The sequence below is a fragment of the Aegilops tauschii genome, chromosome 3 (assembly GCF_002575655.3).
Source record: "Aegilops tauschii subsp. strangulata cultivar AL8/78 chromosome 3, Aet v6.0, whole genome shotgun sequence".
In the NCBI taxonomy this organism is placed as follows: domain Eukaryota; kingdom Viridiplantae; phylum Streptophyta; class Magnoliopsida; order Poales; family Poaceae; genus Aegilops; species Aegilops tauschii.
The window spans coordinates 325,414,885-325,486,973 of NC_053037.3; the positions used below are offsets into that span (position 1 = coordinate 325,414,885).

General features: G+C 43.3%; 2 protein-coding genes across 2 annotated transcripts; one reads left to right on the forward strand and one right to left on the reverse strand.

The window, feature by feature from the left end:
• The first annotated feature begins 22,655 nt into the window (after nucleotides 1–22,655).
• LOC109738039 (beta-adaptin-like protein A) lies at nucleotides 22,656–33,664 on the forward strand. The gene is made up of 11 exons (XM_020297148.4): nucleotides 22,656–22,835; nucleotides 22,920–23,436; nucleotides 28,580–28,704; nucleotides 28,782–28,980; nucleotides 29,325–29,553; nucleotides 29,666–29,832; nucleotides 29,937–30,146; nucleotides 30,741–30,851; nucleotides 30,945–31,121; nucleotides 32,066–32,509; nucleotides 32,923–33,664. The coding sequence occupies exons 1-11, from the start codon at nucleotides 22,780–22,782 to the stop codon at nucleotides 33,211–33,213; spliced, it is 2,526 nt and encodes an 841-aa protein (XP_020152737.1). The 5' UTR covers nucleotides 22,656–22,779; the 3' UTR covers nucleotides 33,214–33,664.
• A 592-nt stretch (nucleotides 33,665–34,256) lies between these two features.
• On the reverse strand, nucleotides 34,257–34,831 carry LOC109738043 (mitochondrial import receptor subunit TOM7-1). Its single transcript, XM_020297149.3, has one exon. The coding sequence runs from the start codon at nucleotides 34,747–34,749 to the stop codon at nucleotides 34,501–34,503; it is 249 nt and encodes an 82-aa protein (XP_020152738.1). The 5' UTR covers nucleotides 34,750–34,831; the 3' UTR covers nucleotides 34,257–34,500.
• Nucleotides 34,832–72,089: the final 37,258 nt, after the last annotated feature.

The following is a 72,089-nucleotide window of genomic DNA, read 5'->3' on the forward strand; positions in this document are numbered from 1 at the left end:
GTTTCAGGTGGCATGAGTTGTGAAACTTTTCCACATTGTTTTAAATGAAGGCCAAACTCATAACTCAAATATTCACCTCCGCGATCAGATCGTAGAAACTTTATTTTCTTGTTACGATGATTCTCCACTTCACTCTGAAATTCTTTGAACTTTTCAAATGTTTCAGACTTGTGCTTCATTAAGTAGATATACCCATATCTGCTTAAATCATCTGTGAAGGTCAGAAAATAATGATACCCGCCGCGTGCCTCAACACTCATCGGACCAAATACATTGGTATGTATTATTTCCAATAAGTCATTGGCTCGCTCCATTGTTCCAGAGAACGGAGTTTTAGTCATCTTGCCCATGAGGCATGGTTCGCAAGTATCAAATGATTCATAATCAAGTGATTCCAAAAGTCCATCTGCATGGAGTTTCTTCCTGCGCTTTACACCAATATGACCTAAACGGCAGTGCCACACGTATGTTGCATTATCATTATCAACTTTGCATCTTTTGGCATTAATATTATGAGTATGTGTATCACTACGATCGAGATTCAATAAACCATTCACATTGGGTGTATGACCATAGAAGGTTTTATCCATGTAAACAGAATAACATTTGTTCTCTAACTTAAATGAATAACCGTATTGCAATAAACATGATCTAATCATATTCATGCTCAACGCAAACACCAAATAACATTTTTTTAGGTTCAACACTAATCCCAAAGGTAGAGGGAGTGTGCGATGGTGATCATATCAACCTTGGAATCATTTCCAACACACATCGTCACCTCACTTTTAACTAGTCTCTGCAACTCCTGTTTCGAGTTACTAATCTTAGTAACTGAACTGGTATCAAATACCTAGGGGTTACTATGAACACTATTAAATTACACATAAATAACATGTATATCAAATATACCTTTGTTCACTTTGCCATCCTTCTTATCCGCCAAGTATTTGGGGCAGTTCCACTTCTAGTGACCATTTCCTTTGCAGTAGAAGTACTTAGTTTCAGGCTTGGGTCCAGCGTTTGGGCTTCTTCACGGGAGTGGCAACTTGCTTTCCATTCTTCTTGAACTTCCCTTTCTTTCCCTCTCCCTTTTTCTTGAAACTAGTGGTCTTGTTAACCATCAACACTTGATGCTTTTTCTTGATTTATACCTTCGCCGATTTCAGCATCGCAAAGAGCTTGGTAATTGTTTTTGTCATCCCTTGCATATTATAGTTCATCACGAAGTTCTAGTAACTTGGTCATAGTGACTAGGGAACTCTGTCAATCACTATCTTATCTGGAAGATTAACTCCCACTTGATTCAAGTGATTGTAGTACCCAGACATTCTGAGTACATGCTCACTGGCTGAGCTATTCTCCTCCATCTTGTAGGCAAAGTACTTGTCAGAGGTCTCATACCTCTCGACACGGGCATGAGTCTGAAATACCAATTTTCAGCTCTTGGAACATCTCATATGCTCCATTGCGTTCAAAATATTTTTGAAGTCCCGGTTCTAAGCCATAAAGCATGGTGCACTAAACTATCAAGTAGTCATCGAGCTTGCAAAACGTTCATAATGTCTGCATCTGTTCCTGCAACAAGTTTGTCACCTAGCGGTGCATCAAGGACATAATTCGTCTGTGCAGCAATGAGGATAATCCACAGATCACGGACCTAGTCCGCATCATTGCTACTATCATCTTTCAACTTAGTTTTCTCTAGGGACATATCAAAATATATATAGGAGCTATATCGCGAGTAATTGATCTACAACATAGATATGCAAAACTATCAAGATTAAGTTCATGATAAATTAAGTTCAATTAATCAAATTACTTAAGAACTCCCACTTAAACAAACATCCCTCAAGTCATCTAAGTGATACGTGGTCCAAATCAACTAACCCATGTCCGATCATCACGTGAGATGGGTAGTCATCAATGGTGAACATCTCTATGTTGATCATATCTACTATATGATTCACGTTCGACCTTTCAGTCTCTAGTGTTCTGAGGCCATGTCTGTACATGATAGGCTCGTCAAGTTTAACCCAAGTATTCTGCATGTGCAAAACTGTCTTACATCCGTTGTATGTGAACATAGATTCTATCACACCCGATCATCACGTGGTGTCTCAACACGACGAACTGTCGCGTGCATACTCAGGGAGAACACTTTTACCTTGAAATTTAGTGAAGGGATCATCTTATAATGTTACCGCCGTACTAAGCAAAATAAGATGCATAAAAGATAAACATCACATGCAATCAGAAAAATGTGACATGATATGGCCATCATCATCTCGTGCTTTTGATCTCCATCTCCAAACCATCGGCATGATCTCCATCGTCACCGGCTTGACACCTTGATCTCCATCGTTGTGTCGTGGTCGTCTCGCCAACTATTGCTTCTACAACTATTGCTAACTCATAGCGATAAAGTAAAGCAATTACATGTCGTTTGCATTTCATACAATAAAGAGACAATCATAAGGCTGCTACCGGTTGTCTGATAACTTACAAAACATGATCATCTCATACAATAACGTATATCTCATCATTTCTTGACCATATCACATCACAACATACCCTGCAAAAACAAGTTAGACGTCCTCTACTTTCTTGTTGCAAGTTTTACGTGGCTGCTACGGGTTTCTAGCAAGAACCGTTCTTACCTACGGAACACAATGGTGTTTCGTCAAGTTTGATGTTTTAACCTTCTTCAAGGACAGGCCGTAGTCAAATTTGATTCAACTAAAGTAGGAGAAACAGACACCCGCCAGCCACCTTTATGCAAAACTAGTTGCATGTCAGTCGGTGGAACCGGTCTCATGTGCGTGGACATGTAAGGTTGGTCCGGGCCGCTTCATCCCACAATACAGCCGAATCAAAATAAGACGTTGGTGGTAAGTAGTATGACTATCACCGACCACAACTCTTTGTGTTCTACTCGTGCATATCATCCACGCATAGACCTGGCTCATGATGCCACTGTTGGGAAATGTTGCATGGAAAACAAGAATTTTCTGCGCACACGCAATGACCTATCCATGGAGATGCATAGCAATGAGGGGAGAGTGTGTCTACGTACCCTCGTAGACCGTAAGCGGAAGCATTTCACAACGCGGTTGATGTAGTCGAACTTTCTTCGCGCTCCAACCGATCTAGTACCGAATGCACAACACCTCCGCGTTATGCCCACGTTCAGCTCGGTGACGTCCTCCGCCTTCTTGATCCAGCAAGACGGCGAGGTAGTAGATGAGTTCCGGCAGCACAAAGGCATGGTGACGGTGATGGTGATGTGATCTCTGCAGGGCTTCGCCTAAGCACTACGAAAATATGACCGAGGGAGTAAATGGTGGACGGGGGCGCCGCACACGGCTAAGACAATGTTGTGTCCTTGTGTGGCACCCCCTCCCCACATATATATAGGTGGAAGGGAGTGAGGAGCAGCCAAAGGAGGAGCCCAAGTAGGAGGAATCCTACTTGGAGTCCCTCCCAAGCCGCGCGCCCCCCTGCCATATATAACCGAGGGGGAAGGAAAGATGGGGGGAGAGGAAAGCAAGTAGGAATCCTAATCCACACTTTCCTTGCCCTCCCCTCTTTCCTTCTCCTCCTCATAGGGCTGGCCTCTATAGGGGCGCACCAGGGCTGGTGCATTCCCTCACTTGGCCCATAAGGCCCATATATTTGCTGGGGGTGCCCGAAACTCCTTTCCGATGACCCGATAAATACCCGGTACCCTCCGGAACACTTCCGGTGTCTGAATACCATCGTCCTATATATCAATCTTTACCTCTTGACCATTTCGAGACTTCTTGTCATGTCTGTGATCTCATTCGGGACTCCGAACAACATTCGGTCACCAAATCACATAACTCATATAATACTATATCGTCAACGAATGTTAAGCGTGCGGACCCTATGGGTTCGAGAACTATGTAGACGACCGAGACACCTCTCCGGTCAATAACCAATAGCGGAACCTGGATGCCCATATTGGCTCCTACATATTCTACGAAGATCTGTATCGTTCGAACCGTTATGACAACATACGTAATTCCCTTTGTCCATCGGTATGTTACTTGCCCGAGATTCGATCGTCGGTATCTTCATACCTAGTTCAATCTCGTTACCGGCAAGTCTCTTTACTCGTTCCGTAATACATCACCTCGTGACTAACTCCTTAGTCGTTTGCTGGCAAGCTTATGATGTGTATTACCGAGAGGGCCCGGAGATACCTCTCCGACACTCGGAGTGACAAATCCTAATCTCGATCTATGCCAACTCAACAAACACCTTCAGAGATACCTGTAGAGCATCTTTATAATCACCTAGTTACGTTGTGATGTTTGATAGCACACAAGGCACTCCTCCGGTATCTGGGAGTTGCATAATCTCATAGTCGAAGGAATATGTATTTGACATGAAGAAAGCAATAGCAATAAAACTGAACGATCATTATGCTAAGCTAACGGATGAGTCTTGTCCATCACATCATTCTCCTAATGATGTGATCCTGTTATCAAATGACAACACATGTCTATGGTTAGGAAATCTTAACCATCTTTGATCAACGAGCTAGTCTAGTAGAGGCTCACTAGGGACACGGTATTTGTTTATGTATTCACACATGTATTTAGGTTTTCGATCAATACAATTCTAGCATGAATAATAAACCTTTATCATGAATAAGGAAATATAAAATAACAAATTTATTATTGCCTCTAGGGCATATTTCCTTCAGGACTACGTAGGTTATTTTTAAGGTTGCATGACATTGTATGGACTGGAGGATTTGCTACGAAGGACATGGTTATGGACGCAGACATTTGTGGAGTGACCGGTCACTCTCCATAGAAACGTTCGGGCTCGTGCACGGACGTATAGGGGGCTAGTTTTTTTGCATGGTAAAAGGTGTCTCATTTATATCATGAAGATCATAGTACAAGCCACATAGACATTGAACTGAGAAAACTGAAAAGACATCTGAACGCTGGCCTTTGCACAAAGGAACACAAGCCATGAAGGAAAATTACAATCAAGACCAAAGAATCCCCTGAGCTTGATACCAACGTCCGTCACCTGCCTTCGGCGCCACCACAGCAGTCACCATGAAAAAATGACGGGTTAACTCCTCACCTGAGCTCGACGTGTCTTCATCGCTGATATGCAGTTTTTTGGGCCTCCAAGGTATCCCGCCAAAAGGTGAAGCCATTGCCGTTGCACGAATCAGGCCAGGGCAACACCCAGACATGTCATTGAACTTTAGATCTGGCACCCCCGCATGACTAAGACGTCGAGAAGGAAACCATACCCGCTGGTCACGAACCACAAAGCTAGCACACGATCCACCATCTTCCGGATGCAGCCGATGGAGACCACAATCTGCATTCACTCTTGTACTTCCTCCCAAGCTCCTCGCTGGCGCTGGAGCAAACGTTGTTGCAATGACACAACCCGAGGACACAAGTCCACCATGAGGATGTCGCCGCCACCGTGACATCCTTGCCTGAACAGGCTGGTTTCCAAATCCATCCCACCCATAGGGCCGATCACCTCGTCGGGGAAGAATCTTAAGCTTATTTATTCAGCACCGTCATCGCCGCCTCCGAAACCCAGACGATGGATGACCGAAAAATCCTAAGCCACTAGGGACTAAAACCTAAAGCTACACGATCCACACACGTGGATCCGCGCGACCCCCCCCCTCCCCCCACCGACCATTGAGGTCTAAGCGGAGGGGAGTCGCTGGAGGACGGCGGAGGAATGAAATCTCCTAACGGCTGGCGGCTTCCTTCGTGGGGTAGAAAGAAAACACTCGAGTAGAACATAGGGGATCAAATTTGTAAAATGGATTTTCAGAACATGGGGGCAACAGAGCACTTTATTTTGAACCCCCAAACAAGTGCTTAAAAGATTTTTTTATTTTTTACATGAATAAGCATGCATGTGGTCTAGGTACGTGTGAAATTTCGTCCTAAAATATGTTGTATTGTACGCCGCACAAAAAAGACAAAAGTTTGGCCAAAAATCGAAAAAAATTGCCCCCAAATTTGCATGTATTTTGTCATTTTTGACTTTTTGTATCTCTCACATGCAAGCACGTATATTGGGGTAAATTTTGGGCTATACTGCACCGCTATTTTTTCGAACCGAGCTAACCCCCTTTCCATTACTTAGAACGGAAATACATTAGTCTGGGCAACAGAGAGAGAGTCTAAGAACAGGGAGAAGGGGAGAGCGAGTTCAACGCACTACCAGGAAACCCACCGCACTCGCCGCCATCGAAACGAGTGCTATGGGGCGAAAACCTAGTAGCACCATACAACTAGCCCTATTACAGAAGGCAGCCAAAAGCCACAAGTCTTGAGACGAGTAAGTTCCAGGGAAGTTTTTCACACAGCTGGCAACTAATGATGAACAAGAAAAAGGAGGTAGCAGGACATGGTGCTTGGGACGATCAGCTCGAATCTCCGATCTTGACAGTCGCATCACAGGTCCTCATCAGCATCAGAGTCCCATTGCGAATCATCTCCGCCCCTGCTCGAAGTTGCTTGACGCCCCGCCCTGAAGACCTGCCCAATAAAGAAGAAAGGAAACCACCGTAAAAACAATCTCGAAAGGGGTTTTGATCATCTTCTTCTCAAAAGTAGCACTGTTTCGTGCCAGCCAGATGGACCAAGTGACCGCACCCAAGGCCACAGTATAGAAAGATTCATATCCAAGCAGGAAGGAGTAGCACCACACAAAAAACTGCCATTGGTTTCTAGGACAAAGGTCAGTCCCGAGTGTCACTCCAATAGATCGCCACATGATACGTCTCCAACGTATCTATAATTTATGAAGTATTCATGCTATTATATTATCCATCTTGGATGTTTTATGGGCTTTACTATGCACTTTTATATTATTTTTGGGACTAGCCTATTGACCCAGAGCCCAGTGCCAGTTCCTGTTTTTTCCCTTGTTTCAGTGTTTCGAAGAAAAGGAATATCAAACGGAGTCGAAACGGAATGAAACCTTCTAGAGAAGTTATTTTTGGAAGGAAAGCAACCCGGGAGACTTGGAGTGCACGTCAGGAAAGCAACGAGGGAGGCACGAGGCAGGGGGGGCGCCCACCCCCTTGGGCGCACCCTCCACCCTCGTGGGCCCCCCGTGGCTCCCCTGACGTATTTCTTCCGCCTATATATATCCATATACCTTAAATGATCGGAGAACATAATAGATCGGGAGTTCCGCCGCCGCAAGCCTCTGTAGCCACCAAAAACCAATCGGGACCCTGTTCCGGCACCCTGCCGGAGGGGGGGATCCATCACCGGTGGCCATCTTCATCATCCCGGCGTTCTCCATGACAAGGAGGGAGTAGTTCACCCTCGGAGCTGAGGGTATGTACCAGTAGCTATGTGTTTGATCTCTCTCTCTCGTGTTCTTGAGGTGATTCGATCTTGATGTATCGCGAGCTTTGCTATTATAGTTGGATCTTATGTTGCTTCTCCCCCTCTACTCTCTTGTGATGGATTGAGTTTTCCCTTTGAAGTAATCTTATCGGATTGAGTCTTTAATGATTTGAGAACACTTGATGTATGTCTTGCCGTGCGTATCTGTGGTGACAATGGGATATCACGTGATTCACTTGATGTATGTTTTGGTGATCAACTTGCGGGTTCCGCCCATGAACCTATGCATAGGGGTTGTCACACGTTTTCGTCTTGATTCTCCGGTAGAAACTTTGGGGCACTCTTTGAGGTTCTATGTGTTGGTTGAATAGATGAATCTGAGATTGTGTGATGCATATCGTATAATCATAGCCACGGATACTTGAGGTGACATTGGAGTATCTAGGTGAAATTAGGGTTTTGGTTGATTTGTGTCTTAAGGTGTTATTCTAGTACGAACTCTAGGGCTGTTTGTGACACTTATAGGAATAGCCCAACGGATTGATTGGAAAGAATAACTTTGAGGTGGTTTCGTACCCTACCATAATCTCTTCGTTTGTTCTCCGCTATTAGTGACTTTGGAGTGACTCTTTGTTGCATGTTGAGGGATAGTTATATGATCCAACTATGTTATTATTGTTGAGAGAACTTGCACTAGTTAAAGTATGAACCCTAGGCCTTGTTTCCTAGCATTGCAATACCGTTTACGCTCACTTTTATTACTTGTTACCTTGCTGTTTTTATATTTTTAGATTACAAAAACCTATATCTACCATCCATATTGCACTTGTATCACCATCTCTTCGCCGAACTAGTGCACCTATACAATTTACCATTGTATTGGGTGTGTTGGGGACACAAGAGACTCTTTGTTATTTGGTTGCGGGATTGTTTGAGAGAGACCATCTTCATCCTACGCCTCCCACGGATTGATAAACCTTAGGTCATCCACTTGAGGGAAATTTGCTACTGTCCTACAAACCTCTGCACTTGGAGGCCCAACAACGTCTACAAGAAGAAGGTTGCGTAGTAGACATCAAGCTCTTTTCTGGCGCCGTTGCCGGGGAGGTGAGTGCTGGAAGGTATATCTTTAGATCTTGCAATCGAATTTTTAGTTTCTTGTTTTATCACTAGTTTAGTCTATAAAAGAAAATTACAAAAAAATGGAATTGAGTTTGTCTCATACGCTTCGTCTTTTTAATATCTTTCGTGAGTATGATGGAAAGGAAAATTGTGCCAAAGTGTTAGAAGAAGAATGTATTAAAATGTTTGGCACTAAATCTTTGAATGATGAGCATGATTGCAATGTTGTTAGTATGAACTCCTTGAATATCCATAGTACTAATGATGATTGCACTAGTTATGATGAAAATGTCTCCTATAAACATGTCAATTTTTGTGGAGTGCATTGGGTTTGCAAGTACACACCAAATAGGGAAGATAGATATTGCAAGAGGCATAAGCATTTCGAAACTAAATTGTTGCAAGAAAGGCTAGATGCGTGTGCTGAAAATTTAAACTTTCTTAGCCATACTTGTGAACTTTGCAATGAACGTGATCATTTCAGTACCCAATGCAAATTGTTTCATGATCGTATCGTGTCCAAAAATTGTGATGACTTGATTTCCCTTGCACATCATAATGAACTTAGTTTGCTCTTGGGGTATGAAGAAATGAAATGTATAACTAAGGATATTCCAGAATTTGCCCTTGATAGAGTTCTTCATTTTGATGTAGAAGAAATTTATATGTATTGTGCGGTGAATTGCATTGAAAATCCTTATATTGCCAATTACATAAAGAAAAGAAAACAAATAGAGGATGAAGAGAATACTAACGAAAGGGAAGAGACTTCCCAATATCCTCCTATTATTTCTTATGATGAATCAGGTAACGAGGAGGAGCCTTCTATTCAACCAATCTCATTAATAAGGAGCTCCAAAAAGAGGATTGAGCCCACACATGATGTGGTGAATAAGAAGAAAAGAAAAAGGAAGAGAGGTAAAAAGATATCTCTCCCAAATAATGTTGCTCCTATTATTGTTGTGCCTCATGAAAATGAATCAAAAATAGTTGTGGAAGATGATGCACTTGATGATGATCTCGTTATGCCTATTGCTTGTTGTGATGATTATGATTGGGAAGATAATGATACTTCTTATGATCTTGAAAATCTTTTTGGCACTTGCTTGGAAGAATATGATAATTGCTATACTATTGGTGCTATCCATACTATTAATGATGAGAGTGATTATGCTTATGATATGAAAAGGCCCAAGCTTGGGGAAGCTATGTTTGATGAGAATGACATATTTGAGAATATATTTGCTGAAATTAATGTTTGTCCCAAGCTTGGGGATGCTACGTTCAATGAAGATGATATTTTTAGTCTCCCAAGTTTTGATATGCAAAGTTGTTATAATGATAGCATGCCTTCTACCTATGATGATTATATTGATGAAAGTGGGTTTGGAAGAGTGTCAACTTTAGGAAGTAATGATCCCACTATTTTGGAGGATGTTGAATCTTATAATATTTATGAAAGTGGATTTGGAGAGGTCATGACTTTATTTAGTGATGTATCCACTATTTCTGAAGAGGTTTCAATCGATTATGATGAGAACAAAGTTGCTACATATGATGATTATTGTGATGAAACTTATGCTATAAAAAGTAGTGATGATTACATTTATAAAACTTGTCATGATTATGATTACCCTTTTTCTGAACATTACTCTTTTAATATGGAAACAATTTATAGTATTCAAGTCTCTTATGAAACTCCCACTATTCCGAATGAAAAGAATTTTGCTTATGTGGAGAGTAATAAAATTTCTATGCAGGTAGATCATGAAAAGAATGCTTTAGGTGCTGGTTATATTGTTGAATTTATTCATGATGCTACTGAAAATTATTATGAGGGAGGAATATATGCTTGTAGGAATGGCAATAATATCAAGTTTCCTCTCTCTATGTGCTTAAAGTTTTGAAGTTATGCTTGTTTTGCCTTCCTATGCTAGTTGATTATTGTTCCCATAAGTTGTTTGCTCACAAAATCCCTATGCATAGGAAGTGGGTTAGACTTAAATGTGCTAGTCATATTCTTCATGATGCTCTCTTTATGTTTCAATTCTTATCTTTTATGCGAGCATCATTGAAATCATCATGGCTAGCTAGGGGCGTTAAACGATAGCGCTTGTTGGGAGGCAACCCAATTTTATTTTAGTTTCTTGCCTTTTTGGTTCTGTTTAGAAATAAATAATCCATCTAGATTCTGTTTAGATGTGGTTTTATGTTTTAATTAGTGTTTGTGCCAAGTAGAACCTTTGGGAAGACTTGGGTGAAGTCTTTATGATCATGTTGTAAAAAACAGAAACTTTAGCGCTCACGAGATTAGCCAAAACTTTTTACTGGAGAGTGATATTTAGTTGATTCTTTTTGTAGATTATTACTAGACAAATTCATCAGGTCCAGAAATTTATTTTAGAATTTTTGGAGTTCCAGAAGTTTGCGTTAGTTACAGATTACTACAGACTGTTCTGTTTTTGACAGATTCTGTTTTTCGTGTGTTGTTTGCTTATTTTGATGAATCTATGGCTAGTAAAATAGTTTATAAACCATAGAAAAGTTGGCATACAGTAGGTTTAACACCAATATAAATAAAGAATGAGTTCATTACAGTACCTTGAAGTGGTGTTTTGTTTTCTTTCGCTAACGGAGCTTACGAGTTTTCTGTTAAGTTTTGTGTTGTGAAGTTTTCAAGTTTTGGGTAAAGATTCGATGGACTATGGAATAAGGAGTGGCAAGAGCCTAAGATTGGGGATGCCCAAGGCACCCCAAGGTAATATTCAAGGACAACCAAGAGCCTAAGCTTGGGGATGCCCCGGATGGCATCCCCTCTTTCGTCTTCATTCATCGGTAACTTTACTTGGAGCTATATTTTTATTCACCACATGATATGTGTTTTGCTTGGAGCATCATTTTATTTTCTTTAGCTTTGTTTGCTGTTTGAATAAAATACCAAGATCTGAAATTCTTAAATGTTAGAGAGTCTTCATATAGTTGCATAATTATTCAACTACTCATTGATCTTCACTTATATCTTTTTGGAGTAGTTTGTCATTTACTCGTGTGCCTCACTTATATCCTATGAGTAAATGGTTGAATGATTTGAATGTCATAAATCTGAAATTATATATGTTTCATATGCTTATCCCATGGGGAGTAATGCCTTCACATATAAGAAGTAGAGGCGGTAAATTTATTGAAGGTTAGCAAACATTGTATTGGTCACTTGAACAATTCATGAAAGAATATTGAAGGAAGAGAGATTTCACATATAAATATACTATCTTGGACATCTTCTATGATTGAGCCCCATTAATTATTTTCAAACCTGAGCAAATTAGTTGAAGTTGGACAAGGAAGACAACATAATGAATTATGCTTGGGTATATTTGTATAGAAGTTTTATTGTTATGGATCCTCTAACATGTGGTGCTTGCTATTTAGAATCCTTTGCTAGCTAAAATATCTGTACTAAGCGGGAATACTGCTTGTGCATCCAAACTCCTTGAACCAAGTTTCTTCCATGAGTGTCCACCATATCTACCTATATGCGGTATTTACCTGTCGTTCCAAGTAAATTTGCATGTGCCAAACTATAAACCTTCAAATAATAATCTGTTTTGTATGCCCGAATCGCTCATGTAGCGACTAGGGGCTAGCAGTATCTTCCATGCTAGGTGGGTTATTCTCACGATGAGTTGACTCCGCTCATCATTCACGAGAAAATGGCTGGTAACTGGGATGCCCAGTCCCATGATCAAAAGATCGAAATCAAATCAAAAATAATTGCAAACAAAACTACCCCAGGATTGATGTTAGTTGGAGGCACCTGTTGTTTCGGGCAAGCCATGGATTGATGATTGTTGGTGGAGGGGGAGTAAAAATCTTTACCTTCTGTTTGGGAACCGCCTATAATGTATGTAGTATGGAAGATATTGGGAAATCTTGGTCGTTATGTTGACAATGAAAGCATACCTCTCAAAATTATTTTCATCTCTGTTTTTGCTTCGAGCTCTAGCACCTCTGCAAATCCCTGCTTCCCTCTGCGAAGGGCCTATCTTTTACATTTATGCAAGAGTCAGTAGTATTCCTTCTCATTCCAACCTACTCTTTAGTTGGCAAGCATCATATGATGGAAAGATCTAAACATATATGGCCATTCAAATATATTTGATCATGAATTATTACTGTTGACATTACCCTTGAGGTAAAAGGTTGGGAGGCGAAACATTAAGCCCCTATCTTTCTCTGTGTTCGATGAATACTATTTGTTCTAAAAATATGCTTTGAGTGGTAGCAATCATGGAAGACTATATGATAGTTGAGTATGTGGGATTTGCTAAATCAAAGCTCTCACATAGACTCTTCCTGAAAATAAGATGAATTGCAATTGTTTGATGACTGACAACTGTTTGTTAGTTTTCAAGAAAGTTTATGATCTATACTTTAACATGTGAATAGCTTGTTACTTGATCATGAAAAGTTCTATGGGTTGAGCTACTGTTATGACCTATAATGATGCCAGAAAAGGTGATTGAAATTATCATTGATCAAACTTATGCACTTGCTAGCATTCACACTTCATAAATTCTTTCTTTTATCATTTACCTACTCGAGGACGAGCAGGAATTAAGCTTGGGGATGCTGATACGTCTCCAACGTATCTATAATTTATGAAGTATTCATGCTATTATATTATCCATCTTGGATGTTTTATGGGCTTTACTATGCACTTTTATATTATTTTTGGGACTAACCTATTGACCCAGAGCCCAGTGTCAGTTCCTGTTTTTTCCTTGTTTCAGTGTTTCAAAGAAAAGGAATATCAAACGGAGTCGAAACGGAATGAAACCTTCTGGAGAAGTTATTTTTGGAAGGAAAGCAACCCGGGAGACTTGGAGTGCACGTCAGGAAAGCAACAAGGGAGGCATGAGGCAGGGGGTGCGCCCACCCCCTGGGCGCGCCCTCCACCCTCGTGGCTCCCCTGACGTATTTCTTCCGCTTATATATATCCATATACCCTAAAACGATCGGAGAACAGAATAGATCGGGAGTTCCGCCGCCGCAAGCCTCTGTAGCCACCAAAAACCAATTGGGACCCTGTTCCGGCACCCTGCCGGAGGGGGGGATCCATCACCGGTGGCCATCTTCATCATCCCGGCGTTCTCCATGACGAGGAGGGAGTAGTTCACCCTCGGGGCTGAGGGTATGTACCAGTAGCTATGTGTTTGATCTCTCTCTCTCTCGTGTTCTTGAGGTGATTCGATCTTGATGTATCGCGAGCTTTGCTATTATAGTTGGATCTTATGTTGCTTCTCCCCCTCTACTCTCTTGTAATGGATTGAGTTTTCCCTTTGAAGTAACCTTATCGGATTGAGTCTTTAATGATTTGAGAACACTTGATGTATGTCTTGCCGTGCGTATCTGTGGTGACAATGGGATATCACGTGATTCACTTGATGTATGTTTTGGTGATCAACTTGCGGGTTCCACCCATGAACCTATGCATAGGGGTTGTCACACGTTTTTGTCTTGATTCTCCGGTAGAAACTTTGGGGCACTCTTTGAGGTTCTATGTGTTGGTTGAATAGATGAATCTGAGATTGTGTGATGCATATCGTATAATCATACCCACGGATACTTGAGGTGACATTGGAGTATCTAGGTGAAATTAGGGTTTTGGTTGATTTGTGTCTTAAGGTGTTATTCTAGTACGAACTCTAGGGCTGTTTGTGACACTTATAGGAATAGCCCAACGGATTGATTGGAAAGAATAACTTTGAGGTGGTTTCGTACCCTACCATAATCTCTTCGTTTGTTCTCCGCTATTAGTGACTTTGGAGTGACTCTTTGTTGCATGTTGAGGGATAGTTATATGATCCAACTATGTTATTATTGTTGAGAGAACTTGCACTAGTTAAAGTATGAACCCTAGGCCTTGTTTCCTAGCATTGCAATACCGTTTACGCTCACTTTTATTACTTGTTACCTTGCTGTTTTATATTTTCAGATTACAAAAACCTATATCTACCTTCCATATTGCACTTGTATCACCATCTCTTCGCCGAAATAGTGCACCTATACAATTTACCATTGTATTGGGTGTGTTGGGGACACAAGAGACTCTTTGTTATTTGGTTGCGGGGTTGTTTGAGAGAGACCATCTTCATCCTACGCCTCCCACGGATTGATAAACCTTAGGTCATCCACTTGAGGGAAATTTGCTACTGTCCTACAAACCTTTGCACTTGGAGGCCCAACAACATCTACAAGAAGAAGGTTGCGTAGTAGACATCACCACACAACCCTGGCAACAGGACAATCAAAGAACAAATGCTGAGAGGTTTCAACTTGCTGGCAGAATGAACACATTGGATTCCCTGGCCACTTGCGCCGTCGCATCACTTGCCTCGTTAAAACAGCATCTTGCGAGAGTTGCCAAAGGAAGATCTGGATTTTAAGCGGAATCTTAGCCTTCCAAATCCATCTAAAGTTGCACCCACTAAGGGGTTTTTCGAGCCACTTATACATATATTTTGTAGTGTAGTTGCTTGATTTGTTCAGGCCCCAGTACACAGAGTCAGGGGCGTCCGACAGGCGCATGCCGCGGACCTGATCGCGGATATTAGCCCATTGATCCATAAGATCTGGGTCTAGTCTTCTATGAAAGAAGCTGGAACAAACTACAGCCCCCATTTTATCCAGAGTGCAGTTCTGATCGACACATATGTCAAATAGGCGGGGGAATTGTTCCTGAAAGGGAGCCAGCCCATTGATAGAATCTTTCCAAAGCCTGGTCAGATTGTCGGCCCCCACATGGATTTTCCTGCCTATCATATATAAGTTCTTAATTTTCAGCAGGTTTTTTCCAGCAGGGTGAGTCAGAGAAACGAGGCCCCACGGTGACAATAGTTTGATCACGCAAGTATCTAGCCCTGACAATATCTTGCCAGATCCCATTCTGGGTGTCTAACTTCCACCACCACTTAAGCATAAGGCTAATATTCTGCTTGCGTAAATCTTTAACTCCAAGCCCACCCTTATCTTTATATCTGCAGATTCTATTCCATCTGACCAGGTGGTATCTCCATTTCTTGTTGCACCCCTGCCAGAAGAATCTCCTCCTATGCTTATCCAACCTTTCCACGAAGGTTTTGTTCATCAGCCACATAGACATGTGGTACAGAGATAGCTGAGTAACTACCGAGTCTAACAGGGTATGTCTCCCACCCATACAGGCAGGGTTACCAACCCACGCATCAAATCTAAGGAGGTATTTGTCGACAATGAATTCCCAGTTAGAATTTCTAAGAGCTGTGAAGCTAACCGGCATACCCAAATACTTAAGAGGAAATTGACCTATGTCACAATTGAAGAGATCGGCATAAGCTCTGGTAATCTGGGCATCCCCCCCAGTTAAAATCTCACTTTTATGAAAATTAACTTTGAGGCCAGACATCATCTCGTAAATATATAACAGGAGTTTAAGATTGGTAGCTTTTTCTATATCATGCTCCAGACAGATGATCGTGTCATCTGCATATTGTAGCACCGCAACCCCATGAGGAATTAAGTCCGAGGCCAGCCCCACAATGAGATTGCTTTTCTGGGCATTCTTGATCATCTTAGTAAGGCACTCCACGGCCAAGTTGAACAGGAAAGGTGAGTAGGGGTCCCCTTGTCGCACCCCTTTGGCGCTTTGAAAATAAGGTCCGACACAATTGTTAAGTTTGATACTAACCGTGCCGTTATGTAGGATTTGCTTGACCCAACCACACCATTTTGGATCAAAACCTCGGAGTTTATGACACTCCAACAGGAAATCCCAATTGACCTTGTCGTATGCTTTTTCAAAGTCGAGTTTAAGAATCACCCCAACCCTCTTCTTGACATGAGTATAATTCAGGAGTTCATGGAGGGCCAGCACCCCATCCATAATGCTCCTGCCTTTAACAAAGGCATTCTGGGTGGGACTGATGAGAATATCAACATACCTAGCCACTCTTCTATCCATTACTTTGGTGATCAACTTGTAGGGACAACGGAGAAGACAAATCAGCTGGAATTGCTGGATGCGGTCGGCCCCCGAGATTTTAGGAAGTAAGGTAATGATGCCATAGTTAAGACGCTGAACATCAAGGGTGCCCTTATGAAAGCTGTCAAAAAGCCGCATGATATCATTTTTTACTATATCCCAGCAACACTGATAAAATTCGGCAGGAATGTTATCAGGCCCCGGGGCTCTGTTGACATCCATGTCAAACAAAGCATCTTTGACCTCTTGTTCAGAAAATTCTCTAATCAAGTATGCATTATTTTCAGCCGAAAGTTTCTCATTGTCTTCCCAGATACCAGGGTCCATGTGGAAAAGATTTCCAGGAGCCGGACCAAAGAGTTCTTTATAGAAGTTAGCGGCATGGGCCAATAAGTTATCAGTGCCCTCGATCTCCACCTCTCCATATTTGAGAGCATGGATTGTATTTTTTCGTTTACGGCATTAGCTATCTTGTGAAAATAGTCCGTGTTACGGTCTCCCCTAAGCAGCCAGCGTTCATGCGATTGCTGTAGCCAATAAATTTCTTCAGCAGCTAGCAGCTCATGAAGCTCAAAGCACACATCGAGTTTTCTACAGTATAACTCAGGCAAGAGTGGACCCTCCTCCTCTGCCTCTTCCAGTAACTCAAGCTCGAGACGTAGGTCCTCTTTTCGCTTTTTGGCGTGACCAAATTTATCCGAGCCCCACCCCTTGAAATAAGATTTAAATCTTTTGAGCTTGATATTTAGAATATCAATGGGGTCCGAGGCAACGACCCTTCTGTTCCAGATGTTAGCCACTAGGTCAAAAAACCTGTCATCTTTTAGCCACGAGAGATCAAAGCGAAACTCCCGGGTTTTAGTAGGTGCTCTCTTTTCCCCTTCAGTGTATATCAAGAGAGGATTGTGGTCAGATAGTTCTCTGACCAGTTTTCTCATGGAGACCATGGGGAACAGTTCCTCCCAAGAGTCAGACATTAGTACCCTATCAAGTCTCTCGAGTGTGGGGTGGGATTGGTTGTTAGACCAGGTGTACTTCCCCCCACTCATATAAATTTCCCTAAGGCCTAGAGTATTGATGATGGAGTTGAAAAGATCAGTTGATTTGGACCTATGCAACTTTTTATTTTTCTCACCAGTGTGTCTCAGAATGTTAAAATCGCCCCCAACAATATAAGGGATATCAGTGTTATGGCAGAAACAAGCCAGTTCCATCAGGAAATCCTCCCTATGCTCCTCATGAGCAGATCCATAAACCACCAGGAGACTCCAATTTTTTTGGTTCTAAGATCTTTAACATTCAACTATAAGATATATTTCCCCTTAATGCATTTCAACAACTCCAGGTTGCTGTTGCGAATCCCACAGAGGATGCCCCCAGATTTACCAATAGCAGGAATCCATTCCCAATGAAAAGAGCTAAAAGGGTCAAGTCTTCTAAGAAGTTTGGGAGAAAAGTCCTTTTTCAAGGTTTCATGTAACCCTAGGAAATCGATGGAATGGTCACTAATAATATCAGAGAGGCAGGTGGCCATCCCCTTCTTGCCCACCCCTCTGCAGTTCCAAATGAGACCACTCATTTGGAATGGGTAGTTTGTTTTCTGGCTCTGGTGACCCTACCAGGAAGCAGGGTAGAGTCACCTGAAACACCAGCAGAGTCATTTTTCTTCTTTTGACTCCTAGTCACAGGCCTAGGTAATCGAACCTCCACTTTTTTCTTGCTCTTCTTAGCAGATTTGGATTTCACTAATTTGCCATTAACAAACTCATCCTCATCCAGCCAGGCCAGATTTAGGGGGGAATTTTTACCCAGCCCATTAGTGATAAACACCTCCTCATTAACTAAATTCTCCTGAGTGTTAGAATTCTTATCAACCAAATTAGCTCTCACTATTTCCAATTCTCTCAGGATGTCAACACAAGCAAAATCATTATCAGAAATCAAGACACCCATCTTAGAAGCTCGACTAATAATTTCAGAATCAGCTAGAGCAGCGAAGGCATTTTTGTCATTGAGATTGGATTTACCTTTCATATCTCTGGCATTGATCAGATTCGCAGCTCTGGTTTCCATGTTCACGTGCTGGAGATGGGCGTTGTGCTGACTGAATCGAAGATGCAACTCTGGTGCAAGGGGAGGAGTAGGAATGATCTCCTCGCAGTCAGGATGAGGGAGTTGTACCGTGTAGTCCATGGAAACCTTCAGGTCTGGTTCAGCGTCTCCCATCACCTCAGAAATCTGAGTTAAGTTAGAGGTTGTAGAAGCAGAAATAGGAGGATCAACATCAGTTAGATTATTCACCTGCAGAGTCTGACCACTAGAAGCCACTTGATCAACAGGATCATGCTTATGGTTGTCACTTGAAGGAAGCAAATAATCAACCAGCTGGTGATCAACAGTCATTTCCAGGGCCATTTTCTTGATCAGTAGTGGGCTGTTGACACCACTATTTTCACTTTCAGAAGAGGCACTGTCAGCAGGAAGATAATCCTCGTCCTTAGGTGATGGCAAGCGACAGGCTTTACCACCACGATACGAGGAGGATTTGTTCTTATCATTCCTATCAGAAGATTTGTTGTCCTCTTTAGGAGGTGATTCATTCCGTTTACGCTTGGGAGTGGTATTTTTCTGACCAGCGTAGTGCGGCACCTGCACAGGTTCTTCCTCTCCGATCGTGTTTCTCACCAAAACCTCTTCCACCTAATATTGAAAACGATAGAAACGACCCCCTAAACAGCCTTCAGCCGAGGTAGGCAGCTTATCAATCTCACGACACCCCAGCTTGACCCGCACAGAGGAAGGGCGGTTGAGTGTCGACATGTCAATGTCTAGGGTCACCCCAACCAGCCCTGCAACATAAGCCACATTCTTATCACACCGTTTGTTAGGGGGAATTGTACTGATTTTCACCCAAGCTACTTCGAGCAAACCTTCAGATTCTACATCCTCAGACCAGGGAGTAATGCGAACTACCACCCCCAAAGCTTTGAGAGGGATATATTCCACGAACAGAGCTTTATCCACCTCCCTTTGATTAGGGAATCGCATCACATACTGCTTGGGAGCGATCAAGTGGGCTGAGCATCTCCACCCCTGCCCAATGTACTTTTCAAATTCATCTACCAGCTGCTTAGTGGTAATCTCCCCTTCTACAATCATGATAATGACCTTAACAATCCTCTCATAGTCTGACTGCTAACAGAATAGTCATGAATATAATGGAAACCTTGCCCTTTGGCTTGGAAAGCGCACATCGCAGGTATGCATTCCCAGGGGAGGAAATCAGTGCAAATCACGGAAAGATGACCCTTCTTTTTACATCTAACGCATAGGGCTTGAGGACATTTAGCAGTAGGGTGCCCAGAATGATTGCAGATTTGACAAATCTCAAAGGAAGCAACTAGCTGACCAGGGATAGAAGGAGGCTCACGCATCTTTTCAGGAGGAGCACTCTTGTCGGCGTTGCGAGGGTTCTTGCCGTCCCCATCCGCTCCCTAGCGATCTTGGTGGGCTAGGTGGTCATGCTGCGAGCCTGTAGCCTTCTCCCATCGATCGAAGCCCGTCTTGCCAGATCCCGATGGGGCAGTGGAGGAGGAGGCCCCCAACGCCGTCTTGTGAGTCCAGACGTGGCTGTCGCGGCCACGCCCCCCCGCCACCTCCAGCACGGCCGCGGCCACCATCATCGCCACGGCCCCGACCTTCTCCACGGTTGAAACGGCCCGCGCCGCGGCCATGCCGCCCCGCGCCGAACCCCTCTTCTCTCATCTTAGGTGGCTTGCAAGGTGAAACAACAGCGGATCTAGGTGGGAAGGATGAGACAACCTGAGCAAAAGACCTAGAATCGCCACGGATTTTCCTCTCCCACCAGGAGAAGGAGGGAAGAACCCTAGATTTCTCTCTCTCTGGCCTCTCCCAGAAGTGAAGGAGGCAGTCTTCCAATCCAAAATGGGGGGACGAGAGGCAGCGGCGTCGCGATTTATACCAGGAATCGGATCCGGAACCCTAGCCGCGGCCTGGTCATGGCGGTCGGATACGCCCAAGCCCACGTGTCGCAGATCCGGGTAGGGGGAGCGGTTTTCCGCCGGTCGACGTCCCAGGATCCCCGAACCGGCCAGGAGAGGGATACCGAGTCGGCCTCCATGAACCGCCCCCAAATTATGAGATCTACCGTGGGAGTACGACGACTCGCCGCGCACGGTGGCGCCGGTCCCCCGACTCTCCGGCGGACGGCCCGTAGGTGAGGGGGAGGGAAGACGATCCCAAACCCTAGCAAAGTGACAGGGGAAGGGAATGATGTACCTGATGTCAATCACCTCGTCGACGCGCAGGGATCGGGCGTTCACCGTGACGCCCCGATCATCGAGGAGCACCAAGCGCAGAGCATCCTGCCGGAGAAGAAGTTCGCCGGTGGCGAAGGTGATGGAGCGCGCCGCCATGAGATCCGGGGCGAACATGACCCGCCATCGCACGTCCATCGTTAATCTTCTTCACATGGAGATGGAGATATATATTGTGAGAACCCCGAAAGAAACTAACCTACCACGCGTAGGAGTATTATAGTAGATGAGGGCTTCCTAGTTAGCCCTCCATCGATTCGCCGGGTTCTTTGCATGATGCATATGAAGACCACTACCGTCCTATACTGCACCGCTATACATGCATGTACATTTAAAAAAAAATCAAGCTGTACAGGTTTGTTTTTTGAACTTCAAAATAATGAGCACAAAGTGCCCGTGCTCAACTGTCAATTTTCGGCCAAATTTGCCCAATCGGTTGTAAGATGCTTTGACAGGAGAGTTACAGCGTGTTTGGTTCGGGGGAATTCGAGATGGGGAATGGGAGTTGAGGGGTGAGGAGATTAAAAGTCCACTGTTTGGTTAGAGGGAATGGGAGTTTAAGTAGGAAGGGGAATGGGAGTTGAGGAAGCCAATTCTCACCTATTTCTTCCCGGGGGTACCCTGTTAATTCGTGAGCAGAGTTTTATCCCACGCTAATTCCCATCATATACCAAAAAAGGGAATGGGAGTAAAAATCTACTTCCCATGACTAATCCCTTCATAAACACCCTTGTGCAAACTCCCATTCCCCTGCCTAACAGCGTGTTTGGTTCGGGGGAATTCGAGATGGGGAATGGGAGTTGAGGGGTGAGGAGATTAAAAGTCCACTGTTTGATTAGAGGGAATGGGAGTTTAAGTAGGAAGGGGAATGAGAGTTGAGGAAGCCAATTCCCACCTATTTCTTCCCAGGGGTACCCTGTTAATTCGTGAGCAGAGTTTTATCCCACGCTAATTCCCATCATATACCAAACAAGGGAATGGGAGTAAAAATCTACTTCCCATGACTAATCCCTTCATAAACACCCTTGTGCAAACTCCCATTCCCCTGCCTAAGTGTTTACCAAACAGGCTGTAAGTGTTTACCAAACAGGCTGTTAAGCCTTTGACAACGTGTTTGGTTCGGGGGAATTCGAGATGGGGAATGGGAGTTGAGGGGTGAGGAGATTAAAAGTCCACTGTTTGATTAGAGGGAATGGGAGTTTAAGTGGGAAGGGGAATGGGAGTTGAGAAAGCCAATTCCCACCTATTTCTTCCCAGGGGGTACCCTGTTAATTCGTGAGTAGAGTTTTATCTCACGCTAATTCCCATCGTATACCAAACAAGGGAATGGGAGTAAAATTCTACTTCCCATGACTACTCCCTCCATAAACAGTCTGCCTGTTTGGTAAACACTTAGGCAGGGGAATGGGAGTTTGCACAAGGGTGTTTATGAAGGGATTAGTCATGGGAAGTAGATTTTTACTCCCATTCCCTTGTTTGGTATATGATGGAAATTAGCGTGGGATAAAACTCTGCTCACGAATTAACTGGGTACCCCTGGGAAGAAATAGGTGGGAATTGGCTTCCTCAACTCCCATTCCCCTTCCTACTTAAACTCCCATTCCCTCTAATCAAACAGTGGACTTTTAATCTCCTCATCCCTCAACTCCCATTCCCCATCTCGAATTCCCCCGAACCAAACACGCTGTCCTGTGCAAACTCTCATTCCCCTGCCCAAGTGTTTACCAAACAGGCTGTGAGGAAAACAATCCAACTGTTTCCTTTAATCCGTAAGCAGCGGTGGCAAGACGTATTTTACATTGTGGCCCACTTATCAGTGTCTCGTACTCCCCCTGGCCAGATCCAAGTGCCCACCGGACAAAACCACCAGTTGCAGTCGTCTTCCCCACGCGCGCCCAGATCCAAGCCCTCCGCCATGGCTCCCACGGCGCCTTCGCCGGCGAAGTCCGCCTCCCCGTCCCAACCATCCGGGTACACCACTTCCTTCTCTGGCTCCCAAAATTGCTGGCCTCCCTAATCTTAACTAATCAATTGGGGCAATTTGAGAGCGTGCAGCAAGAGCGAGGTGTCGGATCTGAAGCAGCAGCTGCGGCAGCTGGCGGGGAGCCGTGCGCCAGACGCTGATGATCAGCGCCGGGATGTCTTCAAGCGGGTGATCTCTTGCATGACCGCAGGTATCGACGTGTCGGCGGCGTTCGGGGAGATGGTGCTCTGCTCCGCCACCTCCGACGTCGTGCTCAAGAAGATGTGCTACCTCTACGTCGGTGTCCATGCGCGCGCCCACCCGGACCTCGCCCTCCTCACCATCAACTTCCTCCAGCGCGACTGCCGCGACCAGGACCCAACCATCCGCGGCCTTGCGCTCCGCAGCCTCTGCTCCCTCCGCGTTCCAAACCTTGTCGAGTACCTTGTTACGCCGCTCACCACAGGGCTGAAGGACCCTAGTGCCTACGTTCGGATGGTCGCTGCTGTTGGTGCTGCAAAGCTGTATCACATATCTGCTACCACCTGCCTCGACGCTGACCTGCCTGCTGCGCTCAAGGCACTTATGCTCTCGGACCCTGATGCCCAGGTGAGCTTTCATGCTACGAACTGTTTTGATGAAATCGTTATTTTGTTTTCTGGCGACCATGTTATTCTACATGCTTGCAATGATAGAATAGCTATGCTGCCTAAAAAATCGCAGCATGCATTGTGTTCATTAACCTGGAACTGGAAGTTAATCTCAACAGGAATTGAATTTTGTTACATGGAACTGAGTTAAGCTGCAAGTTATGATTATGTTCTCACTGAAAAACGATTTGGTTTATATCTTGCTTGTTTGAGGTTGTGGCTAATTATGCCTTGTCGGTTTAAATATGTACTATCATGTGATGCATCAAGTAAATGTAAGTACTTTGCATCAGATGTCCATCACAAAGGAAATTCCAACCAGCTGATATAACCATGCTATCAACTTCAATATAAATATTTAGACGTAATTGGTTATTATACCAACTTGTCAATCTCTCCAAAGGACTTTGTGACAGAAAGTATACATACAGAACCAGCTGTGGTAGCTTCTTGCAAATTCACAATCCCATTGGTTACGAAATTATAGGATTATAGTCTTATTAGGTAGCTTGACATATACTCCCTCCGTTCCGAATTACTTGTCGCAGGTATGGATGTATCTAGATGTATTTTAGTTCTAGATATATCCATTTCTGCGACGAGTAATTTGGAACGGAGGGAGTACACCCTAGTGTTTTTAGTTCCAACATATTATATTATATCCAGCTGATCTGACACTGAATCTGCGTCGATCTGGTTCTGGATTAGATATTGTGATCTGGAGTTTGATTGAGATATATTTATTAGATACAAGTACAATTTGGAGGAACAGATGCTCTCGGTTTCTAACTAAAATCAATCTGTATATCTGCGAAAATATGATTGAAGATTTTGATTTGAGGATAAGAAAGAGGAGATAGATTCCTTATCCACCGTTGTTGTGAGTTACCCTGCTTACTGCTTCTCCAATAGAGGTTGTGACGAAGCGTGATATGTCAGTGTTGGCGAATAGAAGAAAATTGACGGATCCACCAGAAACTTGCGAGGACTCAACCACTCAAGTATGCCTTATAACCATAGTACTCCTTCCATTCCAATGAATAAGGCATGCACGCATTTCAAAATCCAACTTTGCCCATAAATTAGACCAATAATATATTTTTATGACTTAAAAATCATACCATTGAAAACTTCTTCGGATACGAATACAACGGTATAGTTTTTGTTACATATAACCCACATTTGGTTGGTCTAATTTATGGGCAAAGTTTAATTTTGGAATGTGTGCGCGCCTTATTCATTGAAATGGAGGGAGTATTCTCGATATTGTACTTTTCTTTTTGGAGCATCTAAACTCCACCCCCGACTTCTTCTAAAAACCGAGAAAAGGCTCACTTTCTCTCACCCCCTGTTCAAATACTCCCTCCGTCCCAAAATATAAGAACGTTTTTTATACTAGTGTAGTATCAAAAATGTTCTTATATTTTGGGACGGAGGGAGTATTTCTTGCTTGGCACCAGGTCTCTCGTCTGTAAGGCATGCTTGAGCATGCATGCCTACATCATCGTCTTTTACATATCATCTGTATCCATTGACCGGCCTCTATTTTTATCGATTGTTCTACAATACCACATCTGTTTCCAACGACCGGCCTCTATTTTTATCGATAGTACCGCAGTTAGATTCCATTATTTGCGCCAGTCCCTTTGGCTAGTCTATGTGCGTATTGGCAACGATGAAGGATTGATACCATGGCCCTTGTATGTATATATAAACATACTGAGTCAAATGGAAATGACTTCGAGTGCAAATCTTTGAGCATCTCTAGTAGACCCCCTATCCTATAATTGCAAAATGTATCCCCTAACCCAGAAAAATCTATTTTGTAGGGGATTAAACCTTTCTTCATTTAACAGAGCCCCTAAAACTTGATCCCTCAAAAAATTTCTTTTACCAATTCATCCAACCGTTTTCATACTTATCACCACATATTAATTCAAAACTTGAGAATTCAAGTACACACAAGTCAAATACATATCAAATTTAATGTTCTCAAACTTAACTATTCAAATTCAAACACACCATATTGTCCAAATTAACCAAGAATCCAAATAAACATGATAAAAGCACAAGAATCGAGTGCTATGAAGTCGCCAATGATGCTCAATAAGATCTTCTTGAAGTTGGTTGTGAGCTTCTTAGTTCTTGATCCTTTGGTGTGCTTGGAGGAATGCTCCGATCCTGTTTTGGGTTATGTTCCGGCTCCACCTCGACACCATTGTAGAGATACTGAAAGTCCTCCAGGTCCTCTGTCTCATCCTCGATGATCATGTTGTGCAAGAGAATAGATGCTCTCATGATTTGGTACAGGAGGGTCCGAGGCTTCCAATACTCAGCAGGGCCACGGACAATCGCAAAGCGTCTTTGAAGCACACCAAAAACTCTCTCAAGATCCTTTCTAGCAAATTCTTGGCACGTTGCAAAGTGAGATATCTTGTTGCCTTTAGGATGGTGGACTGTCTTCACAAATGTGGCCCATGGAGGATAGATACCACCGACAAGGTAGTATAGGTAGTATCCCACGTTGTACTCATGGCCATTGACAACATAGTTGCAAGATGGATCGTCACCGGCAACAAGCCTTGCAAAATGAAGAGATTGCTATAGGACATTCAGATTGCTGTGAGAGCCAGCCAGCCAGGCATCCCGAAGTATGTGTGCCAAATCCAGAGATCATGTGATGCAACTGCCTCAAGAATGATTGTTGGATCATGTCAATGCTCTCTGCAGTGACCTTACCATGCCACATGACAATTTTTACATGTCCAATGCATACAGTCAATGAATCCAAGATCCCTGGCCAACATCTCTCTTCATTTTCTGCCATGAGCCTCTCGGTATCTTCATCAGTGGGAGCCCTCAAGTACTCTGGTCAATAGATCTTGATCACAGCTTTGTAGAATCGTTTCATGCAGAACATGTTCATTGATAGAATCAGCCGGGCATCCATAAGCAAGGACTCACACTGCTGTTGTAATCTTTGACAATGGACTTGCACTTGATGTTCTCGCTGCATTCCTTCTCAGTTTCTCCACAACTTTTGCAATGTACTTGAAGAGATCCCGGTGCATCTGGAATTGGTGCTGAAAATAGTAAGGGGGATATACTGCATTCGACGCGAAGTAATCCCTCACTAGACCATCATGACCAATGATCCTATCTCGAAGAAACATCCTTCAACCAATTTGAGAACCACGCCTGGTCTCCTAAAATCCTTCTCCATAGCGACCAACGACAACCGCCAACTTGAATTCATCATCTTCTTCCGACGATGAATCATCGAAGATCATCTCCCACAATCTCTTCATCTACACATTGGAGAGTTACATGATCCATTTGAGACCTTTCTTCAATGAAAAACAGAAAGAGGAGTTAGCCTTGATGGGCAGGTGGTACCTTAGAAGGATACCTTTCAATATTTGAGGTCAATGTTGCAGGAGGATGGTGATGTCGATGAAGATGTGAGCCATGGAATCAAAGCCGGATGGATGAAGTGGCGCAAGCTTCTGGCATTCTCTGTGACAAGAGGGTGCCGCAAAAGCTAAAAGGCAGGTTTTATAGGATGACTTTGACCCGTAATGTTGTATGGCGCTGAGTGTTGGCTGACTAAAAGGCGACATGTTCAACAGTTAGGTGTAGCAGAGATGCACATGTTGAAATGGATGTGCGGCCACACAAGGAAGGATCAGGTCTGGAATGATGATATACGGGATCGAGTTGGGGTAGCACCGATTGAAGAGAAGCTTGTTCAACATCGTCTGAGATGGTTTGGGCATATTCAGCGCAGGCCTCTAAAAGCTCCAATGCCTAGCGGACGACTAAAGCATGCTGAGAATGTCAAGAGAGGTTGGGGTAGACCAAACTTGCAATGGGAGGTGTCCGTAAAGAGAGATCTGAAAGGCTGGGATATCACCAAAGAACTAGCCATGGACAAGGGTGTGTGGAAGTTAGCTATCCATGTGTCAGAACCATGAGTTGGTTTTGAGATATTATGGGTTTCAGCTCTAGCCTATACCCCAACTTGTTTGGGACTAAAGGATTTGTTATTGTTGTTGTTGTTGAAAGGCAATTGGACAAACACCTTGTGGGTAGACGGGGTCGGAGAGTGGTGGCCGACGACGGAACTTTGGCTAGGGACGAACGGCGGCGGAGGACACCGGCAACGGTGCCTAGCAGGCCGCAGAGGTTATTCCCGAGCGTGGAGGCGATGAACGCGGCCGGGATGTAGATGCAGCGCCGGCAGTGGGCTACTTTGCTGGTTCCTGGGCCGTCGGCTGGCTAGGGCTTGTGCTTGAGCTTGCTACGCCATCTCCAAGGTCATCCGGTTTGATTTCCGGCAAAAACGGACCTCGGCGTCGACCGGGTGGAGCTACAAGGTGGTAGCCCCGTCGGCAGCGAAAATGCCGATTCTGGCGCCGGCGAGTGAGGAGAAGGCTCCGGAGAAGGTGACAGGGCTGCGGGCTGGTGGCATGGAACGGTTCTATCGACGGGGGCTCGACGGCGGTGGCGAGAGGTGGGGCGAGGTGGGTCGGCGCCGAGAGGAAGGTCGGGCGGCCGCCTAAATTTACTGAGAAGCTGTGTCTCCAGAGGAAGAACAGGATGGACGGCTGCGTTTTAAGAGATGCAAAGTTATATTTTTGGGGGATTATTGGTGGGATCTACTAGATAGGCCTTATTACCTCAAACCAGAAAATTTCCCCCCAAATATAACTATCTGGGGATCTGCTAGAGATGCTCTTACATCGACTAGTTATATGGCTTCAAGCCTGCTGCTAACTACTGGAACACGTCTTGGGTCTTAGGACTACTGTTGGAAGTTAGTATTCATAAACTGTGGTGTTGAATGCACACAAATTGGAAACTGTGGGTTTGAAAGTATTTTGCATCCAAATAGGAGCCATTGTAATATTCTAGTCTGTGGTATGCAGTTGTAGTCTTATAGAAAGGGTTGGAAGGTCATGTCTTAGGAAGGAAATTCTTACTTAACCTGACATGTTTCATTGGACAATTTGGGCCTTGGTTCAACTGACTAGTTTTTTAGTTGTTTATCTCTTGTAAATGCCATTTTTTGGGTAACCTGATTACATTGCCGAAATCTCCAGGTGGTTGCCAATTGCTTGCATTCACTGCTTGAGATATGGACCCTAGAAGCTGCCAATTCAGAGGCAGCAGGGAGGGAGATTGAGACACTATATAGCAAGCCAGTGGTGTTTTACTTGCTAAACAAGTGAGTTTCCACCTTTGAAGATTTTGTTAGCAATACTTCCTATGTGCATTTACTCAAACTTTTATTTTGAATTGCAGAATCAAAGAATTCAGCGAGTGGGCACAGTGCCATGTTCTTGAGTTGGCGTCAAAGTTCATACCATCTGATAATAATGAAATATTTGACATAATGAACCTGCTTGAGGATAGACTTCAGCATGCAAATGGAGCTGTTGTTTTGGCAACAATCAAAGTGTTTCTGCACTTGACGATGTCAATGACCGATGTTCACCAGCAGGTGTACAGTGTTCCATACCTTATGTTCCTGGATATGCACTCTTACTCTTGCAGCACAATTATTGGAAGTCTTAGTTTTTATCCTATTTATATGCAATCAAATACACTGAATACCACTTCACATGACCAGTAAACATACATATATCTATTCTCTGGGAGTTCATGTGGTCTTCAAATTTCTTCATTCAGAGAGCACTTCAGCTATTTATTTTCTCATGCTTATAGTTAGATATGCGTACACCAATATACTGGATTTTCCTTTTTATGCCACTATTATAGACTTCTTAAGTGAAATGAGATCTTGATTGAGTATCTTCTAAATCATGTTTGCACCCTCCATTTTAGGTTTATGAACGCATAAAGGCACCTTTGCTTACTCTGGTAGGTGCTGGGAGTCCAGAACAATCATATTCAGTGCTATGTCATCTGCATCTTTTGGTGATGCGTGCTCCCATGTTATTTTCTTCCGACTACAAAAGTTTCTACTGCCAGTTTAGTGATCCTTCGTATGTGAAGAAGCTGAAACTTGAGATGTTGACTGCTATAGCAAATGAGAGCAACACCTATGAAATTGGTATACCGGATACCTGATGGTGTCATATATCTTGCAAAATATTTGATATATTTGTTAGTCCAGTTGCTTTTTCCCCCCTAAAATGCTCATGCCCTATTTTTCTTCCTGCTAGTAACCGAGCTGTGTGAATACGCTGGAAATGTTGATGTACCAATTGCAAGAGAATCTATCAGAGCAGTTGGAAAAATAGCTCTGCAGCAATATGACGTGAATGCTATCGTTGACAGGCTTCTACAATTTCTTGAAATGGACAAGGATTATGTGACTGCTGAGACTCTTGTAAGTTCTATAATGCTAGCTATTGATCCTTACCGAGGGTAAAATCTTGTAGGATTACCTTCAACTGTGCATCCTTTTGTGCCTGAATAAAAATTAAAATGCAGGTCTTGGTGAAAGATCTTTTGAGGAAATATCCTCAATGGAGCCATGATTGTATAGCTGTTGTTGGAAATATTAGTAGCCAAAATATTCAAGAGCCAAAAGGGAAAGCAGCTCTCATATGGATGTTGGGTGAATATTCTCAAGATATGCATGATGCTCCATATGTTCTTGAAAATCTTGTTGATAACTGGGATGAGGAGCAGTCTCCCGAGGTACTAATAACACTTTTCTTGTTTCGTGTTGTTCGTATTTCCTGCCAAATTAAGATGCATCAGTGGGTTTCAGTATGCATTTTTCTTTCTTAAAGTTCCGTATGAAATTTACATGGCTAGCTAAAGTAATCTTCGATGGCAGAATACGAGTTGTATTGACCTTGTCCTATATTTATGTTAAAAGTATATTCGCTTTGATCATATGCGCTCATGATGTTGTGTCCTTTAGTATCTAATGGTTTGCTGGTACCATACATGTTTAAGATAAAGGCTAAAGCATTAGATCAGTTAGAACTGGAAATGGTAATGATTGCAATCTTGGTTTATAAAGGCTGTAAAGTTGAATGTCCCATCAAGTTTTACTGTAATGAATAGTGTGGTTCATGAGTGAAACTCACATCTTAGCGTGTTAACACGAAGACATTTCTCTTGCCATCTTTTAGTTATCTTGAACCAAGTAATTTATTTGGAATCACCATATAACTCTGTTCCGTTTTCAGACTGTTATATGCCATGGTCCACTGTCACGGCCCTAGCCAGTAGGTACTTAATGTTGAACTTCACATCATTCTTCCAGTGATATCTTATTTTCAGGTTCGTTTGCATCTTCTGACTGCGGTGATGAAATGTTTCTTTAAGAGACCACCCGAGACACAGAAGGCATTAGGGGCTACATTAGCTGCTGGTCTAGCTGATACACACCAGGTTTGGTTTTTTTTATGATAGTTGTTGGATTATTCATATCATAACAAATGGTAAAAATGTTGTTTCTCTAGCTTAACTGCCACCTCGTTGCAGGATGTTCATGACCGAGCACTTTTCTACTACAGGCTTTTACAATATGATCCGGCTGTAGCTGAACGTGTAGTAAACCCTCCCAAGCAAGCTGTCTCTGTATTTGCAGACACACAGAGCAGTGAAATCAAAGATCGGATATTTGATGAATTTAACAGCCTATCAGTTGTATATCAGAAGGTACATAACTTAATTTGACATCTGACGTGTAATTGTCATTAAAATTTCAAACACTGATAACTCCATTCACCGATACCTCTATCAAAATTTTGTTGTTACCATTCCAGGCACGTGCCAAATTTTGTGCATGTTGTATGTTGCAACATCTAGTGCATCTTGGGGGTTATGTATGTTCAGAACATCTGACAACATTGTTTGCGGACTGCCTTTGTTGTCAATGATGACTGATGAAGGTGCTGAAGATTATGTTTTGGCATTGCAAAGCTTGAGTGGCAAATAATGCAGCCGGGGCAACAGAAATTCATTTCCTTCTACCAATATTCATTAGCTCTCAGTGGAGGCATTTGAAAGCAGTAATTTGGTAATTAGTAATAAACTAACAGTTAGCTCATGGGTTTTGGTTGGTCATCGGCTATAATCACTTGCAGTGCCAAGCAAAACCAGTGTGGTCCCACATGCTTCAACCTTTTAAAGCAAGTAGTTCAGTTCATAGAAAGAACCACGCGAAACTCGGTCAATATTGCAAATTCATGCATCTCAGCATAGATTAGATTAAGCACTGTCCTATAAGCAAAGGCTTTGCTGGGTAGCAGTCTTCAACTGTAAAGCTAGTTAGGAACCTTAGTAACCAGTTTCTGAACTCCTGCTTCAGGCAAGTTGAGTTAATACATCTCAAAAGAGTCCATGCCATGTCACGTGTCAATCTTGTCTTTGTTGAGTTACAAGAGATGTGCTTGTTCACATGTTTCTGTGATTAGAAATCCACTGGTTTTATGGCTAAGATGGGAACTTAATACCAGCATGATGTGCAATTGTTGTCATTGACAACTGCTGGATAAGATTGGAGCATAATTTGTAGCAAATCAGCTACTCAAATATAATCATCCGCATTTTTATTTTGGAAAATTTACATGAGAAGTATTGACATCTTTGATGGATTGCAGCCCTCTTACATGTTTACCGACAAGGAACATCGTGGAACTTTCGAGTACTCAGAAGATCTTGCGAACTTAACTGTTGGGGCAGAGGCTCCAGAAACCGTCATTTCTGCCCAAAGATACCAAGAAAGCGATAATGATCTTCTGCTAAGTACTTCAGATAAAGAGGACAGCGGTATAAGAAGCAGCAATGGTTCTTACACCTCTACATACAATGCTCCTTCTGATTTGCTAAGTTCGCAAACACCAGCTGAAACTGCACTAATAAATCCTAGTAGTTCGACATATTCAACACAAACAAACTTCAGTCTCGATGATCTTCTTGGACTTGGTGTTCCTGATGCCCCAGCACCTCCACCGCCTCCTGCACTGGCCCTCAACTCAAAGCCTGTGCTAGATCCTGCGACTTTCCAGAAGAAATGGGGCCAACTGGCATTATCCTTTTCTCAGGTGTGTTGCTTTTAAGTTTTTGTCCCTGCTACATTTCATGATTATGGGCAGCGCAGCATAGTCTTGTGTCTTTTTCTCATTGCCTGGTCAAGTTTCTTATGATTTTAGCAACGTAATTGCGTGAAATCCTATGTGCTGCCGCTATCTAATTTGTCCATGAAGCTCATCTCAGCTGTGTTTGAAATTAGCAGTTCTGATGTAGTGATGTTCTATGTTCCTCTCAATGGTTTCACTTGGTTTGAGATTATTATGATTTTACTTTGGTAGTATTGCACAAGAGGATCCTGTGTGATAATCTGCTTCTGTTTGTCGTTTTCCTGTATGGGTCCGCCCTTGAAATTCATCATCACATTGGTAAGTTTGAAATTGTAATTAACAAATATTCTTCTCTAATATGGTTTGTTCTGTTGTAGGAATGCTCTTTAAGTCCACAAGGAGCAGCTTCTTTGATGAATCCCCAATCGCTCATTCGTCATATGCAAAGCAACTACATTCAATGCATTGCTTCAGGCGGTCAGCCTCCAAACTACAAGTTCTACTTTTATGGTCAGAAAGCTGGGGCTGCTGCTTTCTACCTTGTAGAATGCATTGTTAACACAGCATCAGCGAAGGCCCAGCTCAAAATCAAGGCCGAGGATGGGACTACTGCTGAGGCATTTTCTACCTTGTTTCAATCAGTATTGTCCCAATTTGGGCATTCTTGATCGTGGGCATTTTCCTTCTCGGTGATGCACCTGCCTCCAGCTTTTCTGGCTCTGCACAATATCTCTGCAATCCACTACTTTAAACTCCAAGCAAAGCCTTCCGGTACATCTTTTTATCAGAAGCTTGGAGCAGGTGAAATTCGCCGTTCGCCTCCCAGTGTCATGCAAGTACCATCAGACCATTAGATTCTGCAGGGAAAAGACACCAGAGTTGTATTTTTTTGGGATTTCTTTTGGTGGGTGAAGTCACTAGCACTGTACATTACTATACATTTCATTCAGTCATCTTGTGAAGCGGCTAATTTCTTCAGGGTTATGGTGGTTTAGATGGTGTGTAACCTTGTTACTGGACTGGACATGATATCACCTCCGTTGATGTGGTCAGAATAGATGGATACCTGTAATTTGTTTGCAGGGTGCAATAAAGCAAGAGTATATTCGACTTGTATAAGTTGGCAATCGAAGTACATGTACACAAACAGAAGTGTGATGATCACAGCAAGTTAAAGTTAAACGTCAACTTCTTAAGATCATAACAATAGTTCAAACAATTAATCTTTACAGACAGTGATGTAAACAAATAGTACCATAATCTGTATGAAATTAGACACCATACAACGTTAAAACGTTGTCTATGTAGTCCTCGTCACAAAATTTCAATGTGGCAATCGTTAATCACGTCTTACTATTTGCAAGTGCCTTAATATTGGGATGACAGCTTCTTCAGAACATTGCAGTTTCTTCAGAACAACCTTATATCAGGTATAAACTGTGTGTCCCAACAACACAACGAACTAATGCCATGGCCTCAATCAACTGGCATGCATTCTGGTGTTCCATAAATCCATCTAGGCTGCTGAAGCAGCAAAGCTCCTGCTAGCATTGTAGACTGAATGAATGACCATTCAGGCACCAAGAATACCCAAATTCCCAACACAGCAATAATGAGCAGTACTGCTTACTTTTAATCAATCAAAGCAATTAGTTCAATTAAAACATACACACGCATCAGGCAGAGAAATACAACTCAAGACACCTAACACTGAAAGTTCAACATAGTACAATATATTAATAGCAGATCCGTAGCATCTCAGGTATCTAACAAGATCCGATCCAATCCAGGATCGATCCGACCACATAACATTATTAGACACAGATCAGATAAAAGATCACCACCCAGGGATCAAGAACTCAACCACCAGGATTCAATAAACAGCAAAAACATCTACTAGTATAGTAACTAAAAGGAGATGGATCGATCCAGTCTAGGGCTCGCCGGGGATTGGATCAGACGGGGGACAGAAGCTGGAGCAAGCTAGGTTTGGGCTCGTCTCCCTTAGTCATGCCGACGACGATGATGAGCGGGATAAAGCCCCAGTGCGCCACCACCTTTGCCGTCTTCATCGTCCACGTGCTCCACTCCTTGGCGAGCTGCACCGCCACCGCCGCGGTGGACTGCTCGTCCTCGGCCGCGGACGAGCCCCTCTTCCCACCCTTGCCCTTCGGCTTCGACTTCAGCGACGGCCGCGACGCCATGGCGACTCCTCTTGATTCTTCGATTCGCTGGACGAAAACCCTAGCCTTTGGGGATGTGTTGATCTGTCGTTTGATCTGGTGCGTTGTTTCCGGTTAATATTGGCTGCTTCCTGGGCCAGTCCTTCTCGTGTTTGGCTAGACCTCTCCTCAAATGCTATTGGGCTAGGTTTATCTTTGAATTGGGCCAAACTTTCCAACTAACCAGGCGCTGGGCATTGTGGACATCGAATATTCTATTTTACGCTAACTGCGACAAACTTTCGTTGAAACGAACAGGGAACAGGTGCGAGCGAACGACATGGGCCGGCCCACTGCTGGTCGATTTACCATGCCACAGGATCCCGATTTGGTTCCCAAGGCGGTTTTTACTGCTTTTTTGGCTTTTCACATTTTCCCTTTTTTTCTGTTTCTGTTTCTTTTCTTCTTTCTTCCTTTTCAAGTTTTATATTTTTTCTGTTTATTTTTCTATTCTTTTTCAATTTTTTATTTTATAAAAGTTTGAATTCCAAAATTTAAAAATGTTCCTTTTTTCAACTTTGTTCACAAATTTAGAAAAAAAATTACGTTTAAAAAAGGTTCAAGGTTAAAAAAACAAGTTCTCTTTTTCTGAAATTTGTTCACAAATTCAAAATATGTTTGGAGCTTTCCAAAAATGTTCGTGGTTTCAAAATTTCTTGAATTCCAAAAAAAGTTCATGTTTTTCAAAATTTCTTCACATGTTAAAAAAGTTCTAGAAGCAGTTCCTTGAGAAGTGGCGGGATCTATGTGTGTGAAGCAGAGTACATAGCTGCTTCGAAAGCAACACCTGAAGGAGTATGGATGAAGGAGTTCATATCCGATCTAGGTGTAATACCTAGTGCATCGGGTCCAATGAAAATCTTTTGTGACAACACTGGAGCAATTGCCTTGGCGAAGGAATCCAGGTTTCACAAGAGAACCAAACACATCAAGAGACGCTTCAACTCCATTCGTGAAAAGGTCAAGGATGGAGACATAGAAGTTTGCAAAATACATACGGATCTGAATGTAGCAGACCCGTTGACTAAGCCTCTTCCGCAAGCAAAACATGATCAACACCAAGACTCCATGTGTGTTAGATTCATTACAATGTAATCTAGATTATTGACTCTAGTGCAAGTGGGAGACTGAAGGAAATATGCCCTAGAGGCAATAATAAAGTTGTTATTTTATATTTCCTTATTCATGATAAAGGTTTATTATTCATGCTAGAATTGTATTGATCGGAAACCTAAATACATGTGTGAATACATAAACAAATCCCTAGTAAGCCTCTACTAGACTAGCTCGTTGATCAAAGATGGTTAAGGTTTCCTAACCATGGACATGTGATGTCTTTTGATAACGGGATCCCATCATTAGGAGAATGACATGATGGACAAGACCCATCCGTTAGCTTAGCATAATGACCGTTCAGTTTTATTGCTATTGCTTTCTTCATGTCAAATACATATTCCTTTGACAATGAGATTATGCAACTTCCGAATACCGTAGGAATACCTTATGTGCTATCAAACGTCACAACGTAACTGGGTGTTCATAAAGATGCTCTACAGGTATCTCCAAAGGTGTTTGTTGAGTTGGCGTAGATCGAGATTAGGATTTGTCACTCTGAGTATCGGAGAGGTATCTCTGGGCCCTCTCGGTAATACACATCATAAGTTTGCAAGCAAATGACTAAGGAGTTGGTCACGAGGTGATGTATTATGGAACGAGTAAAGAGACTTGCCGGTAACGATATTGAAGTAGGTATGAAGATACCGACGATCGAATCTCGGGCAAGTAACATACCGATGGACAAAAGGGAATTACGTGTCATAACGGTTCGACCGATAAAGATCTTCATAGAGTATGTGGGAACCAATATGGGCATCCAGGTTCTGCTATTGGTTATTGACCAAAGAGGTGTCTCAGTCATGTCTACATAGTTCTCGAACCCGTAGGGTCCGCACGCTTAACGTTCGTTGACGATATAATGTTATATGAGTTATATCATTTGGTGACCGAATGTTATTAGGAGTCCTAGATGAGATCACGGACATGACGAGGAGTCTCGAAATGGTTGAGAGGTAAAGATTGATATATAGGACGATGGTATTCGGACACCGGAAGTGTTTCAGAGGGTACCAGGTACTTATCGGGTCACGGAAGGAGTTTCGGGCATCCCGGCAAAGATATGGGCCTTATGGGCCAAGTGAGGGAACACACCAGCCCACAAGGGGCTGGTGCGCCCTCTATAGGGCCGGCCTAAGGGGAGGGCAAGTAAAGGGGAGGAAGAAAGGAAAGTGTGGAGTTGGGCTCCCACTTCCTTCCCTCCCCCCTCTTTCCTCCCCCCTTGTCCATACAAGGAGGGGGGGGGGGGCACGAGGGCAGGAGCCCTAGGGCCGGCGGCCAGCCCCTTGGGGCGCGCCCTGGCTGCCCTGGCAGTCCCCCTCTCCCCTCCCACCTATATATACATGGAGAGGGGGTGCCACACAAGCACAAAACACTGTCTCAGCCGTGTGCGGTGCCCCCGTCCACCGTTTACTCCCTCGGTCATATTTTCGTAGTGCTTAGGCAAAGCCCTACGGAGATCACATCACCATCACCGTGACCAAGCCGTTGTGCTGCTGAAACTCATCTACTACCTCGCCGTCTTGCTGTATCAAGAAGGCGGAGGACGTCACCGAGCTGAACATGTGTAGAACACAGAGGTGTTGCGCGTTCAGTACTAGATCAGTTGGAGCGCGAAGAAAGTTCGACTACATCAACCGCGTTGCGAAACGCTTCCGCTTATGGTCTACGAAGGTACGTAGACACACTCTGCCCCTCTCGTTGCTATGCATCTCCATGGATAGATCTTGCGCGTGCGTAGAATTTTTTTGTTTTCCATGCAACTTTTCCCAAAAGTGGCATCCGAGCCACGTCTATGCATAGATGATATGCACGAGTGGAACACAAAGAGTTGTGGGCGGTGATAGTCATACTGCTTACCACAAACGTCTTATTTTGATTCGGCGGTATTGTGGGATGAAGTGGCCCAGACCAACCTTACATGTCCACGCACATGAGATCGGTTCCACCGACAGATATGCAACTAGTTTTGCATAAAGGTGGCTGGCGGGTGTCTTGAAAGGATCGATATGGTTGACTAGAGGGGGGGGGGTGAATAGACAGCTACCAATTTTTAGCTTTTCTTAACAAATTAGGTTTAGCAACAAATAGGTTGTCTAGATGTGCAACTAGGTGAGCAACCTATATGATGCAAACAACAACAACAAGTGCAAGTAAAGGATACAACACAATAAGCTTGCACAAAGTAAGGGGAAGAGATAACCACAAGTGGAGCCGGTGGAGACGAGGATGTGTTACCGAAGTTCCTTCCCTTTGGGGGAAGTACGTCTCCATTGGAGCGGTGTGGAGGCACAATGCTCCCCAAGAAGCCACTAGGGCCACCGTATTCTCCTCACGCCCTCACACAATGCGAGATGCCGTGATTCCACTAGTGGTGCCCTTCAAGGCGGCAACCGAACCTTTACAAGCAAGGTTGGGGCTATATCCACAACTTGATTGGAGGCTCCCAACGATACCACGGAGCTTCACCACAATGGAATGTGGCTCCGAGGTGACCTCAACCGTCTAGGGTGCTCAAACACCCAAGAGTAACAAGATCCGCAAGAGATTAGTGGGGGGAATCTAATTTCTCTTGGTGGGAGTGTAGATCCGGGCCTTCTTGACCAATCCCTAGAAAATCAACAAGTTTGACTGGCTAGGGAGAGAGATCGGGCGAAAATGAGCTTTGGAGCAACAATGGAGTTTGGGGGAGGAAGAGGTGAGTCTTCTTGGCGAAGAAGACCCCCTTTTATAGTGGGGGGAACAAATCCAACCGTTATGCATCTCACAGCCCACAGACGAGCGGTACTACTGCTCCAGGAGCGGTACTACCGCTCTCACGAGCGGTACCGCCGCACATTTACAGGATGCACGGGAGAGAGAAGAACATGGGAAAAGCAGAGGGCCGAGCGGTGGTAGCCGCGATAGTAGGGGCGGTACTACCGCCTATAGGCGGTACTACTGCCGAAACTACCGCTGCTACATCCGCCCATTTTCTGGGGACAAACGAGAAGCACGGTAGTAACCCGGAGGAACCACCATAGATCCCGACATGAAAAATCGAGGGCCCAGCCACAAGCGGTAGTGTGAGCGGTGGTCACAGCGGTACTACCGCTGCAGCCAGTGGTACTACTGCTTGTGGCTCTTCTCCCCTCCTTCGATGCAAAGGGAGGACAACTCCAAAGAAACGGAGTGGTTGATGGGTGCTATATGAGTGTGTACGTGTTGATTCCACCCAAACCTTTCCGACGCGGACCCCCTCTTGATGGTATGGTTTTCCCTACGACTCAAGTCCACCAGAAAAGAACCGTGAGAAAGAAAACCGTCTCCTCTTGAAACTCTGAGGGGCACGAATCGTCTTGTGCCATCTGCTTGATAGTCTAAAAGAGCTCAATGCACATGATTAGTCCGCAAACATGTTGTCATCAATCACGAAAACCACTTAAGGAGAAATATGCCCTAACAATCTCCCCCTTTTTGGTGGATTGATGACAACGTGGGATTTGCACAAAGGATAAGGCAAAAAGAGGTGTGCAACCCCACAATCTACAAAATATAGACAGGCTCCCCCTAGATGTGCGCACTATTTTCGATATGCTTTTGGAATGCAAAGTGCACACATGTAGGATCCACACTCCCCCTATATTTTATAGACCAAACCATACTTGCATGGAAAGTAAGAATAAAGTAAGCAAGTGATACTATGTGAGCATATGAAAAAGAACATAAGCAAGAGATATCTCACAAACGACTACTAACATAGAGTACTAGACATAAAAGGATAAGGACCACTTTGATCCACTTGGGAGCCGTTATTTTCATCAAACTCCACGTTACACGTCTCCTCAATGAGTCCGGTGGACTTGTTCAGGACACGGTAAGCATGAGAGTTTGTAGCATAACCAACAAATATGCCCTCTTGAGCTCTAGGTTCGAATTTAGACAAACGAACACCTTTCTTGAGAATGAAACACTTACAACGAACACCCGGAAGTACTTGAGGTTGGGCTTGTTGCCGGTAAGTATCTCATATGGAGTCTTGTTCAAGCCTTTGCGGAGGTAGAGCCTATTGGATGCATGACATGAGATGTTGATGGCTTCGGCCCAAAAGTTGTACGGAGATTTGAATTCCGCCATCATGGTCCTTGCCACGTCCATCAACGTCCGGTTCTTCCTCTCCGCCACACCATTTTGTTGAGGGGTATAGGGTGCGACATATTGGTGCTTGATCCCCTCGTGACTAAGAAACTCATAAAAGGTGTAGTTCTTGAACTCAGTGATGTTGTCACTTCTAATCATCAAGATCTTTGCTTCATGTTGACGTTGAGCTTCATTTGCAAAGTTGATGACGGTTTGTTGAGTCTCACTCTTCCTCCTGAAGAAATATACCCATGTATATCTTGAGTAGTCATCCACTATCACCAAGCAATACTTTCTTCCACCAAGACTATCAAAGGATGGAGGTCCAAAGAGATCCATGTGAAGGAGCTCCAAGGTCCTCTTCGAGTAGATGAAGTCGAGGGTCGGTGAGCCGTTTCATGAAGCTTTCCTTCGATACAAGCACTGCAAGCACAGTCTTTGGCAAAACTCACATTTGTTAGTCCACGGACGTGGTCCCCTTTGAGGAGACTTTGCAAATATCTCATATTGGCATGGGCTAGTCGGCGATGCCAAAGCCAACCCACATCACTTTAGCCATTAGGCAAGTCGCGGTCTTAGTGGGTCGCTCCGAAAAATTCACCACATAGAGACCGTTCTCGACATGCCCAACAAAGGCTACTTTAAGAGTCTTGCTCCACAAAAGGGCCACGGTATCAATATCAAAGAATGTTGCAAAGCCCATAAGTGCAAGTTAACGAACGGAAAGTAATTTGTATGCAAGGGACTCAACAAGCATGACCTTCTCAATAGATAAATCTTGAGAGATGACCACCTTGCCAAGTCGCAATACCTTAGAAGTTGAGGCATCACCAAATTGGACATGGGTGGGCATAGATGGAATTGGATGCACATCCACCACCAAGTCCTTACTCCCGGTCATATGATTTGTTGCTCCACTATCGAGCAACCATGACACCCCACCGGAAGCAAACTCCTACAAAAGATCAATGCTTGGATTTAGGTACCCATTTTTGAATGGGTACTTTGATGTTAGCAACAAGGGTCTTAGGAACCCAAATAGACCATTCAATGTACTCATAAGAAGAACCAACAAATTTGGCATAAACATGCCCATCACTAGCACGGCACAAAACATAAGAGGGGTTAAAGTCGCCGGCTTTGTTGTTTGGGGCGGATTTGCCCCTCTTGTCATTACCACCCACTTCCTTGGTCTTCTTCTTCTCATGAGCACCCTCACTCGCCTTGACAAAGGTGTCCTTGAGCGGGAGAGGTTGGTTAGTCTTCTTCTTCTTCTTCTTCTTCTTCTTCTTCTTCTTCTTCACTTCCCTTTGATTACCCGAACAGGCATTGAGGTTCTTCCCGCCTTGTATGCAAGTCACAAGGCCCTTCTCAAGTTGCTCTTTCAACTTAGCATTTTCCTCCACAAGATGCACATGCTCGCAACAAGGGTTAGCAGCATGGGCATTATCAATTAGAACAAAAGGAGGGCAAGTGGAAATCTCCTTGGTTAGTTTCACTTTGAGTTGATCATGAGACTCTTTGAGAGAAGCATGAGCACTCTTCAAGACCTTGTGAGCATTGTCAAGTGTATCAAATTCTTCCTTGAGTCTATCATGGCCAACCCCAAGTGTAACTTTCTCGGATTTAAGCACACGAGTAAGAACAATAGCATGATCAAGATCTTTTTGTAATTTAGAATGATCAACATTGTGTGACTCCTCAAGAGTCAAACGAAGATCTCTCTCTTCTTCTAGAGCAATGGAAAGATCCGCAATCTCATCGGCATAGTCACGACTATGCCCCTCCAACTTGGAGATAGTATCCTCCTGCAACTCAATGATATCATTGGCCTCACCAAGTTGTTCCAAGAGAGCAACAAAGTGCTTCTTGGACTCACCCTTGAGTTTGCTCACAAACTTAGTGAACTCATTTTCATCTACTTTCTCTACCTCACTATCATCAACACAATCTAACAATAAAGGAGTAGTAATGGTGGTGGTTTTGATGTTAGGAGTTACCTTGTTGATACCTTTGGCCATGAGAAACTTGGCAATGGTGTTTTCGTTGGGGGCGCCGAAGAGAGACACCTTAGAGGGAGAAGATGTAGCAATGACAATGGTTGCCGTTGCCATTCCTTCTCCACTTGTATCTTCCTCATCATCATCGGAGGGGTACTCTTCATGTGCCACCAAACCCTTTGGAGGAGGTTTCTTGGTGAAGTTGTTCTTGCTAGGGAAAGACTTGGCTTTGTCTTTGCGAATGAGTTTGCCACCATTATCTTCCCCCTCCTCGTAAGGGCAATCCACCACAAAGTGACTCACATTGCCACAATTGTAGCAAGTTCTTACTCGTTGCTTGTTCTTTGACCCACTTGAGTTGTTCTTGGTGAAGTTGGGCCTTGAGTTCCTCTTGTTGCTCCAAAATTGCCTTGACTCAAGAGCCATGTGCTCATGGTAAGCATATTTGGTGTCCTCGAGGCTACACTCCTCTTCTTCTCCTGGAATGGCCTTGACCTTCAAGGCAAGGGTGGGAGTGCTTTTCTTTGATCGGGCACGAGCAAGAGCATTGTCGGCGGTCTTGTTCATGATGTTCATGGCAATAAACTCATCCAACACTTCACTTGAGGTTATGGTGTGAAAGTCCGGCCTTTGACAAATCATGGAAGACATGGCCTTGTTGAATGGAATGATGGCCTTGAGGAACTTGCGCTTGATCCAAGTGTCATCCGTATCCTTGTTGGGGAACGTAGTATTTCAAAAAAATTCCTACGATCACGCAAGATCTATCTAGGAGAAGCATAGCAACGAGCGAGGAGAGTGTGTCCACGTACCCTCGTAGACCGAAAGCGGAAGCATTTACTAACGCGGTTGATGTAGTCGAACGTCTTCACGATCCAACTGATCCAAGTACCGAACGTACGGCACCTCCGTGTTCAGCACATGTTCAACACGATGACGTCCCTCGAGCTCTTGATCCAGTTGAGGGCGAGGGAGAGTTCCGTCAGCACGACGGCATGGTGACGGTGATGATGAAGTTACAGGCGCAGGGCTTCGCCTAAGCACTACGACGTTATGACCGAGGTGTTAACTGTGGAGGGGGGCACCGCACACGGCTAGGAACAATTGATGTGTGTTCTAGGGGTGCCCTACCCACGTATATAAAGGAGGGCGAGGGAGGGAGGCAGCCTAGGGCGCGCCCAAGTAGGAGGAATCCTACTTGGGCCCCTAGTCCAATTCGCGCCCCCTTACCATACTTGGACAAGGGGGAAAGGAAGGAGGGGGGAGGGGAAGGAAGTAGGAGTCCTACTTCATACTTTCCTTTTCCTCCTCTCCTTTCCCTTTCTCCCCACGTGGCTGGCCCTATAGGGGGCGCACCAGCCCCTTGTGGGCTGGTGTGTTCCCTTACTTGGCCCATTAAGCCCATATCTTTGCCGGGGGTTGCCCGGAACCCCTTCCGGTGACTCGGTATCACCCGGAACACTTCCGGTGTCCAAATACCATCGTCCTATATATGAATTTTCACCTATCGACCATTTAGAGACTCTTGGTCATGTCCGTGATCTCATCCGGGACTCCGAACAAACTTCGGTCATCAAATCACATAACTCATAATACAAATCGTCATCGAACGTTAAGCGTGCGGGCCCTACGGGTTCGAGAACTATATAGACATGACCGAGACACATCTCTGGTCAATAACCAATAGCGGAACCTGGATGCTCATATTGGCTCCTACATATTCTACGAAGATCTTTATCGGTCAAACCGCATAACAACATACGTTGTTCCCTTTGTCATCGGTATGTTACTTGCCCGAGATTCGATCGTCGGTATCATCATACCTAGTTCAATCTCCTTACCGGCAAGTCTCTTTACTCGTTCCATAATGCATCATCCCATGACTAACTCATTACTCACATTGCTTTCAAGGCTTATAGTGATGTGCATCACCGGGAGGGCCCAGAGATACCTCTCCGATACACGGAGTGACAAATCCTAATCTCGATCTAGGCCAACCCAACAAACACCTTCGAAGGCATCTGTAGAGCATCTTTATAATCACCCAGTTACGTTGTGAAGTTTGATAGCACACAAGGTGTTCCTCCGGTATTCGGGAGTTGCATAATCTCATAGTCAGAGGAACATGTATAAGTCATGATGAAAGCAATAGCAATAAAACTAAACGATCTTTATGCTAAGCTAACGGATGGGTCTTGTCCATCACATCATTCTCTAATGATGTGATCCCGTTCATCAAATGACAAACATGTCTATGGTCAGGAAACATAACCATCTTTGATTAACGAGCTAGTCAAGTAGAGGCATACTAGGGACACTCTGTTTTGTCTATGTATTCACACATGTACTAAGTTTCCGGTTAATACAATTCTAGCATGAATAATAAACATTTATCATGATATAAGGAAATATAAATAAGAACTTTAAGTACTTAGTGACTTCCTTCAAGTGTCGTCCAAAAGGCGTGTCTTCATCTGGTTGCATGAACTTGCTCCTTGCATCCAGCATTCCTAAAAGAGTAGAAAGTGGAGAGGGGTCAGACATGAGAAGAGAGAAGTGTTCTAGGGCTTAAGCTTAGTGGTCGTGTCCTACAGTCAGCGTGTGCTCTGATACCATCTTTGTAGCGACCAGACCTCAAATGGTCTGTGCTGCTGTGCACCAGTGTCATCCCTGGATCAGTAATGCTGACACGCACAGTTCAAACGGAGGATTTATAACAGAGTAGCAATCACACACTTATTACATCGAATATCTCCAAAGAGAATAAGTATGATAAATATGGCTTAAGGCCATCTAAAAACGATAACAGCGGAAGACTTGGAAGATAAGTGAGTCCATCAACTCCAACGGCATCACTGAGTATAAGACCACGACCTAAGGCACCTTACTCGTCGTCTGAAAAGTCTGCAACATGAAACGTTGCAGCCCGAAAACGGGTCAGCACATGGAATATGCTGGCAAAATAACACATAGAGAATAATGAACATAATATTGCTATACTACATGCATATTTGGCTGGTGGAAAGCTCTATGGTTAAAGTTTTTGCGGAAAGCCAATTTTTCCCTACTGCAAAGGAATAAATTTTATTTAACTATCATGGTGGTTGTTAAACATTGAGATGGTTGACAACATCTCAATCCCAATTAAAAGTCATCATTAACCCAACAAAATTAATTAAAAGTATCATGGTGATGAGATTCAAATGATAATCCAAGTACTAGATACTCAAATTGTCCATAACCGGGGACACGGCTAACCATGATTAGTTTGTACACTCTGAAGAGGTTTGTGCACTTTTCCCCACAAGACTCGATCGCCTCCGCTTGATTCTCGCACTACATGATGTTTGAGAAACGGATGACCGAGACACAGTCTTTCAGAAACAATCACTCTTTACTCCGGATGGACAGTTACACCTACTTTCCCCTACATCTGCTAGCCCACCTCTTCAAGAGATCATGTAACCTACTCAACTATGCTAGAGCCCATAATAGCTTGTGGCTGCACACGGAAGTTTCTAGCATGAATAATCTTATGATCCCTTTGAGCCTGGGTGGCGGTCCTTATACAAACAGACAACACTGGGTTCCCCAGGTGCCTCAATCCACCCAGATGTGAGTTTTAGTTGCCACCTTAAGTAAACCATTATTAACAATCTCACATCTGTCGTGAATGTCTCTCAAACCCAATCCACGTCTACGAGCATAGCATGGCAATATAATGGCAAACGTAGAAGTAACTCCCAAGGGTTTGATAATTAAAACAGGTAATAGGTACTACCTCAACTACTTCCCAATACCCACAATTCAATTAGATCCTAACCATGCAATGTTTGAGGATTGATCTAATGCAATAAAAACTGGGTATGGAAATGTATGATCAAAGTGTTACTTGCCTTGCTGATGATCCGCGAAACCTAGCGATTCGAAGTAACAAGCGGCACACTCCGGGTACTCTATCGCAAACAAACAAGCAAACAATAAGTACTTATCTAATGCACAAGTAAAACTCGAATGAAAGATCCAACCAGAAAGTTCAACTTAAGAACTCCGGTTTGCAAAAGAATCAACTCGAACGAAGCAACGAAAGTCAAACGGCGAAAGAAACAAGCTTCGTTTACTAATCTGGATCTATGTCAAATTTTACAGTAGCAAAAACTTGTTTGAGTAGGTTAAACGGAAAGAGAATTTCGAGACGAAACTCTAGGCGCTTGAATCGCCTGATTCCGATAAACGAGCGAAAAGTTAAACAGAAATGAAGATCCGATCAGAAATCGAGATCTGAGATAATCGCGGAAAATCCGACGAAAAAGAAAAACTGACGAACGGTTAAAGAACGGACGTTCGTTAACAGAGAAAATCCGACGAACGCGTTCGTTAAAACGAACGGGTCGGTGAACGTTCACTAAATAACAAAACCGAAGAAATAAACCGATCTAGTTTTTTAAAAAAAATCAACGAACGGTTTTTTTAACAAAAACTGGCAAACGACGGCGAGGTGCTACCTCGTCGGGACGGGGCTCCGGCGGGGCTCGGCTGGGCTCCGGCGAGGGCGGCGGGGTGCGGCGGGGCTCGGGGGGCTCGGGGGCGGCGAGGGGCGGCTCCGGCGGCGGGGTTTGGCGAGCGGGGTTGCGGCGGCGGGGTGCGGGTCGAGGCGGGGCTCGGGGTGGCGAGGGAGGCGGCGACGGGGTATAAAAGGGGGGAGGGGTGCTTGGAGGAGGGGGCAAGGCGCAGCGGCGGTGTACTCGCGGAGGAGACGCGCGGCTGGGCCTCGGCCCGGTCGGGCGCGGCGCGCGTTTTTTTTAAACATTCCGCCGAAAAATGCATAGAAAAATAAATAAAAATCCAAAAACAGTAAAACAAATTTTCCCCGTCTAGTTAGAATATTTAGAACAGGGTGAACATTTTTTTGACACAAAAATGCAGTTTTGAAAATGGGCAATATTTTTAATGCAATTAAAATTGCAAATAAAATCCGAATAAAATCCAATAAATGATTTTAACATTTTTCCTCCAATATTTCAATTGTTTTGGAGAAGTCATATTTTCTCCTCTCATTAATTTTTTTAATGAAATACTTTTCCGGAGAGAAAATAATTAAAACCAAAAATCCTCGTTTTATTATTTGATGAAAATCAAATATGAAAATTCGAGAAAATCCCCAACTCTCTCCGAGGGTCCTTGAGTTGCTTAGGATTTATCGAGGATTTGTCAAAATGCAATAAAATTATGATATGCAAAGATGATCTATGTATAACATACCAAATTGAAAACAGGTGGGAGTGGTCCTTCCGTAGATCTTCCGACTTCGAGATTCGGGTGAATCTCGCCTCTCGAGATTCGGGTTGGCTAGAAAACAGGTGGGAGTGGTCCTTCCGTAGATCTTCCTCTCGCTCCTAGGTGGCTTCATCTTCCGAGTGGTGACTCCACTGGACTTTGCAAAACTTGATAACCTTACTGCGGGTAACTCGGCTGGCATACTCAAGAATCTTAACTGGTTTCTCCTCATAGGTCAAATCACTTTCCAGCTGAATCGCTTCCAGCGGCACAGTATCTCTCAGTGGTATCTCAGCCATCTCTGCGTGGCACTTCTTTAACTGTGAAACGTGAAATACATCATGAACTCTAGACAATCCTTCGGGCAATTCCAGCTTGTAGGCAACTTCTCCCATACGTTCCAAAACTCTGTATGGTCCGATAAAACAGGGCGCTAACTTTCCCTTAACTCCAAAGCGCTTCACTCCTCGAAGTGGTGATACTCGAAGATAAACTCTGTCTCCGACTTTGTGAACTGTCTCCTTTCGTTTAGAATCAGCATAACTCTTCTGCCTGGACTGGGCTACCTTGAGCCTATCGCGAATCAACCTCACTTTCTGTTCAGACTCCTTAATCAAATCTGGTCCAAACAACTGACGGTCTCCAACTTCGTCCCATAACAACGGTGTTCTACACCTCCTTCCGTACAAAGCTTCGAAAGGGGCCATCTTCAAACTGGTTTGATAACTGTTGTTATAAGAAAACTCTGCATATGGCAAATTGTCGTCCCAACAAGATCCATAATCTAGTGCACAAGCTCTCAACATGTCCTCCAAAATTTGATTGACTCTCTCAGTCTGTCCATCTGTCTGTGGGTGAAAGGCTGTACTAAATTCTAGCCTGGTTCCCAACGTTTCATGTAACTGCTTCCAAAACTTCGAGGTAAACTGGGTTCCTCTGTCTGATACAATGGTCCTCGGAACTCCATGCAAACATATGATCCTGGTCATGTATATCTTTGCCAACTTAGCACTGGTGTAAGTGGTCTTCACTGGAATAAAATGAGCCACTTTCGTCAAACGGTCGGCTACAACCCATATCGAGTCATAGCCTGAACGAGTCCTGGGTAATCCTGTGATAAAATCCATGCCTATTTTATCCCACTTCCATTCGGGTATTGGCAATGGTTGTAGCAATCCTGCTGGCTTCTGATGCTCTGCCTTCACTCTCTGACACACATCACAAACTGCTACATATTCTGCAATATCCTTCTTCATTCCGGTCCACCAGAAAGTATTCTTCAGATCCAAATACATCTTGGTGTTCCCTGGGTGAATCGAGTACGGTGAATCATGGGCTTCTTGCAAAATCAACTTCCTGATCTCCGGATCATTTGGCACATAAACGCGGTCCTCAAACCATAAGGTATTGTGCTCGTCCTCACGAAATCCTTTGGCTTTTCCTTTGCTCATCTTCTCCTTTATCTCTTCAATCTCCTTGTCTGTCTTCTGAGCTTCTCTGATCCTTTCCATCAAGGTAGACTGAATCTCCAGTATCGCTAAATAGCCTCTTGGGACTATCTCCAAACATAGCTCACGAAGGTCCTCGGCTAACTCCTGAGGTAACTCTCTTGTCATGAGGGTGTTGACATGACTCTTGCGGCTCAACGCGTCTGCTACTACGTTAGACTTTCCTGGGTGATAATGCAATCTCATATCATAATCCTTAATGAGCTCCAACCATCTCCTCTGTCTGAGGTTTAACTCCTTCTGCGTGAAAATATACTTCAAACTCTTATGATCCGTGTACACCTCACAATGGTTTCCGATGAGAAAATGTCTCCATGTCTTCAACGCATGCACCACGGCTGCTAACTCCAAATCATGCGTAGCATAATTCTTCTCATGGGGTTTAAGTTGTCGTGAAGCATATGACACAACTCTTCCTTCCTGCATAAGCACTGCTCCAAGTCCTCGACGAGAAGCGTCGCAATAAACTTCATAATCCTTGCGTTGATCTGGTAGAATCAACACTGGTGATGTAACCAATCGTTTCTTCAACTCCTGGAAACTAGCTTCACAATCCTCAGTCCAATTGAATTTGGTGTCCTTCTTCAATAGCTCAGTCATGGGCTTAGCAATCTTCGAGAAATTCTCGATGAACCTCCGGTAGTATCCTGCAAGTCCAAGAAAACTCCGGATTTCTCCAACTGTCGTGGGTGATTCCCAACTTGTCACTGTGTCAACCTTGGCAGGGTCTACTGCTATTCCTTCTCCAGAAATAACATGTCCAAGGAATCCAACTTCCTTCAGCCAAAATCACATTTGCTGAACTTGGCGTATAACTGATGTTCTCTGAGCTTCTCAAGTACCAATCGCAAATGCTCCTCATGCTCTTCCTCATTCTTGGAAAAGACTAAAATATCGTCAATGAACACCACGACGAACTTATCCAAAAACTCCATAAACACTTTGTTCATTAGGTTCATGAAATAGGCAGGTGCGTTAGTCAGTCCGAATGACATAACGGTATACTCATACAGTCCATACCTGGTGGTAAAAGCCGTCTTAGGTATATCCTGCTCTCGAATCTTTAACTGATGGTATCCTGATCGTAGATCGATCTTGGAAAATACCTTAGCTCCTTGTAGGCGGTCAAACAAATCATTGATCATCGGCAGTGGGTACTTGTTCTTGATGGTCACTTCATTCAATCCACGGTAATCAACAACCATCCTCAGCGATCCATCTTTCTTCTCCACTAGAAGTACTGGTGATCCCCAAGGTGACGAACTTGGGCGAATATAGCCTTTATCCAGTAACTCCTTAATCTGCTTCTTAATCTCCTCCAAATCTTTTGCGGGCATCCTGTACGGTCTCTTAGATATTGGCCCTGTGCCTGGCAAAAGTTCAATCAAGAACTCAATGTCTCTATCTGGTGGCATGCCTGGCAACTCTTCTGGAAATACATCTGGGTAATCCTTCACCACTGGTACTTCCTCCTGTACAACTCCTGATAAGGAATTCACTTGAGTCCTCTTCGGCATATGCCGGGATACATACTTGATCCTTTTTCCTTCTGGGGTGGTAAGCAAAATCGACTTGCTGGCACAATCGATGTTTCCTCCATACAACGATAGCCAATCCATTCCCAAAATCACATCCAAACCTTGCGACTCCAAAACTATTAGGTCTGAGGGGAAAACATGCCTACCAATGGCCAATGGCATCTGAAAACATCCTTGGCTTGCCATATACTCTGCTCCTGGCGAGGTTACTAACATAGGGGTTCTGAGAACTTTGGTGGGCAGCTTAAACTTATTCACAAATCCCCTTGATATGTATGAATGTGATGCACCAGTATCGAAAAGAACGGTTGCAGTAAATGACTTAACCAAAAACTTACCTATTACTGCATTAGGCTGAGCTTCAACCTCCTCCACGCTCATGTGGTTCACGTGTCCTTTGTTGAACGGGTTCGGCTTCTTCCCAGAGCTTCCATTACCATTTCCATTTTGGGCTTCAGGACAATCAGTTGCATAATGTCCAGTCTTCTGGCACTTGAAACAGGTAACGTGACTTAGATCCCTCTTGGCTGGGGTAGATGGGTTGGTGCGGTTCTGTCCGTTGGTTCCTCCATTCCCATTACCATTCTTGGAGCCATTATGATTGTGCGAACTACCTCCTCCATGGGTATGTTGAAACTGTCCTCCCGGCTTCGGGGCAAATCGTGGTTTCTGTTGAGCTCCAGAGTTATACTTTCCTTGTCCATACTTCCTCTTACGGTTTTCAATCTGCTGTTGCTTCCCTTCAATCATGAGAGCTCTATCTACCAGCTCCTGGTAGTTGGTGAAGGTTGCTACCATCAACTGCATACTCAGTTCATCATTCAGTCCTTACAAAAATTTCTCCTGCTTGGCTGCATCTGTAGCAACGTCATCTGGTGCATAACGTGCTAACTTACTGAAATCCTCCATGTACTGGCCTACGGTGCATCCTCCTTGGCGTAGGTTACGAAACTCGCGCTTCTTCATAGCCATAGCTCCTGCTGAAACATGAGCTGTACGGAAAGCTTGCTGAAACTGGTCCCATGTGACAGTGTCAATAGGGTGCGTGGCTGTGTAATTCTCCCACCATGATGCTGCGGGTCCATCAAGCTGATGTGCGGCAAAACGCACTCTTTCCGCATCTGTGCATCCTGCAGTGGTCAACTCCGTTCCAACTTTGCGGAGCCAAACATCTGCAACAATCGGCTCGGTGCTACTGGAAAACACCGGCGGGTTTAGCCTTAAGAAACGGGCTAAGTGATCAACAGGTGGTGGTGGTGGTGGGTTGTTGTTGTTGTTGCCTTGGTTCTGCACTAACACTTGCATCAGGGCATTCTGTTGCTGAATCAAATGGGTGATCTCCGGTGGGAAAACAAATCCGGTGTCGCGTCTCGGAGGCATCTGATAGGTTAGAAAAGATGAGAGTTAAGAATAGAATGAGGTCTAGAGGGAAAACACTACCCATATTCTCATGAGACAAATACAATCAATATCACTCAATCAATTCAAACAAGGCATAACAATCGATCTAACTAGCGTTACAAAGTGCTTGAACTATACTATTAAATGGGGGAAATCTACTACTGATATGGTGGTCTACTTAGAAATTCTGATCAGTTGAAGACTCCATGATGTCTGCTCCAGCTTCATCAACAAAGTCATCTTCACTTGGTTCCGAGTCGGTGTCGTCGATGATGATGTAGTTATCCGGACAAGTGCATTCGTCATCTTTTGCTTTTGGCACTGGGTTTCCCATGAATACTCCAATCTTCTTCTCCAGGTCGTCATTCTTCCCTACTAATGCGACGATTTCCTCCATATAATCCTCGCGTGTAGCCTTGAGTTCTTCCTCCAGCTCCTTGATCTTCGTCAATGCCTTCTTCAGTTCTTCCTTGTCCGAGCACATCTGGTTCTCCTGGCGTCGAATGTGTTGGTTTTGCTCCTGGATGAAAGCTGCAATTGATCCATCCTTCTTGGTTCTGATTATCTCCCATTGCGCGTCTCGGCGTCCACAAATCTGATAAATTGTATCCTTAAGCTCCTGGTGGTAGACTTCTCCAATGCATCCCATAGCGATGTGGGCGGCCATGCTCTTCCCTAAACTCCAGGTTGATGCTTCGAAAACCAATCTTATGGGTTCAGTAACTGGCACAAACGTCCTTCCTGGAATGTGAACTTGAATCTTCCAGCTCTCCTCTTCGGGTAATGTGGCGTTGTAGGTTCCAGTGATGCTTGGTATTCCTATGTTCAAGTACTTAGTGACTTCCTTCAAGTGTCGTCCAAAAGGCATGTCTTCATCTGGTTACATGAACTTGCTCCTTGCATCCGCCATTCCTAAAAGAGTAGAAAGTGGAGAGGGGTCAGACATGAGAAGAGAGAAGTGTTCTAGGGCTTAAGCTTAGTGGTCGTGTCCTACAGTCAGCGTGTGCTTTGATACCACCTTTGTAGCGACCAGACCTCAAATGGTCTGTGCTGCTGTGCACCAGTGTCATCCCTGGATCAGTAATGCTGACACGCACAGTACAAACGGAGGATTTATAACAGAGTAGCAATCACACACTTATTACATCGAATATCTCCAAAGAGAATAAGTATGATAAATATGGCTTAAGGCCATCTAAAAACGATAACAGCGGAAGACTTGGAAGATAAGTGAGTCCATCAACTCCAACGGCATCACTGAGTATAAGACCACGACCTAAGGCACCTTACTCGTCGTCTGAAAAGTCTGCAACATGAAACGTTGCAGCCCGAAAACGGGTCAGCACATGGAATATGCTGGCAAAATAACACATAGAGAATAATGAACATAATATTGCTATACTACATGCATATTTGGCTGGTGGAAAGCTCTATGGTTAAAGTTTTTGCGGAAAGCCAATTTTTCCCTACTGCAAAAGGAATAAATTTTATTTAACTATCATGGTGGTTGTTAAACATTGAGATGGTTGACAGCATCTCAATCCCAATTAAAAGTCATCATTAACCCAACAAAATTAATTAAAAGTATCATGGTGATGAGATTCAAATGATAATCCAAGTACTAGATACTCAAATTGTCCATAATCGGGGACACGGCTAACCATGATTAGTTTGTACACTCTGAAGAGGTTTGTGCACTTTTCCCCACAAGACTCGATCGCCTCCGCTTGATTCTCGCACTACATGATGTTTGAGAAACGGATGACCGAGACACAGTCTTTCAGAAACAATCACTCTTTACTCCGGATGGACAGTTACACCTACTTTCCCCTACATCTGCTAGCCCACCTCTTCAAGAGATCATGTAACCTACTCAACTATGCTAGAGCCCATAATAGCTTGTGGCTGCACACGGAAGTTTCTAGCATGAATAATCTTATGATCCCTTTGAGCCTGGGTGGCGGTCCTTATACAAACAGACAACACTGGGTTCCCCAGGTGCCTCAATCCACCCAGATGTGAGTTTTAGTTGCCACCTTAAGTAAACCATTATTAACAATCTCACATCTGTCGTGAATGTCTCTCAAACCCAATCCACGTCTACGAGCATAGCATGGCAATATAATGGCAAACGTAGAAGTAACTCCCAAGGGTTTGATAATTAAAACAGGTAATAGGTACTACCTCAACTACTTCCCAATACCCACAATTCAATTAGATCCTAACCATGCAATGTTTGAGGATTGATCTAATGCAATAAAAACTGGGTATGGAAAGGTATGATCAAAGTGTTACTTGCCTTGCTGATGATCCGCGAAACCTAGCGATTCGAAGTAACAAGCGGCACACTCCAGGTACTCTATCGCAAACAAACAAGCAAACAATAAGTACTTATCTAATGCACAAGTAAAACTCGAATGAAAGATCCAACCAGAAAGTTCAACTTAAGAACTCCGGTTTGCAAAAGAATCAACTCGAACGAAGCAACGAAAGTCAAACGGCGAAAGAAACAAGCTTCGTTTACTAATCTGGATCTAGGTCAAATTTTACAGTAGCAAAAACTTGTTTGAGTAGGTTAAACGGAAAGAGAATTTCGAGACGAAACTCTAGGCGCTTGAATCGCCTGATTCCGATAAACGAGCGAAAAGTTAAACAGAAACGAAGATCCGATCAGAAATCGAGATCTGAGATAATCGCGGAAAATCCGACGAAAAAGAAAAACTGACGAACGGTTAAAGAACGGACGTTCGTTAACAGAGAAAATCCGATGAACGCGTTCGTTAAAACGAACGGGTCGGTGAACGTTGACTAAATAACAAAACCGAAGAAATAAACCGATCTAGGTTTTTTTAAAAAAATCAACGAACGGTTTTTTTAACAAAAACCGGCAAACGACGGCGAGGTGCTACCTCGTCGGGACGGGGCTCCGGCGGGGCTCGGCTGGGCTCCGGCGAGGGCGGCGGGGTGCGGCGGGGCTCGGGGGGCTCGGGGGCGGCGAGGGGCGGCTCCGGCGGCAGGGTTTGGCGAGCGGGGCGGCGGCGGCGGGGTGCGGGTCGAGGCGGGGCTCGGGGTGGCGAGGGAGGCGGCGACGGGGTATAAAAGGAGGGGGAGGGGTGCTTGGAGGAGGGGGCAAGGCGCAGCGGCGGTGTCCGAGGCGGACATGGCGGCGGCGGGCGGCGTACTCGCGGAAGAGACGCGCGGCTGGGCGTTTTTTTTTAAAACATTCCGCCGAAAAATTCATAGAAAAATAAATAAAAATCCAAAAAAAGTAAAACAAAATTTCCCCGTCTAGTTAGAATATTTAGAACAGGGTGAACATTTGTTTTTGACACAAAAATGCAGTTTTGAAAACGGGCAATATTTTTAATGCAATTAAAATTGCAAATAAAATCCGAATAAAATCCAATAAATGATTTTAACATTTTTCCTCCAATATTTCAATTGTTTTGGAGAAGTCATATTTTCTCCTCTCATTAATTTTTTTTAATGAAATACTTTTTCGGAGAGAAAATAATTAAAACCAAAAATCCTCGTTTTATTATTTGATGAAAATCAAATATGAAAATTCGAGAAAACCCCAACTCTCTCCGAGGGTCCTTGAGTTGCTTAGGATTTATCGAGGATTTGTCAAAATGCAATAAAATTATGATATGCAAAGATGATCTATGTATAACATACCAAATTGAAAATTTGGGATGTTACACATGTGACTAATACCCAAAGGGTTTTACTAGAGTCAATAATCTAGTTCACATCGCTATGTGATTAACACCCAAAGAGTACTAAGGTGTGATCATGTTTTGCTTGTGAGAGAAGCTTAGTCAATGGGTCTGTCACATTCAGAGCCGTATGTATTTTGCAAATTTTCTATGTCTACAATGCTCTGAATGGACCTACTCTAGCTAATTGCTCCCACTTTCAATATGTATCCAGATTGAGACTCAGAGTCATCCGGATCGGTGTAAAAGCTTGCATCGGCGTAACTCTTTACGACGAACTCTTTATCACCTCCATAACCGAGAAATATCTCCTTAGTCTTCTAAGGATAATTTTGACCGCTGCCAAGTGATCCACTCCTGGATCAATATTTTACCCCCTTGCCAAACTCATGGCAAGGTACACAATAGGTTTGGTACACAACATAGCATACTTTATAGAACCTATGGTTGAGGCATAGGGAATGACTTCCATTCTCTTTCTATTTTCTGCCGTGGTCGTGTTTTGAGTCTTACTCAACTTTACACCTTGCAATACAGGAAAGAACTCCTTCTTTGACTGTTCCATTTTGAACTACTTCAAAAATCTTGTCAAGGTATGTACTCATTGAAAAATCTTATCAAGCGTCGTGATCTATCTCTATAGATCTTGATGCCCAATATGTAAGCAGCTTCACTGAGGTCTTTCTTTGAAAAACTCCTTTCAAATACTCCTTTATGCTTTCCAGAAAATTCTACATCATTTCCGATCAACGATATGTCATTCACATATACTTATCAGAAAGGCTGTAGTGCTCCCACTCACTTTCTTGTAAATACAGGCTTCACCGCAAGTCTATATAAAACTATATGCTTTGATCAACTTATCAAAGCGTATATTCCAACTCCGAGATGCTTGCAGTAGTCCATAGATGGATCGCTGGAGCTTGCACATTTTGTTAGCACCTTTAGGATTGACAAAAACTTCTGGTTGTATCATATACAACTCTTAATAAATCCATTAAGGAATGCAGTTTTGATATCCATTTGTCAGATTTCATAAAATGTGGCAATTGCTAACATGATTCGAATAGACTTTAAGCATCGATACGAGTGAGAAAATCTCATCGTAGTCAACATCTTGAACTTGTCAAAAACCCTTTTCGACAAGTCGAGCTTTGTAGATAGTAACACTACTATCAGCATCTGTCTTCCTCTTGAAGATCCATTTATTCTCAATGGCTTGCCGATCATCGGGAAAGTCCACCAAAGTCCACACTTTGTTCTCATACATGGATTCTATCTCAGATTTCATGGCCTCAAGCCATCTGTCGGAATTTGGGCTCATCATCGCTTCCTCATAGTTCATAGGTTCATCATGGTCTAGTAACATGACTTCCAGAACAGGATTACCGTACCACTCTGGTGCGGATCATACTCTGGTTTACCTACGAGGTTCGGTAGTAACTTGATCTGAAGTTTCATGATCATCATCATTAACTTCCTCACTAATTGGTGTAGGCATCACTGGAACTGATTGATTTCAGTGATGAGCTACTTTCCAATTCGAGAGAAGGTACAATTACCTCATCAAGTTCTACTTTCCTCCCACTCACTTCTTTTGAGAGAAACTCCTTCTTTAGAAAGGATCCACTCTTAGCAACAAAGATCTTGCCTTTGGATCTGTGATAAAAGGTGTACCCAACAGTTTCTTTTGGTTATCTATGAAGACGCACTTCTCCGATTTGGGTTTGAGCTTATCTGGCTGAAACTTTTTCACATAAGCATCGCAACCCCAAACTTTAAGAAACGACAGCTTAGGTTTCTTGCTAAACCACAGTTCATACGGTGTCATCTCAACTGATTTTTAGATGGTGCCCTATTTAACGTGAATGCAGCTGTCTCTAATGCATAACCCCAAAACGATAGTGGTAAATCGGTAAGAGACATCATAGATTGCACCATATCTAATAAAGTACGGTTACGATGTTCGGACACACCATTATGCTGTGGTGTTCCAGGTGGCGTGAGTTGTGAAACTTATTCCACATTGTTTTAGATGAAGGCCAAACTCATAACTCAAATATTCACCTCCACGATCAGATCGTAGAAATTTTATTCTTGTTACGATGATAATTCACTCTGAAATTATTTGAACTTTTCAAACGTTTCACTTGTGTTTCATTAAGTAGATATACCCATATCTACTCAAATCATCTATGAAGGTTAGAAAATAATGATACCCGCTGCGAGCCTCAACACTCATCGGACCGCATACATCGGTATGTATTATTTCCAATAAGTCAGTGGCTCGCTCCATTGTTCCGGAGAACGGAGTCTTAGTCATCTTGCCCATGAGGCATGGTTCGCAAGCATCAAATGATTCATAATCAAGTGATTCCAAAAGTCCATCCACATGGAGTTTCTTCATGCCCTTTACACCAACATGACCTAAACGGCAGTGCCACTAGTATGTTGCACTATCATTATCAACTTTGCATCTTTTGGCATCAATATTATGAATACGTGTATCACTACGATCGAGATTCAATAAACCATTCACCTTGGGTGTATGACCACATAAGGTTTTATTCATGTAAACAGAATAACAATTATTCTTTGACTTAAATGAATAACCGTATTGCAATAAACATGATCCTATCATATTATGCTCAACGCAAACACCAAATAACATTTATTTTAGGTTCAACACTAATCTCGAAGGTAAAGGGAGTGTACGATGGTGATCTTATCAACCTTGGAATCACTTCCAACATACATCGTCACCTCGCCCTCAACTAGTCTCAGTTCATTTTGTAACTCCCGTTTCAAGTTACTAATCATAGCAACTGAACTAGTATCAAATACCCAAGGGCTAGTATGAACACTAGTAACGTACACATCAATAACATGTATATCATATATACTTTTGTTCACTTTGCCATCCTTCTTATCTGCCAAGTATTTGGGGCAGTTCCGCTTCCAGTGACCATTTCTTTGCAGTAGAAGCACTCAGTTTCAGGCTTGGGTCTAGCTTTGGGCTTCTTCATGGGAGTGGCAACTTGCTTGCCATTCTTCTTGATGTTCCCTTTCTTTCCCTTGCCCTTTTACGTGAAACTAGTGTTCTTGTCAACCATCAACACTTGATGCTTTTCTTGATTTCTACCTTTGCTGATTTCAGCATCGCGAAGAGCTCGGGGAATCGTTTTGTCATCCCTTGCATATTATAGTTCATCACGAAGTTCCAGTAACTTGGTGATAATGACTAGAGAACTCTGTCAATCACTATCTTATCTGGAAGATTAACTCTCACTTGATTCAAGCGATTGTAGTACTCAGACATTCTTGAGCACATGCTCACTGGTTGAGCTATTCTCCATCTTGTAGGCAAAATACTTGTCAGAGGTCTCATACCTCCCGACTCGGGCATGAGTCTGAAATACTAATTTCAGCTCTTGGAACATCTTATATGCTCCGTGGCGTTCAAAACGTTTTTGAAGTCCCGGTTCTAAGCCGTAAAGCATGGCGCACTAAACTATCAAGTAGTCATCATACCAAGCTTGCCAAACGTTCATAACGTCTGCATCTGCTCCTGCAATAGGTCTGTCACCTAGCGGTACATCAAGGACATGATTCTTCTGTGCAGCAATGAGGATAATCCTCAGATCACGGACCTAGTCCGCATCATTGCTACTATCATCTTTCAACTTATTTTTCTCTAGGAACATATAAAGAAAACATGGAGCTACATCGCAAGCTATTGATCTACAACATAGATATGCAAAAACTATCAGGACTAAGTTCATGATAAATTAAAGTTCAATTAATCATATTACTTAAGAACTCCCACTTAGATTGACATCCCTCTAGTCATCTAAATGATCACGTGATCCATATCAACTAAACCATGTCCGATCATCACGTGAGATGGAGTAGTTTTCAATGGTGAACCTCACTATGTTGATCATATCTACTATATGATTCACGCTCGACCTTTCGGTCTCAGTGTTCCGAGGCCATATCTGCATATGCTAGGCTCGTCAAGTTTAACCCGAGTATTCTGCGTGTGCAAAATTGGCTTGCACCCGTTGTATGTGAACGTAGAGCTTATCACACCCGATCATCACGTGGTGTCTCGCCGCGACGAACTGTAGCAATGGTGCATACTCAGGGAGAACACTTATACCTTGAAATTTAGTGAGAGATCATCTTATAATGCTACCGCCGTACTAAGAAAAATAAGATGCATAAAGGATAAACATCACATGCAATCAATATAAGTGATATGATATGGCCATCATCATCTTGTGCCTTTGATCTCCATCTCCAAAGCATCGTCATGATCACCATCGTCACCGGCTTGACACCTTGATCTCCATCATAGCATCGTTGTCGTCTCGCCAACTATTGCTTCTACGACTATCGCTACCGCTTAGTGATAACCATAAGGCTCCTGCCAGTTGCCGATAACGGTTACAAAACATGATCATCTCATACAACAATTTATATCTCATCACGTCTTGACCATATCACATCACAACATGCCCTGCAAAAATAAGTTAGACGTTACTTTATTGTTGCAAGTTTTACGTGGCTGCTACGTGCTTCTAGCAAGAACCGTTCTTACCTACGCATCAAAAACACAATGATTTTTCGTCAAGTGTGCTGTTTTATCCTTCAGCAAGGACCATGCGCAGTCAAACTCAATTCAACTAAAGTTGGAGAAACAGACACCTGCTAGCCACCTGTGTGCGAAGCATGTCGGTAGAACCAGTCTCATGAACGCGGTCATGTAATGTCGGTCCGGGCCGCTTCATCCAACAATACCGCTGAATCAAAGTAAGACGTTGCTGGTAAGCAGTATGACTATTATCGCCCACAACTCTTTGTGTTCTACTCGTGCATATAACATCTACGCATAGACCTGGCTCGGATGGCACTGTTGGGGAACGTAGTATTTCAAAAAAATTCCTACGATCACGCAAGATGTATCTAGGAGAAGCATAGCAACGAGCGGGGAGAGTGTGTCCACGTACCCTCGTAGGCCAAAAGCAGAAGCGTTTAGTAACGCGGTTGATGTAGTCGAACGTCTTCATGATCCAATCGATCCAAGTACCGAACGTACGGCACCTCTGTGTTCAGCACACGTTCAGCACGATGATGTCCCTCGAGCTCTTGATCTAGTTGAGGACGAGGGAGAGTTCTGTCAGCACGAGGGCGTCGCGACGGTGATGATGAAGTTACCGGCGCAGGGCTTCGCCTAAGCACTACGACGCTATGACCGAGGTGTTAACTATGGAGGGGGGCGCCGCACATGGCTAGGTGTAACATCCCAAATTTTCAGTTTGGAATGATATACATAGATCATTCATGCATATCATATTTTTGTTGCATTTTGTTTTGCGATCCTCGAAATTCTAAGCAACTCAAGGACCCTCGGAGAGAGTTGGGGATTTCACTGTTTTCATATTTGAATCTTATCAAATATTGAAATGAGGATTATTTGTTTGAATTATTTTTCTTTTCGAAAATATTTCATATTAAAATATATGAGAGGAGATAATATGACTTCTCCAAAATAAATGAAATATTGGAGGAAAAATATTAAAATCAAATATTTGATTTTATTCGGATTTTATTGTTATTTTATTTGCATTAGAAAAATTGCATGTTTTCAAAATTTGCATTTTAGGGCCAAGAAAATGTTCATCTTGTTCTAAATATTTTATTTAAACGGTGAAAAATTTGCTTTGGTATTTTTAGATTTTTATTTATTTTTCTAGGATTTATTTTCGGCGGAATCAGTTTTCTTAAAAAAAAGAGCCCGCCGGACCGAACTGGGCCGCGGCCCAGCTGGCCCAGCCGCCCCGCGCCGCCGTCTCCCTCGCGGAGACCGCGACCGCCGTCGCCGGTCGCCGTGGCCGAGTCGGCCACGCCACCCCTGCCCCCTCCCGCAAGCCACCGCCTTCCCCCTTTAAAAGCCGACCCGGGGCCCCCCTGGAGCCCCAAGCCGGAGCCGCCACCGCCGCAAGCCGCCCGCCCCGCCGCCTTGCACCGCCGCTGCCACCGCCGCCGCACGCCGCCGCTGCTACCGCGCCGCCGCCGAGCCGCCCCGCGCCGCCCTCCGCCACCCCCCGCCGGCGCCGCGGAAGCCGCCGGAGCCGCCGCCGAATCCGATCCGATCTTGCCGTTCGTTTTTTTCGGTTTAGGTAAAAACCATCGGTTTTTTTATAAAACCCTAGTTTCGTTTTTTTAAATCGGTTCGCCGGTTTTCTCGATTTAGTTTATTTAGCGGACGTTCGTCCATATGTTCGTTTTAACGAACGGTTTTCGCTCGTTAGTTACAGACAACGAACATTCGTTCGTTAGCCTGTTCGTCAGTTTTTTCTCGGGTTTTTTGCGATTATTTTCGATCGCGATTTCTGATCCGATTTTCGTTTTAGTTTATCATTTCGCTCGTTTATCGGAATCAGGCGATTCAAGCGCCTAGATCTTCGTCTCGAAGCCCTCCTTCTGTTTAACCAACTTGAACAAGACTTTGGTAATGTAAAATTTGACTTTAGTTCAGATTAGTAAACGGATCTTGTCTCTCGCAGTTTGAGTTTCGTTGCTCCGTTTGATTTGATTCTTTTTGCAAACCGGAGTTCTTAAGTTGAACTTTCTGGTCAATTCTTCTTATTTGAGTTTTTCCCATGCATCTGTGATTGATTGCTTATGTATGCTATTGTTTGCTTGCGATAGAATTCCCGAAGTGCGAAGCGTGCTACTACGAGTCCCTAGGTTTTGCGGATCGTCAGCAAGGCAAGTAACACATTGATCATACTCTTTTCATACCCAGTTTTTATGCATTAGCTCCAATTCTCAAACATTGCATGATTAGGATGTGATTAACTTGTGGGTATTGGGAAGTAGTTGATGAGGTAGAACCTATTGCCCTGTTATAATCAAACCCTTTGGAGTTACTTCTACGTATTGCTTATATTGCTATGCTATGCTCGTAGACGTGGTTTGGGTGAGTGAATCCATGACAGATGTGAGATTGTTAATTAATGGTTCAACTTAAGGTGGCAACTTAAAGACATATCTGGGTGGATTGCTTGTCGGGCACCTGGAGAATCCAGTGTGGTCCTAGGATATCCCGGAGTACCCGTGTGATCATCCTAAGGTCCGCCACCCAGGCTCAAAGGGAACTGAGATATTTCATGCTAGAAACTTCCGTGTGCAGCCACAAGCTATTATGGGCTCTAGCATAGTTGAATAAGTTGCGTGAGCTCTTGAAGAGGTGGACTAGCAGATGTAGAGGGATGTAGGTTGGTATAGTCTACCCGGAGTAAAGAGTTCATGTTTCTGAAAGACTGTGTCTCGGTCATCCATTTCTCAAACACCATGTAGTGCGAGAAATCCAACGGAGGAGATCGAGTCTTGTGGGGAAAAGTGCGCAAACCTCAGCAGAGTGTACAATCTAATCATGGTTAGCCGTGTCCCCGGTTATGGACATCTTGAGTATCTAGTACTTGGATTATCCTAAGTATCTCATCACTCTAATTTAATATTGTTGGGTTGATAATTACTTTAATTGGGATTGAGTTGGAGGAACCTTCTCAATGATGTTTCAACTACCATGATAGTTAAAATAAAACTTATTCCTTTGTTGTAGGAAAAAATTGGCTTTTCGCAAAACTATAACCATAGAGCTTTCCACCAGCCAAATATGCATGTAGTGATAGCATTATTCTGTTCTTGCTCTACTGTGTTACATTGCCAGCATATTCCATGTGCTGACCCGTTTTCGGGCTGCAACGTATTATGTTGCAGACTTTTCAGACGAGGAGTAAGGTTCGTTAGGTCATTGCCGTGCAGCTCAGCTATGCCGTTGGAGTTGATGGACTCACTTTATCTTCCAAGCCTTCTGCTGTTATCGTATTAGATGGTCTTAAGCCATATTTATTGTAATAAGTTCTCTTCTGAGACATTTGATGTAATAAGTGTGTGATTGCTACTCTGTTATAAATCCTTCGAGTACTGTGTGTGTCAGCATTACCTATCCAGGGATGACACTGAAGCACAGAGACTTGACCGTTTGAGGCCGGGTCGCTACACTAGGAACAATTGATGCGTGTTGTAGGGGTGCCCTCCCCATGTATATAAAGGAGGGAGAGGGAGGGAGGCAGCCTAGGGCGCGCCCAAGTAGGAGGAATCCTACTTGGGCCCCTAGTCTAATTCGGCCCCCCCTTACCATACTTGGACAAGGGGGATAGGAAGGAGGGGGGAGGGGAAGGAAGCAGGAGTCCTACTTCATACTTTCCTTTTCCTCCTCTCCTTTCCCTTTCTCCCCACGTGACTGGCCCTATAGGGGGCGCACCAGCCCCTTGTGGGATGGTGTGTTCCCTTACTTGGCGCATTAAGCCCATATGTTGGCCGTGGGTTGCCCGGAACCCCTTCCGGTGACCCGGTATCAACCGGAACACTTCCGGTGTCCAAATACTATCGTCCTATATATGAATCTTTACCTCTCGACCATTTATAGACTCCTCGTCATGTCCATGATCTCATCCGGGACTCCGAACAAACTTTGGTCATCAAATCACATAACTCATAATACAAATCATCATCGAACGTTAAGCGTGCGGACCCTACGGGTTTGAGAACTATGTAGACTTGACCAAGACACATCTCTGGTCAATAACCAATAGCGAAACCTGGATGCTCATATTGGCTCCTACATATTCTACGAAGATCTTTATCGGTCAAACCGCATAACAACATACGTTGTTCCCTTTGTCATCGGTATGTTACTTGCCCGAGATTCGATCGTCGGTATCATCATACCTAGTTCAATCTCGTTACCGGCAAGTCTCTTTACTTGTTCCGTAATGCATCATCCCGTGAGTAACTCATTAGTCACATTGCTTGCAAGGCTTATAGTGATGTGCATTACCGAGAGGGCCCAGAGATACCTCTCCGATACACGGAGTGACAAATCCTAATCTCGATCTATGCCAACCCAACAAACACCTTCGGAGACATCTGTAGAGCATCTTTATAATCACCCAGTTACGTTGTGACGTTTGATAGCACACAAGGTGTTCCTCCGGTATTCCGGAGTTGCATAATCTCATAGTCAGAGGAACATATATAAGTCATGATGAAAGCAATAGCAATAAAACTAAACGATCTTTATGCTAAGCTAATGGGTGGGTCTTGTCCATCACATCGTTCTCTAATGATGTGACCCCGTTCATCAAATGACAACACATGTCTATGGTCAGGAAACATAACCATCTTTGATTAACGAGCTAGTCAAGTAGAGGCATACTAGGGACACTCTGTTTTGTCTATGTATTCACACATGTACTAAGTTTCCGGTTAATACAATTCTAGCATGAGTAATAAACATTTATCATGATATAAGGAAATATAACAACTTTATTATTGCCTCTAGGGCATATTTCCTTCAATCCTTGCTTCCATGGTCTTGGAGAGCAACCGCAAGAGTTGTTACCCTCCGGCAGAGATCACGCGGATCCTCATCTTCAAGCATCACAAATTCATCGGCCTCATCAAGGACCACTTCAAAGTTGGACTGTTGGATTCTTGAGCTTCCCTTGTACATAGAAACAATGTGCTCCCAACAATCCTTTGCACGAGTGAAAGGTCGAAGGTGTGATAGATCTTCGGGAGGGACCGCATCTTGAAGGATGAACAAAGCGGAGTGATTGTATTGATTGTCCACTTCTTCTCTTGGGGTGAAGTTGCTTAGATCATGCGGGTAGAAACCTTGCTCAATGATTCTCCAAAGGTTAGTTGAGCAATGATTCAAATGAGAGTTAATGCGAAAGACCCAATTGGCAAAATCACCCTTAACAAGCTTGGGAGGAGGACCATAATTATTAATGCGAGGTGTGGGGACCGGTCCTCCATAGGGCGGGGGAGGGGGAACCGAGGCAAAGGTTCCCGTCCCATTCTTGTCATGAGGGGAAGGAACATGAGTACCTTTAACCGCTTCCTTGGCGGAATTGGCCTCCAACTTCGATGTCGTGGGATTAACCACAAGCAAGGGATCATGAGTGGATTTCATCCCCTCAAGTAATTCTTTAAGCATGGACTTGACTTCGGTCGTCATAGACGTCTTAAGTGAAGCCATAGCTTCATTTAAGTCGTCTCAAGTGATCGAAGTCAACTCCACGGCCTCGGGCACTTCCTCCTCAGTGTCAACCATACTCTTCGGGTGGTGAAACCCTTAATCAAGAGACGGGGCTCTGATACCAATTGAAAGGAGCGATATGGTTGACTAGAGGGGGGGTGAATAGGCAACTACCAATTTTTAGCTTTTCTTAACAAATTAGGTTTAGCAACAAATAGATTGTCTAGATGTGCAACTAGGTGAGCAACCCATATGATGCAAACAACAACAACAACAACAACAACAACAAGTGCAAGCAAAGGATACAACACAATAAGCTTGCACAAAGTAAAGGGAAGAGATAACCACAAGTGGAGCCGATGGAGACGAGGATGTGTTACCGAAGTTCCTTCCCTTTGGGGGAAGTACGTCTCCGTTGGAGCGGTGTGGAGGCACAATGCTCCACAAGAAGCCACTAGGGACACCGTATTCTCCTCACGCCGTCACACAATGCGAGATGCCGTGATTCCACTAGTGTTTCCCTTGAAGGCGGCGACCGAACCTTTACAAACAAGGTTGGGCCTATCTCCACAACTTGATTGGAGGCTCCAACGATACCACGGAGCTTCACCACAATGGAATGTGGCTCCGAGGTGACCTCAACCGTCTAGGGTGCTCAAACACCCAAGAGTAACAAGATCCGCAAGGGATTAGTGGGGGGAATCTAATTTCTCTTGGTGGAAGTGTAGATCCGGGCCTTCTCAACCAATCCTTAGAAAATCAACAAGTTTGATTGGCTAGGGAGAGAGATCGGGCGAAAATGAGCTTTGGAGCAACAATGGAGTTTGGGGGAGGAAGAGGTGAGTCTTCTTGGGGAAGAAAACCCCCTTTTATAGTGGGGGGAAATAATCCAACCGTTATGCATCTCACAGCCCACAGACGAGCGGTACTACCCCTCCATGAGCGGTACTACCGTTCTTCGAGCGGTACTAGCGCGCATTTACAAGATGCACGGGAGAAAGAAGAACGGGGGAAAAGCAGAGGGCCGGGCGGTGGTAGCCGCGGTAGTAGGGGCGGTACTACCGCCTATAGGCAGTACTACCGCTGCTACATCCACCCATTTTCTGGGAAAAATGAGAAGCATGGTAATAACCCAGAGGAACCACCGTAGATCCCGACAAGAAAAATCGAGGGCCCAGCCACGAGCGGTAGTGCGAGCGGTGGTCACAACGGTACTACTGATACATCTCCAACATATCTATAATCTATGAAGTATTCATGCCATGTTTACAACAATTTTATATGATTTTGGTATGATTTGATTAGAGCTAATCCGGATTGACGTTGTTTTCAGCAGAACTACCGTGGTGTCGTTTTTTGTGCAGAAATAGAAGTTCTCGGAATGGGCTGAAAATTTACGGTGATTTTTTATGGACCAAAAGAGACCCCCGAAGCACAAGAGTTGTGCCAGAAGAGTCTCGAGGCAACGACAGGGGTGGGGGGCGCGCCCCCTGTCTTGCCGCTACCTCGTGGATGCCCTTGACGTGAGACCGATGCCAAAAATTCCTATAAATACCAAAACCCCCGAAAAAAAACCTAGATCGGGGGTTCCGCCGCCGCAAGCCTCTATAGCCACGGAAAAACAATCGGGAGCCTGTTCCGGCACCCTGCCAGAGGGGGAAACCATCATAGGAGGCCATCTTCATCATCCCGACGATCTCCATGACGAGAATGGAGTAGTTCACCCTCGAGGCTAAGGTTATGTACCAGTAGCTATGTGTTCGATCTCTCTCTCTCTCTCTCTCTCTCTCTCTCTCTCTCTCGTGTTCTTGGTATGGCACAATCTTGATGTACCACGAGCTTTGTTATTATAGTTGAATCATATGGTGTTTCTTCCCCTCTACCTTCTTGTGATGAATTGAGTTTTACCTCTGAGGTTTCACTATTATCGGGTCGAATACTATTATGGATTTGAGAACACTTGATGTATTTCTTGCCTGGGATACCCGTGGTGACAATGGGGTGTTCTATTGATTCACTTGATGTATGTTTTCGCACTCAACTCGCGATTCCCGAGGTGACATTAGGGTAATCTATGCATAGGGATTGATGCGTGTTTTCGTCCTTGTTTCTCCAGTAGGAATCTTGGGGCACTCTTTGAGGTTCTTTGTGTTGGATTGAATATTATGAATGTGAAGTTGTTTGATGCATATCGTATAATTGACCCATGGATACTTGTGGTGACATTGGATTATCTAGGTGACATTAGGGTTGATTGATGTGTGTCATATGGTGTTATTTTACTACGAACTCTATGGCTGTTTGTGACACTTAAAGGAATAGCTCAATGGATTGATCGGAAAGAATAACTTTGAGGTAGTTTCTTACCCTACAAGCAATTTTATGGTGTTATTTTGCTATAAAGAATAAAGATAACCATGAAACATGTCATCATAATTTTAATTTTCAATTGGATTATGCCTCACATGATAGTTATTTTGCTGAGTTTGTTCCCACTACTATCCATGAGAATAAATTTGCTTATGTGGAGAGTAATACAATTTCTATGCTTGTGGATCATGAAAAGAATGCTTTATGTGATAGTTATATTGTTGAATTCATTCATGATGGTGCTGAAATTATTACGAGAGAGGAAAAAATGCCTCTACATATTGCAATAATATCAAGTTTCCTCTCTATGTGTTGAAAATCTTGAAGTTATGCTTGTTTTGCCTTCCTATGCAAGTTGATGCTTGTTCCCATAAGTTGTTTGCTCACAGAATACCTATGCATAGGAAGTGGGTTAGACTTAAATGAGCTAGTCATATACTTCATGATGCTCTCTTTGTGTTTCAATTCTTATCCTTTATATGAGCATCATTGAAATCATCATGCCTAGCTAAAAAGGCATTAAAAGCGCTTGTTGGGAGACAACCCAATATTTACCCCTTTTGTTTTTGAGTGTTCACGTGATTATACTACTGTATTGATCATGTTTTATAGATTTTGTTTCAATAAAGTGCCAAGTAAAGCCTTTGGGATAATGTGGATGATAATTGACTTGATTCTGTGCAAAAACATAAACGTTTGCTTCCAGTCACAGAATTGTTTAAATTCACCGGAGTGTGATAAAATTCTGATTTTTTTTACACATTATTGATATACAAATTTCCTACATTGTCCAAATTTTTCAGAATTGTTGGAGTAACAGAAGTATCGTTAATGTTCAGACCATTCGAGATTGTTATGTTTTTGACAGATTCTATTTTCAATGCATAGTTTGCTTGTTTTCTAGTTTCTATGGATTATAATGCTCAATATAAATTGTAGAAATGATATGGTAGAGTAGACATTGTGTGAGAAAATTTATGAATCTTATCTTGACCGTACCAAAGTGAATGATTTGTCTTTATCATACTAACCCATCTCATGAAGTTCTGTTAAGTTTTATGTGATTGAAGTTTTCAAGTTTTGGGTGAGATATCCATATGAGGAGAATAAGGAGTGGCAAGACCCTAAGCTTGGGGATGCCCAAGGCACCCCAAGGTAATATTCAAGGAATACCCGAGCAACTAAGCTTGGGGATGCCCCAGAAGGCATCCCCTCTTTCGTCTTCAATATTATTGGTAACCTTACTTGGAGCTATATTTTTATTCGTCACATGATATGAGTTTTTCTTGGAGTGTCATTTTCTTTTATTAGGATTTGCTTGATGTTATTTAGAGTAATGTTTTGCATCCTTTAGTTCAATAAAAAATTTCAAGTATAGCCTTTACCATGCTTATTTTGCAAGTCCATATGTTGCTGTTTTGAAAACAAATTTTTTTCTATCATTGTCTGAATTGTTATGTCAGAACATGATAAATTCTTGAAATTTTTACACATTATTCTATGATAAATTTTCTAGAGTATGGTAAATTTTCAGAATTTTTGGAGTTATATAAATATGGATTTTCTTGCATTCTTTACAATTTGTTCTGTTTAGAAAGATTGCTGTTATGTTTGCATTGTTTGCATATGTTTGCTTATCTAATGATTCCATTTGAGGATCTGAGTATTAAATATTCAAAGCATTTAGTATGAAATGTTAAATAATAATTTTAGTGATTTTCTACAGTGGTGAATGATAAGGTTTTGCATTGATTTATACTAACTTATCTCACGAGTTCTTGTTGAGTTTTGTGTGGATGAAGTTTTTAAAATTTAGGGAAACCGTGATATGAGAGGAAATAAGGAGACACAAGAGATCAAGATTGGGGATGCCCAAGGCATCCCTAGTTAACATTCCAAGAAGTCTCAAGCATCTAAGCTTGGGGATGCCCTTGTTGGCATCCCACCCTTCTTCTTCAACAATTATCAGTTAGCCTCGGTTGAGCCTAAGTTTTTGCTTCTTCACATGATATGTGCTATCCTTGGAATGTCATTTTATTTTGTTTGGCTTGTTTTAATAATATCCCAAGATCTGAAATTTTCAAATGAGATAGAGTCTTCACATAGCTACATAATTATTCAACTACTAATTGATCTTCACTTATAGTTTTTTTGGAGTAGTTTGTCTGTTGCTCTAGTGTTTCACTTATATCTTTTTAGAGCACGACGGTGGTTTTATTTTGAAGAAATTGATGAACTCTCATGCTTCACTTATATTATTTTGAGAGTCTTAAACAACATGGTAATTTGCTTAGGTTATGAATTTAGTCCTAATTTGATGGGCATCCAAGAGGGATATAATAAAAACTTTCGTATAAAGTGCATTGAATACTATGAGAAGTTTGATTCCTTGTGATTGTTTTGAGATATAAAGATGGTGATATTAGAGTCATGCTAGTGAGTAATTGTGGATTGGTAGAAATACTTGTGTTGAAGTTTGTGATTCCCGTAGCATGCATGTATGGTGAACCGTTATGTGATGAAGTCGGAGCATGATTTATTTATTGATTGTCTTATGAGTGGCGGTCGGGGACGAGCGATGGTCTTTTCCTAGCAATCTATCCCCCTAGGATCATGCATGTAGTACTTTGTTTCGATAGCTAATAAACTTCTGCAATAAGTATGTGAGTTCTTTATGACTAATGTTGGGTCCATGGATTATACACACTCTCACCCTTCCACCATTTCTAGCCACTCTAGTACCATGCAACTTTCGCCGATACATGAAACCCACCATATACCTTCCTCAAAACAGCCACCATACCTACCTATTATGGCATTTCCATAGCCATTCCGAGATATATTGCCATGCAACTTCCACCGTTCCGTTTATTATGACACGCTTCATCATTGTCATATTGCTTTGCATGATCATGTAGCTGACATCGTATTTGTGGCAAAGCCACCATTCATATTTTTTTATACATGTCACTCTTGAGTCATTGCACATCCCGGTACACCACCGGAGGCATTCGTATAGAGTCATATTTTTGTTCTAAGTATCGAGTTGTAATTCTTCAGTTGTATAGTAAATTAAAGTGTGATGATCAACATTATTAGAGCATTGTCCCATGTGAGGAAAGGATGATGGAGACTATGATTCCTCCACAAGTCGGGATGAGACTCCGGACAAAAAATAAAAAAAAGAGGAAAGAAAAAAGGGAAAAAGAGAAAAAAGAGAGGCCAAAGAGCCCAAAATAAAGAAATGAGAGAAAAGAGAGAAGAGGCAATGCTACTATCCTTTTTGCACACTTGTGCTTCAAAGTAGCACCATGATCTTGATAGGGAGTCTCCTATTTTGTAACTTCCATATACTAGTGGCAAATTTTCATTATAGAACTTGGCTTGTATATTCCAATGATGGGCTTCCTCAAATTTCCCTAGGTCTTCGTGAGCAAGCGAGTTGGATGCACACCCACTTAGTTTCTTTTTGAGCTTTCATACACTTATAGCTCTAGTGCATTCGTTGCATGGAAATCCCTACTCACTCACATTGATATCTATTGATGGGCATCTCCATAGCTCGTTAATACGCCTAGTTGATGTGAGAATATCTCCTTCTTTTTGTCTTCACCACAACCACCATATTCTATTCCACCTATCGTGCTATATCCATGGCTCACGCTCATGTATTGCATGAAAGTTGAAAAAGTTTGAGAACATCAAAAGTATGAAACAATTGCTTGGCTTGTCATCGGGGTTGTGCATGATAAAATACTGTGTGTGGTGAAGATGAGCATAGATAGACTATATGATTTTGTAGGGATAACTTTCTTTGGCCATGTTATTTTGAGAAGAAATGATTGCTTTATTAGTATGCTTGAAGAATTATTGTTTTTATGTCAATATTAAACTTTTGTTTTGAATCTTATGGATCTGAATATTCTTGCCACAATAAAGAAGATTACATTGATAAATATGCTAGGTAGCATTCATACTTAATAAATTCTTTCTTTTATCATTTACCTACTCAAGGACGAGCAAGAATTAAGCTTGGGGATGCTGATACGTCTCCAACGTATCTATAATTTATAAAGTATTCATGCCATGTTTACAACAATTTTATATGATTTTGGTATGATTTGATTAGAATTAACCCGGACTGACGCTGTTTTCAG

Bases quoted from the DNA above. Each gene is read 5' to 3' on its own strand.
- LOC109738043 (XM_020297149.3), bottom strand. From the start codon at position 34,749: ATGGCGTCGCGGCCGTCGCTGAAGTCGAAGCCGAAGGGCAAGGGTGGG.
- LOC109738039 (XM_020297148.4), top strand. From the start codon at position 22,780: ATGGCTCCCACGGCGCCTTCGCCGGCGAAGTCCGCCTCCCCGTCCCAA. The intron at 28,705-28,781 runs GTGAGTTTCCAC...TTTGAATTGCAG, and splicing joins GTGTTTTACTTGCTAAACAA to AATCAAAGAATTCAGCGAGT. The intron at 29,833-29,936 runs GTAAGTTCTATA...ATTAAAATGCAG, and splicing joins ATGTGACTGCTGAGACTCTT to GTCTTGGTGAAAGATCTTTT.